The sequence below is a fragment of the Cherax quadricarinatus genome, chromosome 41 (assembly GCF_038502225.1).
Source record: "Cherax quadricarinatus isolate ZL_2023a chromosome 41, ASM3850222v1, whole genome shotgun sequence".
Taxonomy (NCBI): domain Eukaryota; kingdom Metazoa; phylum Arthropoda; class Malacostraca; order Decapoda; family Parastacidae; genus Cherax; species Cherax quadricarinatus.
The window spans coordinates 24,439,097-24,501,741 of NC_091332.1; the positions used below are offsets into that span (position 1 = coordinate 24,439,097).

At 41.5% G+C, this 62,645-nt stretch overlaps 2 protein-coding genes across 7 annotated transcripts in view; both read right to left on the minus strand.

Moving 5' to 3' along the window:
• LOC128695978 (serine-rich adhesin for platelets) overlaps nt 1-7,965 on the minus strand; it is a 203,918-nt gene extending 195,953 nt beyond the window's left edge. For 3 of the 5 annotated variants that reach the window (XM_070093092.1, XM_070093093.1, XM_070093094.1), the window contains exon 1: nt 7,457-7,965. The gene's annotated coding sequence lies outside the window, so the exon portion shown is untranslated. The remainder of the gene's footprint in view (nt 1-7,456) is intronic. The other 2 variants (XM_070093095.1, XM_070093096.1) reach the window with 1 other exon arrangement.
• Nucleotides 7,966-20,587: 12,622 nt separating this feature from the next.
• Nucleotides 20,588-53,882, minus strand: Fib (rRNA 2'-O-methyltransferase fibrillarin). Of its 2 annotated transcripts, XM_070093097.1 has the most exons (5): nt 53,650-53,882; nt 44,871-45,110; nt 39,962-40,107; nt 32,201-32,371; nt 20,588-21,402 (listed from the first exon to the last, which is right to left on the minus strand). In XM_070093097.1, the coding sequence occupies exons 1-5, from the start codon at nt 53,660-53,662 to the stop codon at nt 20,989-20,991; spliced, it is 984 nt and encodes a 327-aa protein (XP_069949198.1). In that variant the 5' UTR covers nt 53,663-53,882; the 3' UTR covers nt 20,588-20,988. The 2 variants fall into 2 exon arrangements, with proteins under 2 accessions (XP_069949198.1, XP_053642873.1); XM_053786898.2 differs by lacking the exons at nt 44,871-45,110; nt 53,650-53,882 and adding an exon at nt 43,168-43,324 and having other exon boundaries at nt 20,849-21,402.
• Nucleotides 53,883-62,645: the final 8,763 nt, after the last annotated feature.

Here is a 62,645-nt window from a genome sequence, read left to right on the forward strand (position 1 = left end):
ACACTGTAATCAACACTGTAATCGACACAACACTGTAATCAACACAACACTGTAATCACACAACACTGTAATCAACACTGTAATCAACACAACACTGTAATCAACACTGTAATCAACACAACACTGTAATCAACACAACACTGTAATCAACACTGTAATCACACCACACTGTAATCAACACTGTAATCAACACAACACTGTAATCAACACAACACTGTAATCAACACTGTAATCAACACAAAACTGTAATCAACACAACACTGTAATCAACACAACACTGTAATCAACACTGTAATCAACACAACACTGTAATCAACACAACACTGTAATCAACACTGTAATCAACACAACACTGTAATCAACACAACACTGTAATCAACACAACACTTATCAACACAACACTGTAATTAACACTGTAATCAACACAACACTGTAATCACACAACACTGTAATCAACACAACACTGTAATCAGCACTGTAATCAACACAACACTGTAATCACACAACACTGTAATCAACACAGCACTGTAATCAACACAACACTGTAATCAACACAACACTGTAATCAACACAGCACTGTAATCAACACAACACTGTAATTAACACTGTAATCAACACAACACTGTAATCACACAACACTGTAATCAACACAACACTGTAATCAGCACTGTAATCAACACAACACTGTAATCACACAACACTGTAATCAACACAGCACTGTAATCAACACAACACTGTAATCAACACAACACTGTAATCAACACAACACTGTAATCACACAACACTGTAATCAACACAACACTGTAATCACACAACACTGTAATCAACACAACACTGTAATCAACACAACACTGTAATCACACAACACTGTAATCAACACAACACTGTAATTAACACTGTAATCAACACAACACTGTAATCACACAACACTGTAATCAACACAACACTGTAATCACACAACACTGTAATCAACACAACACTGTAATCAACACAACACTGAAATCACACAACACTGTAATCAACACAATACTGTAATCACACAACACTGTAATCAACACAACACTGTAATCAACACAACACTGTAATCACACAACACGGTAATCAACACTGTGATCAACACAACACTGTAATTAACACTGTAATCAACACAACACTGTAATTAACACTGTAATCAACACAACACTGTAATTAACACTGTAATCAACACAACACTGTAATCAACACAACACTGTAATTAACACTGTAATCAACACAACACTGTAATCAACACAACACTGTAATTAACACTGTAATCAACACAACATTGTAATCAACACTGTAATCAACACAACACTGTAATTAACACTGTAATCAACACAACACTGTAATCAACACAACACTGTAATTAACACTGTAATCAACACAACACTGTAATCAACACAACACTGTAATCAACACTGTAATCAACACAACACTCTAATCACACAACACTGTAATCAACACTGTAATCAACACAACACTGTAATTAACACAACACTGTAATCAACACAACACTGTAATCAACACAACACTGTAATCAACACTGCAATCAACACAACACTGTAATCAACACAACACTGTAATCAACACTGTAATCAACACAACACTGTAATCAAAACAACACTGTAATCAACACAACACTGTAATCAACACAACACTGTAATCAACACAACACTGTAATCAACACTGTAATCAACACAACACTGTAATCAACACAACACTGTAATCAACACTGTAATCAACACAACACTGTAATCAAAACAACACTGTAATCAACACAACACTGTAATCAACACAACACTGTAATCAACACAACACTGTAATCAACACTGTAATCAACACAACACTGTAATCAACACAACACTGTAATCAACACAACACTGTAATCAACACAACACTGTAATCAACACTGTAATCAACACAACACTGTAATTAACACAACACTGTAATCAACACAAAACTGTAATCAACACAACACTGTAATCAACACAACACTGTAATCAACACAACACTGTAATGAACACAATACTGTAATCAACACAACACTGTAATCAACACAACACTGTAATCACACAACACTGTAATCAACACAACACAGGCGATAAATGACATGCCCATGCACTCTGCCCCAGGGCGAGACTCGTGGAACTCCGTGTTCACCAAGAACTGCAAGAAGCCCCTATCACGAGCCTTTACCATCCTATGGAGAGGGAGCATGGACACGGGGGTCGTCCCACAGTTACTAAAAACAACAGACATAGCCCCACTCCACAAAGGGGGCAGTAAAGCAACAGCAAAGAACTACAGACCGATAGCACTAACATCCCATATCATAAAAATCTTTGAAAGGGTCCTAAGAAGCAAGATCACCACCCATCTAGAAACCCATCATTTACACAACCCAGGGCAACATGGGTTTAGAACAGGTCGCTCCTGTCTGTCTCAACTATTGGATCACTACGACAAGGTCCTAGATGCACTAGAAGACAAAAAGAATGCAGATGTAATATATACAGACTTTGCAAAAGCCTTCGACAAGTGTGACCATGGCGTAATAGCGCACAAAATGCGTGCTAAAGGAATAACAGGAAAAGTCGGTCGATGGATCTATAATTTCCTCACTAACAGAACACAGAGAGTAGTCGTCAACAGAGTAAAGTCCGAGGCAGCTACGGTGAAAAGTTCTGTTCCACAAGGCACAGTACTCGCTCCCATCTTGTTCCTCATCTTCATATCCAACATAGACAAGGATGTCAGCCACAGCACCGTGTCTTCCTTTGCAGATGACACCCGAATCTGCATGACAGTGTCTTCCATTGCAGACACTGCAAGGCTCCAGGCGGACATCAACCAAATCTTTCAGTGGGCTGCAGAAAACAATATGAAGTTCAACGATGAGAAATTTCAATTACTCAGATATGGTAAACACGAGGAAATTAAATCTTCATCAGAGTATAAAACAAATTCTGGCCACAAAATAGAGCGAAACACCAACGTCAAAGACCTGGGAGTGATCATGTCGGAGGATCTCACCTTCAAGGACCATAACATTGTATCGATCGCATCTGCTAGAAAAATGACAGGATGGATAATGAGAACCTTCAAAACGAGGGATGCCAAGCCCATGATGACACTCTTCAGGTCACTTGTTCTATCTAGGCTGGAATATTGCTGCACACTAACATCATCTTTCAAGGCAGGTGAAATTGCTGACCTAGAAAATGTACAAAGAACCTTCACGGCGCGCATAACGGAGATAAAACACCTCAATTACTGGGAGCGCTTGAGGTTCCTGAACCTGTATTCCCTGGAACGCAGGCGGGAGAGATACATGATTATATACACCTGGAAAATCCTAGAGGGACTAGTACCGAACTTCCACACGAAAATCACTCACTACGAAAGCAAAAGACTTGGCAGACGATGCAACATCCCCCCAATGAAAAGCAGGGGTGTCACTAGCACGTTAAGAGACCATACAATAAGTGTCAGGGGCCCGAGACTGTTCAACTACCTCCCAGCATACATAAGGGGGATTACCAACAGACCCCTGGCAGTCTTCAAGCTGGCACTGGACAAGCACCTAAAGTCGGTTCCTGATCAGCCGGGCTGTGGCTCGTACGTTGGTTTGCGTGCAGCCAGCAGTAACAGCCTGGTTGATCAGGCTCTGGTCCACCAGGAGGCCTGGTCACAGACCTGGCCGCGGGGGCGTTGACCCCCGGAACTCTCTCCAGGTAAACTCCAGGTAAACACTATCGTCAACTCTACACTGCCCTCAACACAGAGGAGACAGACATGTAGCACTAAACTACAGACCAGTGTCACTGACATGTATAGTATGCAAAGTCATGGAGAAAATTATCAGAAGAGTGGTGGAACAACTAGAAAGGAATGATCTCATCAACAGCAGCCAACATGGTTTCAGGGACGGGAAATCCTGTGTCATAAACCTACTGGAGTTCTATGATATGGTGACAGCAGTAAGACAAGAGAGAGAGGGGTGGGTGGATTGCATTTTCTTGGACTACAAGAAGGCGTTGGACACAGTTCCACACAAGAGATTAGTGCAAAAACTGGAGGACCAAGCAGGGATAACAGGGAAGGCACTACAATGGATCAGGGAATACTTGTCAGGAAGACAGCAGCGAGTCATGGTATGTGGCAAGGTGTCAGAGTGGGCACCTGTGACCAGCGGGGTCCCACAGGGGTCAGTCCTAGAACCAGTGCTATTTCTGGTATTTGTGAACGACATGACGGAAGGAATAGACTCCGAAGTGTCCCTGTTTGCAGATGACGTGAAGTTGATGAGAAGAATTCATTCGATCGAAGACCAGGCAGAACTACAAAGGGATCTGGACAGGCTGCAGACCTGGTCCAGAAATTGGCTCCTCGAGTTCAACCCCACCATGTGCAAAGTCATGAAGATTGGGGAAGGGCAAAGAAGACTGCAGACGGAGTACAGTCTAGGGAGCCAGAGACTACAAACCTCACTCAAGGAAAAAGATCTTGGGGTGAGTATAACACCAGGCACATCTCCTGAAGCGCACATCAACCAAATAACTGCTGCAGCATATGGGCGCCTAGCAAACCTCAGAACAGCATTCCGACATCTTAAAAAGGAATCGTTCAGGACCCTGTACACCGTGTACGTTAGGCCCATATTGGAGTATGCGACACCAGTTTGGAACCCACACCTAGCCAAGCACGTAAAGAAACTAGAGAAAGTCCAAAGGTTTGCAACAAGACTAGTCCCAGAGCTAAGATGTATGTCCTACGAGGAGAGGTTAAGGGAAATCAACCTGACGACACTGGAGGACAGGAGAGATAGGGGGGACATGATAACGACATACAAAATACTGAGAGGAATTGACAAGGTGGACAAAGACAGGATGTTCCAGAGATGGGACACAGCAACAAGGGGACACAGTTGGAAGCTGAAGACACAGATGAATCACAGGGATGTTAGGAAGTATTTCTTCAGCCACAGAGTAGTCAGTAAGTGGAATAGTTTGAGAAGCGATGTAGTGGAGGCAGGATCCATACATAGCTTTAAGCAGAGGTATGATAAAGCTCGCGGTTCAGGGATAGTGACCTAGTAGCAACCAGTGAAGAGGCGGGGCCAGGAGCTTGGACTCGACCCCTGCAACCTCAACTAGGTGAGTACAACTAGGTGAGAGCTGAAAGCAGCGCTGTGTTGTCACACACGCACATAGTGACCCAGTGGCTAAAGCTCCCGCTTCACACACGGAGGGCCCGGGTTCGATTCCCGGCGGGTGGAAACATTCCGACACGTTTCCTTACACCTGTCCTGTTCACCTAGCAGCAAGTAGGTACCTAGGTGTTGGTCCTCAATCTTGTCATAGAGGAAAGATTGAGGACCCCAATGGAAATAAGTTAGGCAGTCCTCGATGACGCATTGACTTTCTTGGGTTATCCTGAGTGGCTAACCCTCCGGGGTTAAAAATCCGAACGAAATCTTATCTTATCACATACACAGCTGCTGCTGTAAATGACTATATATATATATATATATATATATATATATATATATATATATATATATATATATATATATATATATATATATATATATATATATATATATATATATATGTGCGTGTGTGTGTGTGTGTGTGCGCCGAATAGGCAGAACTTGCGATCTTGGCTTAAATAGCAACGCTCATCTTGCCATATAGGACAAGTGAAGATTTGTGTATGCAATAATTTCGCCAAAATCATTCTGAACCTAACGAAAAAAATATATTTCACTGTGTTTGTTTAGTATTAAATTATTGTAAAGAAATCTAAAATATATTTAGTTGGGTTAGGTTAAAATAAATTGTTCTTGTTATAATAAGGTTAGGTAAGTTTTCTAAGATTCTTTTGGTGCAAAATAAAAAATTTTTACATTAACATTAATGAAAAAATATATCTTTAAACGTATAAGAGAAAATTTCAGAAAGGACTTAATTTTAAATAAGTTCTTGCTAATTGACCAGTTTTACATATTCGGCACGACATATATATATATATATATATATATATATATATATATATATATATATATATATATATATATATATATATATATATATCACTTACAAGTTGTACTTGGTGGGCACAATATTGTGTCTTAACTCATCAGAACTTTGTCTTACTGAGAGGCCGAAGACAATGCTTTCAACTCAAGAGTGTCTGGCAACACTTCCTGCTGCTTCACCAAGACGCTGCGATTTGACAAGATTATCATATTAAATTTAGTACATAATACGGACAGTTTGATGATTATCATAATAATAATAATAATAAAAATAATAATAATAATAATAATAATAATAATAATAATAATAATAATAATAATAATAATAATAATAAATTCTTTATTTCTACAAGTACATGTACAAGGTATACAGGCCTAGCTGACATCAGTGACATACTACTATACAGAAAACCGCTTGTTATGCTGAGTATTTCGGGTAAATTAGATCAGTTTTGTCCCGGGATGCGACCCACACCAGTCGACTAACACCCAGGTACCTATTTTACTGATGGATGAACATGGACAGCAGGGTGTCTTAAGGAAATATGACCTAATGTTTCCAGCCGGAGGTGAGTGAGTGAGGTGAGTGCACTAATGATCCAGCTACGGGACACCTGGGCGACATTTGAGTATCTTCATTGTCGAACTTTTTCGCCTGTTTAACAGGTTTTCTCAGTCGAGTACACAGGAGACAGTGGAATTAGTAATTGCACATGTGTCTTATTCATCGACGGGTCAAAAATGATGTCGCTGTTTGGTTGATACATCTAGCTCCTCAGCTGAGGTATTAAAAAATGATGTCGCTGTTTGGTTAACACATGTAGCTCCTCAGCTGAGGTATTAAAAAATGATGTCGCTGTTTGGTTAACACATGTAGCTCCTCAGCTGAGGTATTAAAAAATGATGTCGCTGTTTGGTTAACACCTGTAGCTCCTTAGTTGAGGTATTAAAACTGTAATGTTTTGTGTTGGTTACAATCACAGGTTAAGAAATACCTGGACGAAGCGTTGCAACAGATGCTGATAACGTTGCAATAAGAACATAGCAAATATGGAGGGATGTCATACAGGTGAGCCCACAGTGTCATCCCCCACAGTCATGTGTATCTCTCTACATATCTTATCTGCATGAGTAACTTTTTCACACGGAGGTGAAGGTTCAATATGTCATAATCTAGTTATTATGGAACATTAGGCAAAATAAGTTTATTGGAGACATATACAAATTATATAAGAGTATACATAGAGTGAAACTTCACTTTAATCTCCACAACATACGTTAAAGTTTTCTTGGTGTTAATGACAACTTGTAGACCGTAGGTCTTAAGTTTAAAACAACCAAACAATATGAAACAAATTATCATATTTTTTGTAACCTGTGCATACAGTGAATACTTACCCGAACACTGTCTCCTGATCACTGTATCCTGAGGAGCCACAACACACTCTGGACGTGCTAGCCCCGTCGCATCAAGAACATGGATAACACACCGTGTCCGTCAGAGAGCCATGATTTGAACAAAGCCTGGGGTATCGCTACTGTGCCCTTGGGGATATAAACGATAGGTGCAGAGCCTGGGGTATCGCTAGTGTGCCCTGGGTGATACACACGATGAGTACAGAGCCTGGGGTATCCTGGGGTATTGCTAGCGCGCCCTGGGGTGGATACAAGACGAGTACAGAGCCTGGAGTATCGCTAGCGTGCCCTGAGTTAGACACACAACGGGTACAAAGCCTAGGGTTTCCCTAGCGTGCCCTGGGGTAGTCACACAACGGGCACAGAGCCTGGGGTGTCGCCAGCGTGCCCTGGGGTAGCAAGTGAGGAGAGTGTTGAGGGCACTGAAGAGCGAGCACCAGGCAACTGAGCCAGTGTCACTGCTAAGCCACCAGTGGCAGCAGTTTTCTGCTGTTTCTGCTGCCCTGGTATCTATTCCGCCTCTCCCTGCCATAATATCTTATCAGCGCTTCATGTAGTAACAATTCAGATAACCTGTAACAGCCGTAGCTCCTTCGGCTCACAACCAAAGGACGTAAGTTCGATCTCAGGACAGTGAAAATGTAGGGCCAAGCCTCCTCCTTACACCAGTTATGCATTTTCACCGAGCTGCAAATAGGTACCTGGGTGTTAAGTCAGTGGGTGTTACGTCCTGGAGTTAGGTGATTGGTTGATAGGTACCTGGTGTTAGGTACCTGGAGTTAGGTGACTGGTTGTTAGGTACTTGGTGTTAGGTATCTGGTGCTATGTACTTGGTGTTAGGTACCTCGGTGTTAGGTACCTGGGTGTTAGGTGCCTCGGTGTTAGGTACCTCGGTGTTAGATGCCCGGGTGTTAGGTACCTGGTGTCAGTACCTGGGTATTAGGTGTCTGGTGTTATGTATCTAGTGTTTGGAATCTGGTGTTAGGTACTTGGCTGTTAGGTACCAGGTGTTAGGTACCTGGGTGTTAGGTACCTGGGTGTTAGGAACCAGGTGTTAGGTACATGGTGTTATGTACATGGTGTTAGGTATCTGGTGTTAAGTACCTGGTGTTAGGTATCTGTTGTTAGGTACCTGATATTTGGTACCTTTGTGTTAGGTACCAGATGCTAGGTACCTGGTGTTAGGTACCTGGTGTCAGGTACCTGGTGTTAGATACCTGGTGTTATGTACCTGGGTTTTAGGTACCTGGTGTTCGGTGCCTGGGTATTAAGCACCAAGTGTTAGATACCTGGTGTCATGTACCCGGGTGTTAGGTACTTGGGTGTTAGGTACCAGGTGTTAGGTACCTGGGTGTTAGGTACCTAGTGTCAGGTACCTGGTGTTAGGTATCTAGGTGTAAGGTACTTGGTGTTAGATATCTGGGGGCTAGGTACCTGGTGTCAGGTACCTGGGTGTTAGGTACCATGCGTTAGGTACCTGGTGTTAGGTACCTGGGTGTTAGATACCAGGGTGTAAGGATGAAATGGCTGTCGTTGGGACGACTTTTCGCCCAGTATCGCACAAAGTACTGACGTGAGTGCGACAGGAATATTAGCGAAGGTATAAATATTGTTAGGTAAGACACATGTGCAACAGTTAGGTATCTTTATTTCCAAACGTTTCGCCTACACAGTAGGCTTCTTCAGTCGAGTACAGAAAAGGTGGTCAGTCCCTCAGCCTGGAGGGAACAAATACTCTACTCCAGGCTGAGGGACTGACCACCTCAAACTACGTCTTCAAGCGTGATGGATTGATTACATCGTCTTCACATCTCTTCTACCAACTTTTCTGTACTCGACTGAAGAAACCTACTGTGCAGGTGAAACTTTTGGAAATAAAGATACCTGTCACGTGGGTTCAGTAACGTGGATTGGGTAAAGGATACACACATAGGCAATAATGGAGTATAATTAAAACGGAATATATGGGAAGTACCCAGCCTGACCTACGTCTCTGCTCCCTATCTTTAGACTGCCTCACCAGATGGTTCCTAGGGGTGAGTGGGTTCAAAACATTCTAAAGTCAGCTGTAACAGTGAATAACAAGTGATTCACACAGACGGTTGGTAGTGAGTCACTACTGATGCTGGTAACTGGTTACTGGTATGGTACTACTGAGAGCTCGGCGATGCTAACGTATGTCGTCCCGACATACAGCTAATACAAACTAGAGATGACAGGCCTACGGCTTGGGCTGATTCTATACAATATCAAAGTACACAGCAAATGAACATTATAACATACATAAGGAGAATATTGGAATGAAAGCAAACGTAACTTACTGTGACGCATTACAAGGTATGATATAGCACAACTCATAGAATGAACTCAACATTGGGATTACACAACAGAACTGATAAAAAATTTGATCGATCAATCTGTATTCATGTGATCTACGGATTCTGAGGAAGAAATATATACAAAGAAAAAAGTGTTTAACAGAAATGGCAGACTTGATGCACTCAAATTTATACTGTTAAATCTCAGAATTCGGAGAGAACGTGAACACACAAAAAAGTTCTTGAATAATAATATACCTAACTGTTGCACATGTGTCTTACCTAACAACCTGTCGGTTTTTTATAACATTTTGAAGATAAAAATGTTTATCATGACACATTTTGCTCACTAGGAGCATTGTCAATCCATCATTTCGCTCACTAGCAACTTTATCCAGCCAAATGTTTCGCCCACCACAATCTTTATGCAGGTAACAGGTACATGAAGTTTCTGGTGAGCAAAATGTCTCTTAATAAAAGTTCCGTAAGGTTATACATGTACCTTTCTTATACGTTTCGCTCTGTCTGCAACTTCATAAATGTGACACACACAAAGAAACGTCTTTCATCGTTATACCTGGAGTCTACCTTGAGGGTATTCCAGGGATCAACGCTCCCGCGGCCCGATCCACGACCAGGCCTCCCGGTGGATCAGGACCTGATCAACCAGGCTGTTACTGCTGGCCACATGCAGTCCAATGTACAAACCACAGCCCGGTTGATCCGGCACTGACTCTGTCCAGTTCCCTCTTGAAGACAACCAGGGGTCTACTGGTAATGACCTTTATTGCTGGTAGGAGGCTGTTCAGCAGTCTTGGGCCCCAGACACTTACTGCGTTTTCTCTTAGTGTACCAGTGACGCCCCTACTTTTCACTGGGGGTATGTTGCATCGCCTGCTAAGTCTTTTGCTTTCGTATGGAGTGATTTCTGTGTGCATATTAGGGACCACTCCCTCCAAACTCTTCCAGGTGCAGATTTTGAGATCTCTCTCTCACCTGCGCTCCAGTGAGTACAAGTGCTTCCATGTGTTCCCAGTAGTTAAGGTGTTTGATGGAACTTATACGTGCAGTAAAGGTTCCCATCACACTCTCTAGATCTGCAATTTCACCTACCTTGAAATGGAGATGTTAATGTACAGCAATATTCCAGCCTAGAGAGAACAAGTGGTGGTGATATCCAGGGGTGGTGGTATCCTGGGGTGGTGGTATCCTAGGGTGGTAGTATCCCAGGGTGGTGGTATCCCAGGGTGGTGGTATGCTGGAGTGGTGGTGGTATCCCGGGATGGTGGTATCTTGGGGTGGTGGTATCTTGGGGTTGTGGTGTCTTGGGGTGGTGGTATTCTGGGGTGGTGGTATCCCAGGGTGGTGGTATCCTGGGGTGGTGGTATGCTGGAGTGGTGGTATCCTGGGGTGGTGGTATGCTGGAGTGGTGGTATCCTGGGGTGGTGGTATGCTGGAGTGGTGGTATCCTAGGGTGGTGGTATCCTGGAGTGGTGGTATCCTGGAGTGGTGGAATCCTGGGGTGGTGGTATCACGGGGTGGTGGTATCCTGGGGCGGTGGTATCCTGAGCTGGTGGTGTCCTGTTGTGTGTGGTATCCCGGGGTGGTAGTATACCTTTTTGGTAGCCCACTGTTGTGCAGTATCCTGCGGTGGTAGTAATATACCTTAAATAAGACTGGTCCCTGAACTAATCTGACGAATGGTAACAGCTCCTGGCACGTATGATCGACGGTGAAAGGGAGTTCCTGAAGATACTGCAGTGATTCCTGATGATACTGCAGTGATTCCCGATGACACTGCAGTGATTCCTGACGACACTGCAGTGATTCCTGATGACACTCCAGTGATTCCTGACGACACTGCAATGATTCCTGACGACACTGCAATGATTGCTTGACACTGCAGTGATTCCTGACGACACTGCAGTGATTCCTGACGACATTGCAGTGATTCCTGACATGCAGTGATTCCTGACGACACTGTAGTGATTCTGATTCCCGATGACACTGCAGTCATTCCTGACGACACTGCAGTCATTCCTGACGACACTGCAGTCATTCCTGACAACACTACAGTGATTCCTGACGACACTGCAGTGATTCCTGACGACACTGCAGTCATTCCTGACGACATTGCAGTGATTCCTGACGACACTGCAATGATTCCTGACTACACTGCAGTGATTGCTTATGACACTGCAGTGATTCCTGACGACACTGCAGTGATTCCTGACGACATTGCAGTGATTCCTGACGACATGCAGTGATTCCTGACGACACTGCAGTCATTCCTGACAACACTACAGTGATTCCTGACGACAATGCAGTGATTCCTGACGACTGCAGTGATTCCTGACGACACTGCAGTGATTCTGATTCCCGATGATACTGCAGTCATTCCTGACGACACTGCAGTGATTCCTGATGACATTGCAGTGATTCCTGACAACGCTACAGTGATTCCTGACGACACTGCAGATTCCTGACGACACTGCAGTGATTCCTGACGACACTGCAGTGATTCCTGACAACACTACAGTGATTCCTGACGACACTGCAGTGATTCCTGACGACACTGCAGTGATTAATGACGACACTGCAGTGATTCTGATTCTTGACGACACTGCAGTGATTAGAAAAATCAGTCACTCGTTTTGGGGTGTTTTCAAGCAGCAACAAAAATTGTTCCATTATAATTTACAAGGCAGGAACAATGAGTTGAACTTCCCACATAAGCACATTAACCAGTGCTGTGCTGTTACAGCATTTAATATTAAGTAATGGAGCCGGATAGGCGTTGGAGATGTGAACTTTTAGTGGTATTAAGATAAGTGGCAGGATGTTGATAGTCTCAATAAGGTTATCAGTATTGTGGGTGCCATCAAGAAGAGCATTGAATACCGTCTATACCAAGTCACAAAGTTCTTTTAACTTTAATACAGGCACTAAAAGATCACTTTAATTTACCTGCCTAACATCAAGAAGCATACCATACCACGAGCGAGGATTGAACTCGTGGTTAGTGAGTTGTAAAACTCCAGGTCAGCACGTAAGCCACTGGGTTTTACGACTGGAGTTTTACGACTCACTCGCCACGAGTTCAATCCCCACCCGTGGCATGGTTTGTTTTCAATCGTGTCATTACTATTTCGTGAGTCATCAGGAAGTAAACTGGATATTTTACCACCTTGAGTAAAATGAACTGTCTAGCACAGTTACGTCAGTACCTAGTACCTGTGCTAGAGCGTTCAGCTCACACACGAAAGAACCGGAGTTCAGTCTTAGACGGAGAGAGATATGAGCAAGTTCCTAAGATCCAAGATTAATGACCATAGTATATGGTAAGGAGAGACGGAAGGCAGTTAGAAAGCCACGGAAAAAATAATAAGAGGGTATTGGACAACGAAGTAGACGAGAGAAACAAGCCCTTCCACTCTGATATGTAAGTGTGAAGGCATGTGTGTGTAAAACAAAAGATTGTCAAGTGAGGCATAAAACATGTCCCAGCACACGTACAGAGAAATATATAATACATTTATTTCGTATGTGAAAAGATGGAAAGTGGTTTAGTGCAGTAACTTCGGCATTTTTTCCTGTAATGTACACTTTCAAGAGTGTACTAGAACTGGTACTGTTTCTTGTATATGTGAATGACATGATAGAAGGAATAGTCAGAGGTGCACCTGTTCACAGATGATGCGAATCTAATGAGGAGAATACAGTCAGGTGAACACCAGAAGAGACTACAAATGGACCTGGACGGGCTGCAGGTCTGATCTGACAAGTGGCTGCTGGAATCTAACCCCCAGCAAGTACAAAGTTATGAAGACTGATTAAGGACAAAGAAGACCACAGACTGAATACAGGCTCAGGGTACAAGACCTATAAACTTCATTCAAGGAGGACCTCGGGGTGAGCACGGTACCGAGCATATCATCTGACGTGCACATCAACTGAATAACTGGTGCAGTAAATGCACGTCTGGTAAATCTGAGACTAGGTTTCAGAATCCTAAGTAAGAAGTCATTCGCAATACTGTTTACGTCAGGACCATATTGGAGCATGCAGCACCAGTGTGGATTATTATTATAATCAAAAGAAGCACTAAGCCACAAGGGCTATACAGGCACCAGTGTGGAACCCACGCCTTGCCGAGAGCGGAGATTCGACCCCCTGCAACCACTAATGGGCGAGTATATATATTAGTGAGTAGGTCTGCTGCTCAGTGCCAGAAAACGTTCAAATTTCAGCGCATTGCTTACGCTGTCAGCTCCCCCAAGCCACCTGGGTGACCTGACAACAGGTTCCCATTATTATTATTATTTTAATCAAGGGGAAGCGCTAAACCCGGAGGATTATACAGCGAACAGGTTCCCAGCTCCCCCAGCCACCTGGGTGACCTGACAGCAGGTTCCCAGCTCACCCAGCCACCTGGGTGATCTGACAACAGGTTCCCAGCTTCCCCAGTCACCTGGGTGACCTGACAACAGGTTCCCAGCTTCCCCAATCACCTGGGTGATCTGACAACAGGTTCCCAGCTTCCCCAGCCACCTGGGTGATGACAAGTTCCCAGCTTCCTCAGTCATCTGGGTGACCTGACAACAGGTTCCCAGCTTCCCCAGTCATCTGGGTGACCTGACAACAGGTTCCCAGCTCCCCAGTCATCTGGGTGACCTGACAACAGGTTCCCAGCTTCCCCAATCACCTGGGTGATCTGACAACAGGTTCCCAGATTCCCCAGTCATTTGGGTGACCTGGCAATAGGATCCCAGCTCCCCAGTCACCTGGGTGACCTGACAACAAGTTCCCAGCTTCCCCAGTCACCTGGGTGACCAGACAACAGGTTCCCAGCTCCCCCAGTCACCTGGGTGATCTGACAACAGGTTCCCAGCTTCCCCAGTCACCTGGGTGACCTAACAACAGGTTCCCAGCTCCCCAGTCACCTGGGTGACCTGACAACTGGTTCCCAGCTCTCCAATCACCTGGGTGACCTGACAACAGGTTCCCAGCTCCCCCAGTCACCTGGGTGACCTGACAACAGGTTCCCAGCTTCCCCAGTCATCTGGGTGACCTGACAACAGGTTCCCAGCTTCCCCAATCACCTGGGTGATCTGACAACAGGTTCCCATTATTATTATTATTTTAATCAAGGGGAAGCGCTAAACCCGGAGGATTATACAGCGAACAGGTTCCCAGCTCCCCCAGCCACCTGGGTGACCTGACAGCAGGTTCCCAGCTCACCCAGCCACCTGGGTGATCTGACAACAGGTTCCCAGCTTCCCCAGTCACCTGGGTGACCTGGCTACAGGTTCCCAGCTTCCCCAATCACCTGGGTGATCTGACAACAGGTTCCCAGCTTCCCCAGCCACCTGGGTGATGACAAGTTCCCAGCTTCCTCAGTCATCTGGGTGACCTGACAACAGGTTCCCAGCTTCCCCAGTCATCTGGGTGACCTGACAACAGGTTCCCAGCTCCCCAGTCATCTGGGTGACCTGACAACAGGTTCCCAGCTTCCCCAATCACCTGGGTGATCTGACAACAGGTTCCCAGATTCCCCAGTCATTTGGGTGACCTGACAATAGGTTCCCAGCTCCCCAGTCACCTGGGTGACCTGACAACAAGTTCCCAGCTTCCCCAGTCACCTGGGTGACCAGACAACAGGTTCCCAGCTCCCCCAGTCACCTGGGTGATCTGACAACAGGTTCCCAGCTTCCCCAGTCACCTGGGTGACCTGACAACAGGTTCCCAGCTTCCCCAATCACCTGGATGATCTGACAACAGGTTCCCAGCTTCCCCAGTCATCTGGGTGACCTGACAACAGGTTCCCAGCTCCCCCAGTCACCTGGGTGACCTGACAACAGGTTCCCAGCTTCCCCAGTCACCTGGGTGACCTGACAACAGGTTCCCAGCTTCCCCAGTCACCTGGGTGACCTGACAACAGGTTCCCAGCTTCCCCAGTCACCTGGGTGACCTGACAAGTTCCCAGCTTCCCCAGTCACCTGGGTGACCTGACAACAGGTTCCCAGCTCCCATCACCTGGGTGACCTGACAACAAGTTCCCAGCTTCCCCAGTCATCTGGGTGACCTGACAACAGGTTCCCAGCTCCCCAGTCATCTGGGTGACCTGACAACAGGTTCCCAGCTTCCCCAATCACCTGGGTGATCTGACAACAGGTTCCCAGATTCCCCAGTCATTTGGGTGACCTGACAATAGGTTCCCAGCTCCCCAGTCACCTGGGTGACCTGACAACAAGTTCCCAGCTTCCCCAGTCACCTGGGTGACCAGACAACAGGTTCCCAGCTCCCCCAGTCACCTGGGTGATCTGACAACAGGTTCCCAGCTTCCCCAGTCACCTGGGTGACCTGACAACAGGTTCCCAGCTTCCCCAATCACCTGGATGATCTGACAACAGGTTCCCAGCTCCCCCAGTCACCTGGGTGATCTGACAACAGGTTCCCAGCTTCCCCAGTCACCTGGGTGACCTGACAACAGGTTCCCAGCTTCCCCAGTCACCTGGGTGACCAGACAACAGGTTCCCAGCTCCCCCAGTCACCTGGGTGATCTGACAACAGGTTCCCAGCTTCCCCAGTCACCTGGGTGACCTGACAACAGGTTCCCAGCTTCCCCAGTCACCTGGGTGACCTGACAACAGGTTCCCAGCTTCCCCAGTCACCTGGGTGACCTGACAAGTTCCCAGCTTCCCCAGTCACCTGGGTGACCTGACAACAGGTTCCCAGCTTCCCCAATCACCTGGGTGATCTGACAACCGGTTCCCAGATTCCCCAGTCATTTGGGTGACCTGACAATAGGTTCCCAGCTCCCGTCACCTGGGTGACCTGACAACAGGTTCCCAGCTCCCCCAGTCACCTGGGTGAACTGACAACAGGTTCCCAGCTTCCCAGTCACCTGGGTGACCTGACAACTGGTTCCCAGCTCTCCAGTCACCTGGGTGACCTGACAACAGGTTCCCAGCTCCCCCAGTCACCTGGGTGACCTGACAACAGGTTCCCAGCTTCCCCAGTCATCTGGGTGACCTGACAACAGGTTCCCAGCTCCCGTCACCTGGGTGACCTGACAACAAGTTCCCAGCTTCCCCAGTCACCTGGGTGACCTGACAACAGGTTCCCAGCTTCCCCAGCCACCTGGGTGATGACAAGTTCCCAGCTTCCCCAGTCACCTGGGTGACCTGACAACAGGTTCCCAGCTTCCCCAATCACCTGGGTGATCTGACAACAGGTTCCCAGCTTCCCCAGTCATCTGGGTGACCTGACAACAGGTTCCCAGCTCCCCCAGTCACCTGGGTGACCTGACAACAGGTTCCCAGCTTCCCCAGTCACCTGGGTGACCTGACAAGTTCCCAGCCTCCCCAGTCACCTGGGTGATCTGACAACAGGTTCCCAGCTTCCCATCACCTGGGTGACCTGACAACAGGTTCTCAGCTCCCCAGTCACCTGGGTGACCTGACAACTAGTTCCCAGCTCGTCACCTGGGTGACCTGACAACAGGTTTCCAGCTCCCCCAGTCACCTGGGTGACCTGACAACAGGTTTCCAGCTCCCCCAGTCACCTGGGTGACCTGACAACAGGTTCCCAGCTTCCCCAGTCACCTGGGTGACCTGACAACAGGTTCCCAGCTTCCCCAGTCACCTGGGTAACCTGATAACAGGTTCTCAGCTCCCCAGTTACCTGGGTGACCTGACAACAGGTTCCCAGCTCCCGTCACCTGGGTGACCTGACAACTGGTTCCCAGTTCCCCAGTCACCTGGGTGACCTGACAACAGATCCCTAGCCACCTGGATGACCTGGCAGCAAGTCCTCAGCCACCTGGATGACCTGACAACAAGTCCCCCGCGCCCCCAGCCAAATGGGTGACCCGAGGCAGTTAAAAGGTGGTCAAATGAATCAGCTGACACAGAAGGTGACGACACTATCTGCTGAGCCCAGCTGCTGCGTCAGCATGTCCGGCCATGTACGCTGATGGCTTCCTCCACACCTTCAGGCAGACTCATCTTCAGGGACTCACCTTCAGTGAGAGAGACACCTTCAGGCAGACTCACCTTTAGGGAGAGACTCACCTTAAGGCACTCACTTTCAGGGAGACTCACCTTCAGGGAGACACTCACCTTCGGGGAGACACTCACCTTCGGGGAGACACTCACCTTTGGGGAGACACTCACCTTTGGGGAGACACTCACCTTCAGGGAGAGACTCATTCAAGCAAACTCACCTTCAGGGAGAGAGAGGCCTTCGGGGAAAGACTCACATTCAGGGAGAGATTCACATTCAGGGAGACTCACCTTCAGGCAGATACTCACATTCAGGGAGACTCACCTTCAGGCAAACTCACATTCAGGCCGAGACTCACCTTCAAGCAGACAGACTCACCGTCAGGGATAGACTCACCTTCAGGCAGACTCACCGTCAGGGATAGACTCACCTTCAGGGATACTCGCCTTCAGGGATAGACTCACCATCAGGGAGAGTATTACTGCCAGGTGAAACGGGACAGCAGGTGTAAGGTGACATAGCACCCAGGTACCTACTTACTGCTAAGTGAACAGGGACAGCAGGTGTAAGGTTATGTAACACTCAGGTACCACTTACTAAGTAAACAGGGACAGCAGGTGTAAGGTGACATAACACCCAGGTACCTACTTATTGCTAAGTGAACAGGGACAGCAGGTGTAATCTGATGTAACACCCAGGTGACTACTTACTGCTAAGTGAATAGGGACAGCAGGTGTGAGGTGATGTAACATCCAGGTACCTACTTCCTAAGTGAACAGGGACAGCAGGTGTAAGGTGATTTAACACCCAGGTACGTACTTACTAAGTGAAGTGGGAAAACAGTGTAAAGTGGCATAACACCCAGGTACCTACTTACTGCTAAGTGAACAGGGACAGCAGGTGTAATCTGATTTAACACCCAGGTGACTACTTACTGCTAAGTGAACAGGGACAGAAGGTGTAAGGACACTTGCCCAACATTTCACCAGCACCTTTACCTTAGATGAGTTCAGAGTATTTCTACTCCCAGAGCCCAGCCATAGGCCAGGCTCTGGGAGTAGAAATACTCTAGTGCTTGCCTGATCAACAAGTCTCTCAGTGAGAGCCAAAAACATACCAGCTGAGCTAAGACTGGTATATTATGACAACTGGAAGTACAGTGGAACCCCGGTTTTCGTCTTTAATCCATTGCAGAAGGGTGACCAAAAACCAATTTGTACAAAAACTGAAGTAATATTTCCCATAAGAAATAATATAAATCTAATTAATCCATTCTAGACACCCAAAAATATTAACAAAAAATAAATTTTATAGAGAATAACTTTAGTTTTACATACAGAAAACAATGAGAAATTAATATAAAGCACTAATTTTAATGGATAAATGAACATTTAAATCAGTTTTACCTATATTGAAGACTCTTGGTGGTGTATGGAAGATGGCGAGGAGGGGAGAGGGAGGAGGGGAGAGGGAGGAGGGGAGAGGGAGGAGGGGAGAGGGAGGAGGGGAGAGGGAGGAGGGGAGAGGGAGGAGGGGAGAGGGAGGAGAGTTTGTTGTTTGGAAGGAGAATCCCTCTCCATAAGGACTTCAGGTATCAAAGCCCTATCCGGGGTTACTTTCCTTCTTTGTCTTTTACTGGCACTAGGACCAGCTTGAGTCACTGGACCTCCCATACATCCTGGTGAGCTCGGCCATGTATACACTACTTCCGTATTTTTCTACATGTCCTTTCTTGAATTCTATCATGTTTCTCACTTTCTTTACCAAAGGACTGGCACTCAGAACTTTCTTTGGCTCCATGGTGGCTTATTTAGCAGTCGCAAGCACAAAAAAAATGGATTATTACGAAATGTTTTGGAAGAACGCAGGGAGAAATGCTCACTGAACAAGTAACAACGGCAGACTCATACGAGTGACAGTGTCCTGTGGCCAGGCGGACATGTCTGGTATGGACGATTTCCGAGCAGATGTACGAAAACAGGAAAAATTTCCTCGAAAAAAGTGGTCAAAAACTGAATTGTACGATAACCGGACCGGATGAAAACCAGGGTTCCACTGTACTATATTTGAAGTAAATTTGACGCTTGGACAAGTATCTTTACCAGGTGTCAGGTCAATCAGATTGTGATGATATGGGTAAGCAGGCCACTAGCAGCAACAACATGGTTGACCAGACAAGCACCAGTAAAAAAAAAAACTCTTGCAACTCGAAGGTATACTATATCTAAGGTATGTAGGTGCCAATTTGCCAATTTTATAAAAAAATATATTATTGTACTTTAAAAAAAAAAAATATAACAAATATCTTGCTTTCTTAATTAGTGTAAAGAATTTGAAATAAAATTGATCAGCCAAAAATAAAACTAAGAAATACTGAAAATGTGCTTTAATTTTATTTACACAACCTAATTACGTATCTAATACGTTCAAATGTACTGCTCAATTATAACCTATATCAATATAGTGTAAAAATTAGTATTAATCTGCCCGAAGTGCCTAGGCATGATAGTGGCCCTCTTTGTAATTAAAATTTTATAACATGTAAACTACACATTTTAAGCTTTACAAGGAAATAAATATTTGAATTTGAATTTGAACCCACACACAGGGGATTGAAGCTTATGACAACGTTTCAGTTCAACCTGGAACATCATGTAGTCACATAGAAGTGCAAATGGAATGAATATAGCCAGAATATATATGAGAGGGGGAGGGAAAGAAGGAAGGGAGTTGTGTAATGATTAGCAGGTCTTTGAAAAATTCTGAATGGTTTAGTTAAACTATAAACACTAAGTGAATTTTTATTAAAAAGACGTACATACAATATATAGGTCCCAAGAATTCATTCAACAGTTTACTGACAGTTTAAAATAATTTGTTAAAGAGAAATAAGAGGACATTATTTCATGAATACCGAATATTTTTCTTGATGTACTTGCTTAAGTTCATCACAATTTTTTAACAGTAAGTAATAACTCACAAGGAGTGTGAAAATTATTTCAATTGAAAAAATGTTCCTAAACATGTGAACATCAGTCACTGTATATTCCATACATGCAAGGTCAACCTGCAGTCTTCAATATGCGTCAGATGCTGCTAACGAACCATGCAGTATCAGACGAATACCATTCACTGAACAGCACTCCCACTGCTCTTAAATAACAAAAAGTTGATGTTATAACACACTAGTTATTTGTTTTTCTTCAGAGGTCTGTACACACCCACTACTACTGCATGATCTCTCTCGTATGGTTCTAGGGTCAACTGTTCCTGGGGCTTGAGAAGGTCACCTTGAAGCTTTTTGATTTCTCCTGCAAACACAGCCTCAGATGGAGCAGTTGAATCAATGCAATTAGCCTTGATGGATATGACATAGTGACCACCTACTTTCAAGAAATACTGGGCATTGATAGCAACAATGCGGGCTTGATCAGGTTGGGCCACATCTGCAAAGATACAATCTACCATACTACAAATCATGCGGTATTTGTGTGGGTGACGGGCATCCTCTACAATGGGGACTACATTGGTACGTTTCTTTGCCATATTTACCAAGTCACGTCCTGAGCGGTGAGAAAACTCAACAGCATACACAACTCCTTCCTGGTACAAGACAAAACAATTAGAATTAATTGAAAACATCCACACATTTTAATTATATCTACTTAAAATTACTTAGTAAATTATTTTATTTTATTAACACATCAGCCATTTCCCACCAAGGTAGGGTGGCCTGAAAAGAAAAACTTTCATCATTCACTCCATCACTGTCTTGCCAGAGGAACGCTTACACTACAGTTATAAAACTTTAACATTAACACACCTCCTTCAGCGTATGCACTGTACTTAGCATCTCCAGTACTCAAGTCCAGCCTGCCAGTTTCCCTGAATCCCTTCATAAATGTTACCTTGATCACACTCCAACAACACATCAGGTCCTAAAAACCATCTGTCTCCATTCACTCCTATCTAACACGCTTATGCATGCTTGCTGAAAGTCGAAGTCCCTCGCACACAAAACCCCCTTTACCCTCTCCCTCCAACCTTTCCTATGCCGACCCCTACCCCACCTTCCCTCTACTACAGATTTATACACTCTCCAAGTCATTTTATTTTGTTCAATCCTTTCTAAGTGTCCAAACCACCTCAACAACCCCTCCTCAGCCCTCTGAATAATAGTTTTGGTAACCCTGCACCTCCTCCTAATTTCCAAACTAAGGATTCTCTGCATTATATTCACACTACACATTGCCCTCAAACATGACATCTCCACAGCCTCCAGCCATCTCCTTGTTGCAACATTCCCCACCCATGCTTGACACCCATATAACAGCATTGGTATAACTATACTCTCATACATTCGCCTCTTTGCTTCCACGGATAATGTTCTTTATTCTCCACAGATTCCTCAGTGCACCATTCCCCTTTTTTCCCTCATCAATTCCATGATTCACTTTGTGCAGTGGCACCTCAAATATCAAACTTTCTTCGTTCCAGACGGCTATTCAAGTGTCCATGAGGAATAATGTAAATTACATTAGTTTATTTCAGACCCTCAAAAATACACTTATAAAAGCACTTAGGATAGCAGAAGAACAAGGCGGCTTTAGGAAGGATAGGGGGGTGTGTAAACTAAGTGTTTGCGGTGAAACATATAGGCGAACAGTATTTAGGAGGTTTTGTGTGCAAGGGGCTTGGACTTCCAGCAAGCATGCATGAACGTGTTAGATAGGATCAAATGGAGACAAGTGGTTTTCAGAATGTGACGTGCTGTTGGAATGAGAGCAAGGTAACATTTATGAAGGGATTCAGGGAAACTGGCAGGCTGGATTTGATTCCTGGAGATGGGAAGTACAGTGCCAGCACTCTGAAGGAGGGGTGTTAATGTTGCAGTTTTAAAACTGTAGTGTAAGCAACCTTCTGGCAACACAGTGATGGAGTGAATGATGATGAAAGTTTTCCTTTCAGGCCACCCTGCCTTGGCGGGAAACAGAAGATGTGTTAATAAAAAAGTAGTATTTACATAAGAGTAAAGATGTTTTTGTGGAATTTATGGATTTGGAAAAGGCATATGATAGAGTGGATAGGGACGCAATGTGGCAGATGTTGCAAATGTATGCAATAGGATGTAGGTTACTGAAAGCGGTGAAAAGTTTATACGAGGATAGTGAGGCTCTGGTCTGAGTATGTACGTAAGAGGGAGATTCTTTCCCAGTAAAAGTAGGCCTTGGACAGGGATGTGTGATGTCACCATGGTTGTTCAACATATTTATAGATGGAGTTGTAAGAGAAATGAATGCTCGGGTGTTGGCAAGAGGTATGAGGTTAAAAGATAAAGAATCTAACACAAAGTGGGAGCTGTCACAGTTGCTATTTGCTGATGGCACTGTGCTTTTGGGAGATTCTGAAGAGAAGTTGCAGAGGTTGGTGGATGAGTTTGGTAGGGTATGTAAAAGAAAATTAAAAGTGAATATAGGAAAGGGTAAGGTGATGAGGATAACAAAAAAAAAAATTAGGTAATGGAAGACTGGATATCAGATTGGAGGGAGAGAGTATGGAAGTGAATGTGTTCAGATATTTTGGAGTGGAAGTGTCATCAGATGGGTCTATCAAGGATAAGGTGAATCATAGAACTGACGTGATGAAAAGGCGAGTGGTGCACCGAGTCTGTGGATACGAAGAACTTTATCCATGAAAGCAAAGAGGGGAATGTATGAGAGTATAGTTATACCAATGCCCTTGTATGGGTGTGAGACGTGGGTTGTGAATGTTGCAACAAAGAGAAGGCTGGAGGCAGTAGAGATGTCATGTCTGAGGACAATGTGTGGTGTGAATATAATGCAGAGAATCCATAGTTTGGAGATTAGAGGAGGTTTGGGATTACCAAAACTATTATCCAGAGGGCTGAGGAGGGGTTATTGAGATGGTTTGGACATATAGAGAGGGTGGAACAAAATAAAATGACTTCAAGAATGTACAAATCTGTAGTGGAGCTGGAAGGCGGGGTAAGGGTCAGCCTAGGAATGGTTGGATGGAGAGGGTAAAGGAGGTTTTGTTTGCAAGGGGCTTAGACTTCCAGCAAGCATGTAAACATGCTAGATAGCAGCAAATGGAGACAAGTGGTTTTTAGGATTCGACGTGCTGTTTGAGTGTAAGCAAGGTAACATGCATGAAGGGATTCAAGGAAACTGGCAGGCCAGACTTGATTCTTGGAGATGGGAAGTACAGTGCTGGCACTCTGAAGGAAGGGGTGTTAATGTTGCAGTTTCATAACTGTAGTGTAAGCATGCATCTGGCAAGACAGTGATGGAGTACATGATGAAAGTTTTTCTTTTTCGGACCACCCTGCTTTGGTAGGAAACATCCAATGTGTTAATAAAAATTAAAAAATAAAAAAATAACAGTGAAATTCAGCCAAAAAGCACAATGTGACTTATTCCCATGTTTTGGTGAGCATTACACCTTGAAACAATCATAATATAAGATTTCCTTCTAAAGACCCCCAAAATTAATGCCGAAAGTGTTAATTTTGAGTAAAATTGCGCTCGGATATTAAGAATGGTCAGTTCCTTGTCCTCAATCGATAAAACAGAAGGCACACTAGCAAAATGGCTAACAACTTGGTTGAATTATAGACTAGCTAGCTAGAGAGTTGTAAAGTGTTGTAAGATGACCACCACCATGAAAATCAATGAAGTCTGCAGAAAGGGTCACAGACAAAAGCATGCCTGGATTGCTTGCCATCTCTGTGGTAAATGGTCCCATGGTGTGTGCAGGGATTTTAAACCAGCAACCACATCTGATAAAATTAGAGAAATGTTTTTGGGTCTGCCCAAATGAGATACACCTGTATGAGAAAATTACATCTATATTAAAAGACATGAACAATATTAAAAGATCCTTCTTGGAAGACATGCCAGTATGATATGACAGCTGAGAAAATAAAATGGGTGGGTTGGACAGGGCTGTCTTGGAAGACAGTGTTCCTGAGAGTGCTAGTGTTGTCCTGGAGGACAGTGAACCTAAAGGAGATATTGGCCCCGGTGATGAAACAAAGTAAAGGCAACGTTATTCAATTTACAGAGGCAAAAAATAGCAGTACTTCTGGAGATGGAACAGAAGAGGATGATGCCTCAGGGAATAGTGTTGACACACTACCAGCAAAACCTGGTGGAAGCACTGATGTCCATACAGGTGTGGTAGGCAGAGGGGAAACAAAAAAAAAAAAATGCACCACCAGCAAATGCAGCTGCAATAAATCCTAGCAAACAGAACCCCAATCTATGCAAATTTTATGCTTTGGCTATCTGCAGGCATGGTATATCTGGTAAAACAAGTGGGACATGCACCTATGGCCATCCCAAAAAATGCTGCACCCACATAACAACAAGAGAGTGCAACTTCCCTTACCTGGAGAGTTTACCTGGAGAGAGTTCCGGGGGTCAACGCCCCTGCGGCCCGGTCTGTGACCAGGCCTCCTTAGGTCAGTGTCCCAGGATGCGACCCACACCAGTCGACTAACACCCAGGTACCCATTTTACTGATGGGGAACATAGACAACAGGTGGAAAGAAACACGTCCAATGTTTCTACTCTGGCTGGGAATCGAACCCAGGCCCTCACCGTGTGAAGTGAGAGCGTTAACCACCAGGCCACCAGAGCCCATGTAACTTATTTCACCCCGAAATGTGTCACTCATCACTCCATAAAAGAAAATGCTACAATGCATACTGCCAGGCACATCATCTAAAGGGGACAAGACACAGACCAGCCAAACTATGGGAAACAAAAGAGGGGAGCCATAACCTCTCCAGGGAAAGAGGTTTTTTTTAGAGCCAGGAGGAAAAAAAAGACTGGCAAGAAATGACAGCAATCTTACACCAACTGAAAACACTTCTGGAGCAGAGGCACAGTCATTGGCCTCCACTTCAGAACAACAGATATTAGAGCCAGCAAATAAAACTCCCCTAAATTCCACCAATATAATGACATTTGTCTTTGCAAACATACAGGGTCTAAAGCTGTCATTATTATTATAATCAAGGGGGAAGCGCTAAACCCGTAGGATTACACAGCGCCTGTGGGGGGGATGTGAAAGGTATTCAGGCTTAATTCAGGAAACTGGAGCACAGATCCAATTCTCTGAATCAAGAGCCCCTCACCAGCGTCAAGGAGCCTTCCTTGAGGGGTCTAAAGCTGTCAACAAACAATAAAATATCCCTTACATCAAGGGACTGCTCAGAGTGAAATGCAATGTTTGCAGCATTCACAGAGACCCACACAAAGGACCATTTTGACAACGAAATATGGATCCCTAGTTATAACCTATTCAGATGCAACAGACTAAACAGGCAACAGGGGGAGGGGGGGGGAGGCTGGCCTGTACATTACAGAGTCGCTCATATGCTCAGAACTACTAAACACCTCAAATGATGTAGTTGAAGTTTTGACGGTAAAGACTGAAAACCAAAACCTTGTCATTGTGGTTGTATACAAGCCTCCAGATGCAACTTCCCAGCATTTCCAGGAGCAGCTTTGGAAAACTGTCCCCAGTCTTGAAAATCTCCCAGATCCTGTCCCAAACATCTTGCTACTAAGAGATTTCAACTTGAGACACCTAAAATAGAAGTGTAGCAAATAATATTTTAGAAGAGATCAGAGATCACCCCAGGAGGCAGCTCAGATGAAAATTCACACACTGACTCCCCAAAACCCTCTCCAGGTAAACTCCAGGTAATAAAAAAATAAAACCTTGCATTGGAAACTTATACAAGCAATTACATTAGAATTTTTTTTTTAATTATTATTATCACACTGGCCGATTCCCACCAAGGCAGGGTGGCCCGAAAAAGAAAAACTTTCACCATCATTCACTCCATCACTGTCTTGCCAGAAGGGTGCTTTACACTACAGTGTTTAAACTGCAACATTAACACCCCTCCTTCAGAGTGCAGGCACTGTACTTCCCATCTCCAGGACTCAAGTCCGGCCTGCCGGTTTCCCTGAACCCCTTCATAAATGTTACTTTGCTCACACTCCAACAGCACGTCAAGTATTAAAAATCATTTGTCTCCATTCACTCCTATCAAACACGCTCACGCATGCCTGCTGGAAGTCCAAGCCCCTCGCACACAAAACCTCCTTTACCCCCTCCCTCCAACCTTTCTTAGGCGGACCCCTACCTCGGGTTCCTTCCACTACAGACTGATACACTCTTGAAGTCATTCTGTTTCGCTCCATTCTCTCTACATGTCCGAACCACCTCAACAACCCTTCCTCAGCCCTCTGGACAACAGTTTTGGTAATCCCGCACCTCCTCCTAACTTCCAAACTACGAATTCTCTGCATTATGTTCACACCACACATTGCCCTCAGACATGACATCTCCACTGCCTCCAGCCTTCTCCTCGCTGCAACATTCATCACCCATGCTTCACACCCATATAAGAGCGTTGGTAAAACTATACTCTCACACATTCCCCTCTTTGCCTCCAAGGACAAGGTTCTTTGTCTCCACAGACTCCTTTCTTTGTCTCCACAGACTCCTAAGTGCACCACTCACCCTTTTCCCCTCATCAATTCTATGATTCACCTCATCTTTAATAGACCCATCCGCTGACACGTCCACTCCAAAATATCTGAATACATTCACCTCCTCCATACTCTCTCCCTCCAATCTGATAGCCAATCTTTCATCACCTAATCTTTTTGTTATCCTCATAACCTTACTCTTTCCTGTATTCACTTTTAATTTTCTTCTTTTGCACACCCTACCAAATTCATAAACCAATCTCTGCAACTTCTCTTCAGAATCTCCCAAGAGCACAGTGTCATCAGCAAAGAGCAACTGTGACAACTCCCACTTTATGTGTGATTCTTTATCTTTTAACTCCACGCCATTTGCCAAGACCCCCGCATTTACAGTGGTCCCTCGCTTTTCGTAGTTCCCGGCAATTGTAAATTTCGCCAATCATAGGGTTATTTTCGTATAAACATGGACTCGCTTTTCATAAGTTGACTCGCAAGTCGTAATTCGTCCCGGACACGTACCCAATGCGTGAGCCGTGGCAGCAGCCAGTCTGGCATTGTTTACCAGTGAGCGAAGGTCCCCTCACGTGCTCCAGCAAAATATTTCATAATATTCCATTTATTTTAGTGCTTGCAAGTACTAAATAAGCTACCATGGCTCCAAAAAAAGCTCCCAGTGCCAAGCCTGTGGTAAAGAAGGTGAGAAATACGATTGAATTTAAGAAAACCATCACTGAACAATATGAAAGTGGTACAAGTGTGGCAGAACTGGCCAGGATGTATAAGAAACCCTACACAACCTTATGTTCCATAGTGGCCAAGAAAAAGGAAATCAAGGACACTGTTGTTGCAAAGGGGGTAACTATGCTGACAAAAATGAGATCACCAGTACTCGAAGAGGTTGAGAAGTTATTATTGGTGTGGATAAATGAGAAACAATTAGCAGGAGATACTCTTATGACTTCGATTACTTGTGAAAAGGCTAGGCAGTTGCATGAAGATTTGGTAAAGAAATTGCCTGCAAATAGTGGTGAAGTGAGTGAATTTAAGGCCAGCAAAGGCTGGTTTGAGAGATTTAAGAACCGTACTGGCATACACAGTGGCAAGGCATGGTGAGGCTGCCAGTTTGGACCATAAGGCGGCTGAAAAATATGTGCATGAATTCCAGGAGTACATAGAGGCTGAAGGACTGAAGCCTGAACAAGTGTTCAATTGTGACAAAACAGACCTCTTTTGGAAGAAAATGCCAAAGAGGACCTTCATTACACAAAAGGTAAAGGCAATGCCATGACACAAGCCTATGAAAGACAGGCTGACTCTAATGTTCTGTGCTAATGCTAGTGGGCATTTCAAAGTGAAGTCATTACTAGTGTACCATTCTGAAAATCCCAGAGTGTTAAGGAAAAGCAATGTTATGAAGAGTAAATTGTGTGTGTTTTGGAAATCTAATAGTAAGGCATGGGTCACGAGGGAAATTTTCATCGAGTGGTTCAATGAAGTGTTTGGCCCTAGTGTGAAGGAGTGTCTCCTGGAAAAGAAATTGGATCTCAAGTGCCTGCTAGTAAAGGACAATGCACCTGCTCATCCTCCAAACTAGGATGACCTAATTTTCGAGGAGTTTGGGTTCATTACAGTAAAGTTCTTGCCCCTGAATACCACTCCTCTCCTCCAGCCCATGGACCAGCAGGTCATTGCAAACTTTAAAAAACTCTACACAAAAGCAATGTTTCACCGGTGCTTGACTGTGACCACAGACACTCACTTGACCCTAAGGGAACTTTGGAGAGAACACTTTAGCATCCTCCATTGCATAACCCTTATAGGTATGGCTTGGGAGCGAGTGACTATCAGGACTTTGAACTCTGCCTGGAAAAAATTGTGGCCAGATTGTGTCGACAAGAGGGATTTTGAAGGGTTTGGGACTGACCCTGATGAGCCTATGTCTGTTGTAAAATCAATTGTGGCACTGGGGAGTTCCATGGGGTTGGATGTGAGTTTGGAGGATGTGGAAGAATTAGTGGAAGACCACAACAAAAAGCTCACCACTGAGGAGCTGCAAGAGCTTCAGCAGGAACAGCAACAGATCGCAGCTCAGAATCTTGCTGCAGAGGAAGAGAGATTGAAGAAGGTGCCTTCTTCAGAAATTAAAGAGATTTTTACTATGTGGGGTAAGATGGAAAGCTTTATCGAGAAACATCACCCTAACAAGTTTGTTGCAAGCCATATTGGCAACATGTACAATGACAAAGTCTTGGGCCATTTTAGGGAAGTGTTAAAGAGACGCCAGAAACAGAGCTCTCTCCACAGTTATTTTGCGAGACAGGACTCCAGTGACTCTCAAGGTGGTCCTAGTGGCATTAAGAAACAGAGAAGACAAACAACCCCAGAAAAGCAATTGGTACCTGAGGTGCTGCTGGAAGGGGATTCCCCTTCCAAACTATAAACAATCCACTCTCTCTCCTCCTCCAGTCTCCCATACACTAAGAAGAATCTCCAATAAAGGTAAGTGTTATGGTGTTAATGTTTCATTCATCATTTCCCATTGTATTGTTTATGTACTACATGTATATTTCATGTAAAATTTTTTTTTTGTTTTCATACTTCTGGGTGTCAGGAACGGATTAATTGTATTTACATTATTTCTTATGGGGAAAATTGATTCGCAAATCGTAAATTTCATTTATAGTAACGGCTCCAGGAATGGATTAATTACGAAAAACGAGGGACCACTGTACTTCTCTTACAACCCCATCTATAAATATATTAAACAACCATGGTGACATCACACATCCTTGTCTAAGGCCTACTTTTACTAGGAAATAATTTCCCTCTTTCCTACATACTCTAACTTGAGCCTCACTATCCTCGTAAAAACTCTTCACTGCTTTCAGTAACCTACCTCCTACACCATACACCTGCAACATCTGCCACATTGCCCCCCTATCCACCCTGTCATATGCCTTTTCCAAATCCATAAATGCCACAAAGACCTCTTAAGCCTTATATAAATACTGTTCACTTAAATGTTTCACTGTAAACACCTGGTCCACACACCCCCTACCTTTCCTAAAGCTTCCTTGTTCATCTGCTATCCTATTCTCCGTCTTACTCTTAATTCTTTCAATAATAACTCTACCATACACTTTACCAGGTATACTCAACAGACTTATCCCCCTATAATTGTTGCACTCTCTTTTGTCCCCTTTGCCTTTATACAAAGGCACTATGCATGCTCTCTGCCAATCCCTAGGTACCTTACCCTCTTCCATACATTTATTAAATAATTGCACCAACCACTCCAAAACAATATCCCCACCTGCTTTTAACATTTCTATCTTTATCCCATCAATCCCGGCTGCCTTACCCCCTTTCATTTTACCTACTGCCTCACGAACTTCCCCAACACTCACAACTGGCTCTTCCTCACTCCTACAAGATGTTATTCCTCCTTGCCCTATACATGAAATCACAGCTTCCCTATCTTCATCAACATTTAACAATTCCTCAAAATATTCCCTCCATCTTCCCAATACCTCTAACTCTCCATTTAATAACTCTCCTCTTTTATTTTTAACTGACAAATCCATTTGTTCTCTTGGCTTCCTTAACTTGTTAATCTCACTCCAAAACTTTTTCTTATTTTCAACAAAATTTGTTGATAACATCTCACCCACTCTCTCATTTGCTCTCTTTTTACATTGCTTCACCAGTCTCTTAACCTCTCTCTTTTTCTCCATATACTCTTCCCTCCTTGCATCACTTCTACTTTGTAAAAACTTCTCATATGCTAACTTTTTCTCCCTTACTGCTCTCTTTACATCATCATTCCACCAATCGCTCCTCTTCCCTCCCGCACCCACTTTCCTGTAACCACAAACTTCTGCTGAACACTCTAACACTACATTTTTAAACCTACCCCTTACCTCTTCGACCCCATTGCCTATGCTCTCATTAGCCCATCTATCCTCCAATAGCTGTTTATATCTTACCCTAAGAGAGAAGCAGGCATATATTATGGTATTTTATCAATTCATTCTCTAAACAACTGTGATGTCATATACTGTACATACAACAGTCTTCTTTCAACAAACCGGCTGTATCCCACTGCAGCAGGTTGGCCAAAAAAGATTCATACACGTTTTCTCTAATGCTGGACCAGAGAAAATAATGTTTCCCCTCCACCGACTACTACCCCTCCACAGCATGTAAACATTGCATGTTTATATGCTATGCAACGTGTTTATATAATTTTGAAGAAAATATCATAGATGGATTAATGAAAATGCCTATATTAAAGTAAAATAAGATATTTAATGTGTCCAAGAGTGAGTCACGAACATATGAGTGGCCCAGGCGGATGCATCTGGGACGGACGATTTCCAAGCAGGTGTACGAAACCCGGGGTAAAATTTAGCTGAAAAAAGTGATCGAAATCCGAATTGTACGATCTCCGCACCGGACGAAATCCAGGGGTGCACTGTATTATTATTATTATAATGGGGAAGCACTAAACCCGTAAGAATATACAATGCCTGTGGGAGGGATTGAAGGTATTCAATCTTAATTTAGGGAACTGGAGCACAGATACAATTCCCTACATCAAGAGCCCCTCACCAGTGTTAAGGAACCTCCCTTGAGGGGGAAGCTCACATCCTGAATTTTTGCTCATATCCAGAAACAAAAAATCGACCAAGCGACAGCGCATATCCTGAAAAACTCGCATGCTGGGGCACTCATAAGCTGAAGTTCCACTGTATCTCACTTCATAGAGACCAACACTCCAATAAATAGTACTTCAACATCCCACTGTTGATATTTTACATCTTGTATTACTAAATTAAGAATACTATTTCAGTGTAAAAATAATTGCTTACCGGTCCAATTACATCAGAAACATGAGACACGGTTGTTCCATTTGCAGCTCCCAGATACAAGACCTTTGATCCCGGAGTCATGTAAATATTCCCTATGCCTCCCACAATAGCAGCAGCTAATTTTGAACGGAATGGATTCCACACACGATACTCTATCTTTTCTGTGCCTTCCTGGAAAATGCAAAATACATTAAAACAACATATGAACATAAGTAAATAAAACTAGTAATGAAAATGCAAAATACAAACTGTAATTTACCCTTGCAAATCAAAGATAAGTGTTTCATTACAAAATTAAAAATTGAGAATAAAAATTACTGAGGGCTTTCAGCCCTCAAACTCAAGAGACTAAAAGAGGACAGTAAATAACTTCAAGTTTTTGAAATCTGAAGAATCAGCTCATGGCACTGGGGAAAAAGTGCTGTCATGGATCGAGTCATAGCTCACTAATAGGAAGCAGAATTTTTATTATCACACTGGCCGATTCCCACCAAGGCAGGGTGGCCCGAAAAAGAAAAACTTTCTCCATCATTCACTCCATCACTGTCTTGCCAGAAGGGTGCTTTACACTACAGTTTTTAAACTGCAACATTAACACCCCTCCTTCAGAGTGCAGACACTGAACTTCCCATCTCCAGGACTCAAGTCCAGCCTGCTGGTTTCCCTGAACCCCTTCATAAATGTTACTTTGCTCACACTCCAACAGCATGTCAAGTATTAAAAACCATTTGTCTCCATTCACTCCTATCAAACACGCTCACGCATGCCTGCTGGAAGTCCAAGCCCCTCACACACAAAACCTCCTTTACCCCCTCCCTCCAACCTTTCCTAGGCCGACCCCTACCCCGCCTTCCTTCCACTACAGACTGATACACTCTTGAAGTCATTCTGTTTCGCTCCATTCTCTCTACATGTCCGAACCACCTCAACAACCCTTCCTCAGCCCTCTGGACAACAGTTTTGGTAATCCCGCACCTCCTCCTAACTTCCAAACTACGAATTCTCTGCATTATATTCACACCACACATTGCCCTTAGACATGACATCTCCACTGCTTCCAGCCTTCTCCTCGCTGCAACATTCATCACCCATGCTTCACACCCATATAAGAGCGTTGGTAAAACTATACTCTCATACATTCCCCTCTTTGCCTCCAAGGACAAAGTTCTTTGTCTCCACAGACTCCTAAGTGCACCACTCACCCTTTTCCCCTCATCAATTCTATGATTCACCTCATCTTTCATAGACCCTTCCGCTGACACGTCCACTCCCAAATATCTGAATACATTCACCTCCTCCATACCCTCTCCCTCCAATCTGATATCCAATCTTTCATCACCTAATCTTTTTGTTATCCTCATAACCTTACTCTTTCCTGTATTCACTTTTAATTTTCTTCTTTTGCATACCCTACCAAATTCATCCACCAATCTCTGCAACTTCTCTTCAGAATCTCCCAAGAGCACAGTGTCATCAGCAAAGAGCAACTGTGACAACTCCCACTTTATGTGTGATTCTTTATCTTTTAACTCCACGCCTCTTGCCAAGACCCTCGCATTTACTTCTCTTACAACCCCATCTATAAATATATTAAACCACCACGGTGACATCACACATCCTTGTCTAAGGCCTACTTTTACTGGGAAATAATTTCCCTCTTTCCTACATACTCTAACTTGAGCCTCACTATCCTCATAAAAACTCTTCACTGCTTTCAGTAACCTACCTCCTACACCATACACCTGCAACATCTGCCACATTGCCCCCCTATCCACCCTGTCATACGCCTTTTCCAAATCCATAAATGCCACAAACACATCTTTAGCCTTATCTAAATACTGTTCACTTATGTGTTTCACTGTAAACACCTGGTCCACACACCCCCTACCTTTCCTAAAGCCTCCTTGTTCATCTGCTATCCTATTCTCCGTCTTACTCTTAATTCTTTCAATAATAACTCTACCATACACTTTACCAGGTACACTCAACAAACTTATCCCCCTATAATTTTTGCACTCTCTTTTGTCCCCTTTGCCTTTATACAATGGAACTATGCATGCTCTCTGCCAATCCCTAGGTACCTTACCCTCTTCCATACATTTATTAAAAAATTGCACCAACCACTCCAAAACTATATCCCCACCTGCTTTTAACATTTCTATCTTTATCCCATCAATCCCGGCTGCCTTACCCCCTTTCATTTTACCTACTGCCTCACGAACTTCCCCCACACTCACAACTGGCTCTTCCTCACTCCTACAAGATGTTATTCCTCCTTGCCCTATACACGAAATCACAGCTTCCCTATCTTCATCAACATTTAACAATTCCTCAAAATATTCCCTCCATCTTCCCAATACCTCTAACTCTCCATTTAATAACTCTCCTCTCCTATTTTTAACTGACAAATCCATTTGTTCTCTAGGCTTCCTTAACTTGTTAATCTCACTCCAAAACTTTTTCTTATTTTCAACAAAATTTGTTGATAACATCTCACCCACTCTCTCATTTGCTCTCTTTTTACATTGCTTCACCACTCTCTTAACCTCTCTCTTTTTCTCCATATACTCTTCCCTCCTTGCATCACTACTTTGTAAAAACTTCTCATATGCTAACTTTTTCTCCCTTACTACTCTCTTTACATCATCATTCCACCAATCGCTCCTCTTCCCTCCTGCACCCACCTTCCTGTAACCACAAACTTCTGCTGAACGCTCCAACACTACATTTTTAAACCTACACCATACCTCTTTGACCCCATTGCCTATGCTCTCATTAGCCCATCTATCCTCCAACAGCTGTTTATATCTTACCCTAACTGCCTCCTCTTTTAGTTTATAAACCTTCACCTCTCTCTTCCCTGATGCTTCTTTTCTCCTTGTATCCCATCTACCTTTTACTCTCAGTGTAGCTACAACTAAAAAGTGATCTGATATATCTGTGGCCTCTCTATAAACATGTACATCCTGAAGTCTACTCAACAGTCTTTTATCTACCAATACATAATCCAACAAACTACTGTCATTTTGCCCTACATCATATCTTGTATATTTATTTATCCTCTTTTTCTTAAAATATGTATTACCTATAACTAAACCCCTTTCTATACAAAGTTCAATCAAAGGGCTCCCATTATCATTTACACCTGGCACCCCAAACTTACCTACCACACCCTCTCTAAAAGTTTCTCCTACTTTAGCATTCAGGTCCCCTACCACAATTACTCTCTCACTTGGTTCAAAGGCTCCTATACATTCACTTAACATCTCCCAAAATCTCTCTCCTCTACATTCCTCTCTTCTCCAGGTGCATACACGCTTATTATGACCCACTTTTCGCATCCAACCTTTACTTTAATCCACATAATTCTTGAATTTACACATTCATATTCTCTTTTCTCCTTCCATAACTGATCCTTCAACATTACTGCTACCCCTTCCTTTGCTCTAACACTCTCAGATACTCCAGATTTAATCCCATTTATTTCCCCCCACCGAAACTCCCCTACCCCCTTCAGCTTTGTTTCGCTTAGGGCCAGGACATCCAACTTCTTTTCATTCATAACATCAGCAATCATCTGTTTCTTGTCATCCGCACTACATCCATGCACATTCAAGCATCCCAGTTTTATAAAGTTTTTCTTCTTCTCTTTTTTAGTAAATGTCTACAGGAGAAGGGGTTACTAGCCCATTGCTCCCGGCATTTTAGTCGCCTCATACGACACGCATGGCTTACGGAGGAGAGATTCTTTTCCACTTCCCCATGGACAATAGAAGAAATAAAGAAGAACAAGAGCTATTTAGAAAAAGGAGAAAAACCTAGATGTATGTATATATATATATATGCATGTGCGTGTCTGTGAAGTGTGACCAAAGTGTAAGTAGGAGTAGCAAGATATCCCTGTTATCTAGCGTGTTTATGAGACAGAAAAAGAAACCAGCAATCCTACCATCATGCAAAACAGTTACAGGTTTCTGTTTCACAGTCATCTGGCAGGACGGTAGTACTTCCCTGGGTGGTTGCTGTCTACCAACCTACTACCTATGCTATAGTATGCTTAAATGGGGTTAAATCTGAGTGGGGATCTGTAACAAGTGGCGTATCACAGGGATCAGTCTTAGGCCCGTTGTTGTTTATAATATATATCACTGACCTTGATGAGGGTGTTACTAGTGATATGAGCAAATTCGCCGGTGACACAAAGATAGGTAGGATGATTGATTCAAATGTGGATGTTAGGGAACTTCAGGAGGATTTAGACAAACTATTCTTGGTCATAAAAGTAGCAGATGCAGTTCAATGTAGATAAATGCAAGGTTCTGAAGCTCGGGAGTGTCCATAACCCTAGCGAAAAGGACTTGGGGGTTATGGCCAGCAGCAACCTTAAACCAAGACAGCAATGCCTAAACGTACGTAATAAGGCAAATAGATTATTGGAATTTATATCAAGAAGTGTAAGCAACAGAAGTCTAGAGGTTATACTGCAGCTTTATACATCATTAGTAAGGCCTCACCTAGATTATGCAGCTCAGTTCTGGTCTCCATATTACAGAATGGACATAAATTTGTTAGAAAACATTCAGCGTAGAATGACTAAATTAATACATAGTATTAGAAATCTTCCTTATGAAGAAAGACTGAAGGCTCTTAAATTACATTCATTTGTTAGACGAAGAATGAGGGGAGACATGATCTTAGTGTGTAAGTGGAAGATGGGTATTAATAAAGGGGATATTGATAAGGTCTTGAGGATCTCTCTCCAAGAGAGAACCCGCAGTAATGGATTTAAATTAGACAACTTTAGATTTAGAAAGGACATAGGAAAGTATTGGTTTGGAAATAGGGTAGTGATGAGTGGAACAGTCTACCTAGTTGGGTTATTGAGGCTAGGACTTAGGGTAGTTACAAATTTAGGTTGGATAAATATATGAGTGAGAGGGGTTGGATTTGAGTGGGACTTGCAAATGAGTGGATAGTTTTTTTTTTTTTTTTTTTTTTTCAACAAGTCGGCCGTCTCCCACCGAGGCAGGGTGACCCAAAAAAGAAAGAAAATCCCCAAAAAGAAAATACTTTCATCATCATTCAACACTTTCCCCACACTCACACATTATCACTGCTTTTACAGAGGTGCTCAGAATACAACAGTTTAGAAGCATATACTTATAAAGATACACAACATATCCCTCCAAACTGCCAATATTTCTTGGGTAGCATTGAAAATTGAGTTGGGCAAATATTTTGTTAGTGGGATGGATTGTAAAGGACCTGCCTAGTATGGGCCAACTGGCCTGCTGCAGTGATCCTCCTTTCTTATGTTCTTATGTTTTTATATTATTTTTGGATGCAATGATTAAGACTTAATATCAAGAACAAAGATAATTAATACACATGCTGTTTACAGCCCAATGGTTCACATGACCATCACAACCTGGCTGATCTGCCACTTGGCAGAGTTATCCAACTTACTCTTGAAAACTTCTACAACTGTTCTGGCATTATTCCTGATACCTGGTGGTAGCACGTTTAAAAGTACTGGACCACAGATGTTGACAGTGTTCTATTATTGTCCTCCCATATCACTCACTCCAGTATATGGTACTGAACAAATTTATGACTAGGCCCCCAAGTATCTTCCACATATATATATACAGTGGGACCTTGACTTAGGAGTGCCCCAACTTACGAGTTTTCTAAGTTATAAGCCATCGTTCTGTTGATTTTTTGCTTCAAGTTGCGGACCAAAATCCGAGTTACAAGCGAAAAAAAAATATGGAAAAAAAGAAGAAAATTTACTTAAAATGGCATTTTGCAAGAACCCCGGCTTAAATGGCACAACAAAAGGTGGTTTTGGGACTTGGTAATTATAAAACAATGCTAGTGCCATGTTCTCACTGGAGGTAATCATGTAATTATCTTTAGCTATTCTACAAAAAAATGAAGTTCCTAAGTTTTTGGCATTTGCAAAATATCTTCCTTTACTCTCACACAAATTCCAAAATATTTGGAATATTTCCAATATTCCACAAGCCAACTGTAGAATAATCATTTTTTTTACAATTCCTGTCAATATTATTGCATTTACTTCAATAATAAATGATGGGCTTCAAGAAATAAGTCAATAACTTACTTCCGAGATATTCATATATCACTGCACTAGTGATCTAGTGCAGGTAGCTTCTCACAAACTCCATTTTCTCTTACCCAGGACCAAACAACACGTTACAGACAGGAGCAGTAATGATTTTATATGCTCGGACTGGTCCTGGACACTCGCCATATAATGGCCTATTTTATCCATTCTAGAGTATATATTATGTTTCTATGTTACTTATAGTGTTTATTATGCCATATCAGATCAATTCTGATTGATAATTAAGCCATAGAGTTGATATTAGCATCATACTGAAGTATTTTTCTCCTGCCTCTGGGATGGTTTTTTGGGGGGCTGGAACAGATTAATGGTATTTCAATTAATTTCAATGAGGAAAATTGATTTGATATACGAGCAAATTGAGTTATGAGCTTGGTCACAGAATGAATTAAACTTTTAAGTCAAGATACCACTGTATTATCAGTTAGCTTTCTCTCCTTCATTTCAAATACTTCGAGCCATACCCAGTAATAAGAACATAAGAAAGGAGGAACACTGCAGCAGGCCTGTTGGCCCATACTAGGCAGGTCCTTTACAATTCATCCCACTAACAAAACATTTGCCCAACCCAATTTTCAATGCTACCCAAGAAATAAGCTCTGATGTGCAAGTCCCACTCAAATCCAACCCCTCTCACTCATGTGTTTATCCAACCTAAATTTGAAACTACCCAAAGTCCTAGCCTCAATAACCCAACTAGGTAGACTGTTCCACTCATCAACTACCCTATTTCCAAACCAATACTTTCCTATGTCCTTTCTAAATCTAAACTTATCTAATTTAAATCCATTACTGCGGGTTCTCTCTTGGAGAGATATCCTCAAGACCTTATTAATATCCCCTTTATTAATATCTATCTTCCACTTATACACTTCGATCAGGTCTCCCCTCATTCTTCGTCTAACAAGTGAATGTAACTTAAGAGTCTTCAATCTTTCTTCATAAGGAAGATTTCTAATGCTACGTATTAATTTAGTCATCCTACGCTGAATGTTTTCTAACGAATTTATGTCCATTCTGTAATATGGAGACCAGAATTGAGCTGCATAATCTAGGTGAGGCCTTACTAATGACGTATGAAGCTGCAGTATGACCTCTGGACTTCTGTTGCTTACAGTTACATATTTTTATTGGAGTGTGACCAGGGTAATATTTTGTGAAGGGATTCTGGGAAACCAGTTAGCAGGACTTGAGTCCTGGAAATGGGAAGTACAATGCCTGCACTTTAAAGGAGGGGTTTAGGATATTGGAAGTTTGGAGGGATGTCTAAGCTGTAGTATCTGAGTGGCTCTGCAAAGACAGTGAATGATGGCGAAAGTGTTGAATGATGAAAGTTTTTTCAATCTTTTTGGGTCACCCTGCCTTGGTGGGAGACAGTAGACATGTTGAAAAAAAAATATTTAATGTACAGTAGAAACTATTACCCAGATGAGTAAAAAAAATTATATTTGAGCTAACACAAAAACACACTAAAGGCTAATTTTAAATATCATTCCTTAACTTCATAAGTTACATCTAAACCTAGATACACTCTTTAAAACCAGCAACATTATCTATATTTATGCATCATATGATCATCTTTGAATTTCATAAAACAAATAAAAACTTACCTCTACACTTATTCTCTTCTCTCCATAAACACTTTCCCCAGGGACCATGTTCCTTGTAACTAACGCATCCTCCTTACCACGTGCGATAAATACACCCTCATGGCGATGGGGCTCAATCAAAACATTCTTTCCTCCTTTAAATCCTCCTGTTAAATAATAATCATTCAGTTTAATGCAACAAATGCTTTTACTGGGATTAAGTTTTAGTATAATGCAACAAATGCTTTTTCTGGAATTAAATTTCAGTAAACATAGTAAACCAACAACTAAATGAAGTGAGAAAAGCGAGTGGCCAGTAATGGTGAATGTGGTGGATAAAGATGATATGGTTATTTACATGAATCTTAACTAACTGAAAATTCCACTGGATTGACTGATTTGGAAACAATAAACAAAATCCAGTAATTATGGAATTATCCATTATTATGATCATGGCAAAACAATCTCATCTATACCCACCACAACCATTACCAGACACATGGCCTATTAAACAAAAGGTTTACTGTATTTGCAACCTCGTATCATCTTGTTTGAATAATTATTTTAGTATCTACAAACAGAAGTTTATTCTTGTTATTAGGTCATTAATATACAGTACTCTAAAAAACTTATGGGGACCAATAATGAGCCTTGTGGGGCACATCACCCTTTCTTGCTTGTCTAGTACATTAAGTAGTATGCCATATGGTGCTGTACCAAAAGCTTTTTATATCAGCCAAGAAATACATAAATAACCCACACACTGGAGACAAACTCGTTACAACATTTAAGTCCGACCTGGACCATTAAGTAGTCGCACACACAAACCTGAAGGGAAAGGAGCCAGAATATATATAAGAGGAGGGTGAGGGATGGGAGAGGTAGAACAGGAAGAGGGAGTAATAATATTGTACTAGCAGTGCATGTGCTAGAGGTGGCAATAGTGGAAATGAAAAAAGGGTCGAGCAAAGTGTTGGCGGCAGCAGCAGGTAGTGTGAGGAACAAGACAACAGAGGAGCACTGCAAGAGAGCTAATGGCCCACGTGGTACAAAATCCCTGCGAGACAAAACCCATCTAGGAAGAAGACAGGGCAGGCAATGAAAATATAGTTAAGGTGAAGAGGCAGAGAGAGGAGAAAAGATCAAGTCAAGTCACAAGTGTTCTGAAGTTTGGAGCATTTGACAACATAATGAGTAAAGAAGGCATCTATAGTGACAAAGATAGGACTAAGATTCACATTAGGTATGTTGTCTATATGGGATACTTCAACAAAACAGCATCTGTGAAGGCTAGAAGGGTAGACAGTGTTGGCAGAGGACCAGTTAACAGGATGACTGTACTCTCTAACATGACAGAAAAGAGCATAGTTAGTGTCAGAAAGGCTAACACTTTTGTACTCTAAAGTCTGTCAGAAAGTAAGAAGCCAGTATCTCCAAAGCATTGGAGAGGACAAGAGGAGCAGGTGATGGAGTAGACCCGGAAGCATCAGTAGCAGGGGAGAGGTATGAACAAAATTACCATGAAGAGTATCAGTTTGGCAAAATAAGTTTAACGTCAAAAGACATCTGGGGTTAGTCCTCCCCCTCAACACTCCTTCACTCCAATCTGATATCCAGTATTTATTAATTTATTATTTATATATTTATTTTAAGTGGAAGCACTAAATCCATAAGGAACATACACAGCACCCTTCATTAAACCATGATGGCCCCTTCTAAAATCAGGCCATAAATTTGGACATTCTTTGCACTTTAGGACATCCTTCAACCACCTAGGCAGTGATTAACACATTCTTCAGAGCTTCTTGGGATAAACTTCCCCATGACCTGAGGACAGCATCCCAAAATAACACTATGATATTCTTTCCCTAGATCTCTTATCATAGCCCAGAGGGTCTCCATGAGGTTGAAATCTGGTGACTATCCTAGCCAGACATTGAAGACTGGTATCTCACAGGCACAAAGCCAACAAATAATTTTACAGTGTGGCAAGAAGCACCATCTTTCATAAAAACCTTGCACCACACTGAGGGAAAAATTCAGACAAACTATAATGATGCAATCTAGATACATTATTAAGGTTAATGTTAGTGGGGACATTCATCTAGGCTTCCCTGGACATTCTTCTGGTGTGGACAGGTCATCAACACTGTCCTCAAGGAACTGATATAACTACGTCCACACTGAAAGCTCACGCACATTGCAGGCTTCAACCATTTCCTCCATTTGATGATCTGCCTTATGTAATCAATGATAAGGACAACTGTCTCATATGTGCAACTTACCCATACACATTAATTCATCAATAGCCATAAATGTCCAACAAACTCAGCCCTCAAAAATCACATGGCACAGGAGGAACACAGACAAAACTGTCCACCACACAAGCCCAGAAAGCACTTGGGATGCAGACAGTAGCCTTAGAGAATTCCGTGATGTTCCTCTTCAAGTTGCTAGGCCAGTATGATGTTTTATCTCATCGACAAACTTATCAAGGTAGTGTATTACTTTAGACATTAAAGTACAATGGGTGTCTTCACCCAGCATACTTTAACAATGAGCACTGTAGCACCCGGGGAATTACCTAGACATTTTTGTTATTTAACCCGTAAACGCTCCAGGCAGATCTATGTTCACATGTGTAGTGCTCCAAAAGTAGATCTACATTTTTTTACGTTTTTTTTAAATATAACAAAAAAAAGTAGATCAGTTTTTTACACATTTTCAAATGTAAAAAAAAAAAGATGATCTACTTTTTTTTACATACTTTCAAATGTTGAAAAAACATATATATACGTTTGGAACGTTTACGGGTTAAAAAAGTATTACAAGAGAATTAAGAAAAAGATATAGATAAATATATATATAGTCACACTGCCTTGGTGGGAAATGGCCAACGTATTAAATAAATATATATATACAGTAGACCGTTATATTACACAGATTTATTTGCCACGTTTTGGTTATTGCACTACTGAAAAATTGCAGCACAATTTTATACAACACTGTAAAATTAACTTTGCATGGTTCCATTTGCAGGTGCAGAAAAAATTTCCACCAGCTCAAGCTGCCACCTTGTTGAGGGTCAGCGGGGAAAACCTCCGGCCATTCCCTGCCACCCCAACACACCCACCACCACCATCCCAGCCTTCGTGAATACGTGTTCAGTTCCATTCTGTCTTAGGAGCTAGCTGTGTCTGTGAATCATGTTTTGATCTCTTAATTACCATATCTCGTATCTGCCAAGCAATCATGACACCCAGTAGGCATACCAGTGTTGCTGAAATTGGCAAGAAAAGGTACAAGCATTAAAGCCTTAGAATTAACAAAGAAAATAGATATATTAGACAAGAGATAGCCTGTAGCCATAATGAAGTGTCACTTTGTGCAATTAAAAAGAATAAGGTATATATATATATGAGTTTTTGTGATGAATAACTGACTGACTTGATTAATTGACTTGACTGACTTGTGTGACTGATTGGCTTACTTACTTGACTTAGACTTGACTGATTTATTTGATTGACTCACTGACTGACTTGACTGACCGACTTACTGACTTTACTGACTTACTTGACTGACTGACAAAGACTATTTCACTGAAGAGGACCCTGAAACAGTGTCTAGAGCAGCTGATGCCTTACTGTCAGTTTTATAATGTACTGCAGGGTAAAACAGAAGTCCATTACAGAATTTATGCACAATCCAGTACATCGACCTCAGTACCAGAACCTCTACCATCCACCTCAGCCCAGTTGGGCTACAGCATAACTCTCCACTTTCTTCACGATCATCCACAAATACCAGCACCAACAATTTAAGGTAAGAAATACTATTATTTCTGTTGCATTTGTAGTCTTAAGCAGTAAAAACAACATAATACATCACGACAATGAATTACAATTACACATTCACTTTTATTTTTGTAAGATCTGAAGGCCTAAAAAAAAAGGTTGTTTGGCTTATTTGGGGACTGCCAGGAACATAACCCTATTTTTCCCACAAGTTCTTCAGTTTATCTGACACGGATTTACTTAACACGGCGTTTCCAGGAACGTAACTACCGTGTAATATAACGGTCTACTGTATATATTTAGTAAGAGAAATTAAAAATGTGTAAACTTTGACTCTTATGAGACTAAAAAAAAATGACCAGCAATTCTGCCAGCTAGTAGAATATTTATCTCTATTGCATTCACCACCTGTATGCTGAACAACCATTATTAATGCAGGGAAAATACATAACTGATAATGCAAACGAAAAAAAAAAACTTATAATAGATCTAGACCAAATGCAATTTATGTACCACTTAAGGTACAGCAGCAATGAATGACAATGTCAACACCAACCTTTATCAACACCGGGATAAATTACCCCAAATGGGGTAAAAATTCAAATCTCAGGGGTAATGAAGGCTCAATAAACATAAATAAAATTCCATAGAAAATTATTTAATAAACGAGGCAAATTACCATCAAAAAGCCCTTTTTGTGATGTATAAAAAATGAAATCATTATTTCTCCAAAACCCTAAAATGAAAATGTTTTCAATGAAATTCTTTAGTACACTAATGAGGTTCTTATTAAATCAAATCTGTATGTAATTAATTTTTATTACATGCAATTAATTTTTCATTTTATTATTTTGTTAAAATGTTGAGCTTTATTTATAAAGTTGCTTTATCATATATAATATACACTTTTCAACATGTATGACTGCATTCTTCATACAAATGAATTCCTCTAACTATTTTGAATTTGAATGCTCCTTGTGTTTTCTGGATTATGTGGACATTCAAATCTACTGGGTAATTTCGCTGTACTCAAATTTTTTTTGGGGTAATTCCCCCCCCCCCCCCAAAAAAAAAAAAATCACTAACCTCTGATATATGGTATAAAACATTTGGTGTGGGGGTTACTAAATGCATACCTCTTCCTCCACCTCGTCCACCACGGCCTCGGGAACCACCACGGTCCCCTCCACGGCCACCTCTGCCTCCACGGAAACCACCTCGACCTCCTGGTGAAAATCCACCTCGGCCTCCTGGCGAAAATCCACCACGGCCTCCTGGCGAAAATCCACCACGGCCTCCTGGCGAAAATCCACCACGGCCTCCTCCTCCACCACGGCCTCCACGGAAACCACCGCCACCACCACGGGGTGAAAAATCTGAAACAAAGTACAAAATATAATGCAAAATGTACCCTTTACCACAAACATCTCTTTAAACTAAATACTACTATTCAAATATGGGTGACATCCAGTATGTCATCTACTCTTATCAAAGGAACAAATACTAAGTCTTACTTCTAGTATGTCATCTATTCTTAAGGGAATATATACCAAGTCTTTTATTAATGACATCATCATCATCTACTCTTCCAATAAAATTTGGGACAACATAATATAAATACATCAAATACATAAGTAAGTAAGTAAGTAAGTAAATTTATTCAGGTATACACAATACAGTTACATAGAATTATCATGCATAGCAGCATATGTGTAGAGAACCTAGGATAACCCAAAAAAGTCAGACAGAGTGACTTATTTCCATTGGGGTCCTTTTACCTTATTATTATAATATAAAGGTTATAATATTTTCTTATTATTCTATAATGAAGATAACATCTTATTATCATACTAAAAAGACTATCTACTACCCGAGGGTCATTAAGACTATCTACAATACGAGGGTCATTAAGACTATCAACTACCCGAGGGTCATTACGACTATCTACAATACGAGGGTCATTACTAGGGATAAGGTAAAATTTACACGTATTTTAGCTAAAAAATAGAAAATCATTCCCCTCCCTTTCTGTTGCTTCATTCATCAGACACTTTTTGGCAGTCTTCTTGAACTGGTTCAAGCTATGACTGGCCTTGACATTTGTGGGTAGCCTGTTCCATTCCTTTATTGCTGTACAATAAAAGGTGTTTGAAGCCTGGCCACTGACTGTGGGTACTACAAAGTTGTGCTCTCTCCCCCTAGTACTATGATTGCTTTGGTTCCCAACCTTGACAAAATTGACAGCAAGATATTCTGGACACTGTTCGTGAGCAATTTTATAAACATGATTTAGCTTCAGTTGTTTTACTCTGTCTTCAACATTCAGCATATCCAACTGCTGTAATTCATCCTGGCCTACATGTTCTCTTGGTCCCAGCCCCAGGATGAATCTTACGATTTTGTTCTGGGTGATTTGCAGTCTATCTTTCAGTTTTTTTGTCAAGGCAGAGTACCAAGAAGAGCAAGCGTAATCCATATGGCATTGTATAAGGGCTAGACATAGGGTCCTGCGAGCCTCAGTAGGTAGACACTGTGCTTGTCTATACAGGAACTTCAGCCTGGCATTCGCTTTCTTTACTACACTGTTCCCTATCAATTCTCCTGACATGCATGGGTCAAAGGGGATTCCCAGATATTTAACTGATGAAACCAAAGTGATGGACTCCCCATTACACTGAACATTAAAATTATTTACCCTTCTCAGTTTATGTTTCGTTCCAAAGAGAATGGCTTCAGTTTTCCCTAGGTGTAATGATAGTTTGTTGTCTACTAACCATTTGCTGCAGGACTCCAGTTCCAGTGTTAAAACATTAGCAATATCTTGTGGGTCTTTCTTTCTTAACATTTAAAAGTTCCTCAAAATATTCTCGCCATCTACCTAATACCTCCATCTCCCCATCTACTAACTCCCCTACTCTGTTTTTAACTGACAAATCCATATTTTCCCTAGGCTTTCTTAACTTGTTTAACTCACTCCAAAATTTTTTCTTATTTTCATTAAAATTTTTTGACAGTGCCTCTCCCACTCTATCATCTGCTCTCCTTTTGCACTCTCTCACCACTCTCTTTACCTTTCTTTTACTCTCCATATACTCTGCTCTTCTTATAACACTTCTGCTTTGTAAAAACCTCTCATAAGCTACCTTTTTCTCTTTTATCACACCCTTTACTTCATCATTCCACCAATCACTCTTCTTTCCTCCTGCCCCCACCCTCCTATACCCACAAACTTCTGCCCCACATTCTAATACTGCATTTTTAAAACTATTCCAACCCTCTTCAACCCCCCCACTACTCATCTTTGCACTAGCCCACCTTTCTGCCAATAGTCGCTTATATCTCACCCGAACTTCCTCCTCCCTTAGTTTATACACTTTCACCTCCCTCTTACTTGTTGTTGCCACCTTCCTCTTTTCCCATCAACCTCTTACTCTAACTGTAGCTACAACTAAATAATGATCCGATATATCATTTGCCCCTCTATAAACATGTACATCCTGGAGCCTACCCATCAACCTTTTATCCACCAATACATAATCTAATAAACTACTTTCATTACGTGCTACATCATACCTTGTATATTTATTTATCCTCTTTTTCATAAAATATGTATTACTTATTACCAAATTTCTTTCTACACATAGCTCAATTAAAGGCTCCCCATTTACATTTACCCCTGGCACCCCAAATTTACCTACTACTCCCTCCATAACATTTTTACCCACTTTAGCATTGAAATCCCCAACCACCATTACTCTCACACTTGATTCAAAACTCCCCACGCATTCACTCAACATTTCCCAAAATCTCTCTCTCTCCTCTACACTTTTCTCTTCTCCAGGTGCATACACGCTTATTATAACCCACTTTTCACATCCAATCTTTATTTTACTCCACATAATCCTTGAATTAATACATTTATAGTCCCTCTTTTCCTGCCATAGCTTATCCTTCAACATTATTGCTACTCCTTCTTTAGCTCTAACTCTATTTGAAACCCCTGACCTAATCCCATTTATTCCTCTCCACTGAAACTCTCCCACCCCCTTCAGCTTTGTTTCACTTAAAGCCAGGACATCCAGCTTCTTCTCATTCATAACATCCACAATCATCTCTTTCTTATCTGCACAACATCCACGCACATTCAGACTTCCCACTTTGACAATTTTCTTCTTATTATTCTTTTTAGTAATCTTTACAGGAAAAGGGGTTACTAGCCCATTGTTCCCGGCATTTTAGTTGACTTTTACAACACGCATGGCTTACGGAGGAAAGATTCTTATTCCACTCCACCATGGATATAAAAGGAAAATTAATAAGACCAAGAACTATTAAGATAAAATCAAAGAAAACTCAGATGAGTGTGTATAAATAAATGTGTACATGTATGTGTAGTGTGACCTAAGTGTAAGTAGAAGTAGCAAGACATGCCTGTAATCTTGCATATTTATGAGACAGACAAAAGACATCAGCAATCCTACCATCATGTAAAACAATCACAGGCTTTCGTTTTACACTCACTTGGCAGGACGGTAGTACCTCCCTGGGTGGTTGCTGTCTACCAACCTACTACCTATAATAGTTATAATTTAAAATTCTCAAACCTATATTGAAGGACATCAACATTTACCCACTAATAGAGGTTAATCTGTTCCTATGAGGAGAGCAGATGTTCCCTCCAGTGATGATCTATCTTACCTTTCTATTGAAGAGAGGGTGAACCTGGACATTTACTGATTAGATTTGCCATAGCTGGAAAAATTACTATACAGTGGAACCTCGGCTTACGAACACCCCAACAAGTAAATTTTTCAGGATACGAACCATCGTTCCGTTGATTTTTTGCTTCTGTATGTGAACGAAATTTCAGTATGTAAACTTCCTCATCAAGGGAAGTTCCTTAAATAAATAAAATATTTATTTCTTTGCAAAGGTTACAATGTGTGTTTACATATAATATGACTAGAGCAAAGAAAGCCTCTATCATGCCAAGGCATTTCGGACAGACTTAACCTAATACTAGTAGACTACTTAAGTCTAGACAGATAAAAAGTGTACTAGTAGTGGTTAGCAATGTTTAGTTGATGGTGGTGCCAACTACTGGCAGCCTTTTGAAGTTTCTCCTTACTGTTATTATTACTATTATACTGTATTATTATTATTGTTGTTATTGTTATAATAATAATAATTAGTAGTAGTAGTAGTAGTAGTATTAGTAGTAGTAGTACGTGCATGGTGAGGGGCTCTTGATCTAGGGAATTGGATCTGTGCTCCAGGTCCTTAAATTAATAATAATAATAATTATAATAATAATATGTGTACTAATAATAATGATAATACATAATAATAATACGTATGTACTACTAATAATGATAATACATAATAATTACGTATAATAAATAATAACAATATACGTACTATGTACGTACTGCATATAATTTAGTGTGACACCACCACCACAATGGTCACCAGTGTACATGTGCTTACCAAGCTACCCTTGCGGTCCAAGGAATTCTCGTGATTTCCTTACGTTTTGTGCAGTTAATTCCCATGATTTCTTTCTTTCTTTCTTCTAACCATGGGTCCTAAGAAAGCAAGTGCAAAGGACAGTGCTGAGAAGAAAAAGAGGATGATTTGCATGGAATTAAAGCAAGAAATTATTGATAAGCACAGACCAGGTACGTCGTGTAATGAGATAACAAAAATTGTACACAGTGACCACTCTCGTGACCACAATCCTCCTCCCTCCGCCGTCCATGTAATGGCATATTTTATTCATTCTAGAATATATATCAGGTTTCTATGTTATTTATATTGTTTATTATGTCACATTAGATGAATTGTGACAAATAAATAAGATGTAGAGTTGATATTAGGGTTATTTTGCCTCCTGAGAGCAGGAATTCAGCTGGAACGAATTAATTGCATTTCAATAAATTCAAATGAGGAAAATCGACCCAGCATACGAACAAATCAGGATACGAACAAGTCCACAGAATGGATTAAATTCATAAGCCGAGGTTCCGCTGTATTTTCTTCCTGCCACCCTATTAGATTTCCTTCTTTAGCCCATTCACTGTCGCAACCCCCAAAATTAAAAGTGCTGGCAGCAGTTTTATGTTCTGAAATAAGAAATTTGATGGACTGTGGTATGGGCATAATTTACACAATGATGATTTCGCTGACTTCAAGTTCTATTTAAAGCCAATTTCATTGCTCAATTTGACTCACTTTCTAGCTATTCTGTTCTACTGATTCAACTAACAAAACTATCATAAAATGGAAAAAAGTAGGTAATTTGGCCAATTTTACACAAAATTCAACAAATTCCCATTTAAAAACAGTCCAAAATAATCATTACATATATGCATTCCAAACACTAAAGCAACCTATCCTCTGTTCATAAATTACATCCTGTAGATCGATTGTTAGCACACACTGCTCACACACTGAGGTCCATGGTTCGATCCCCGTTATGGGCGAAAACATCAGGATGTTTCCTTGAGGCACCTGCTGTTCCTGTTCACAAGGGAAACAATGCCAAAGGTGACACTCTTCAAATCGCTAGTGCTCACTCGCTTAGAATATTGCTCAGCACTGACGGCCCCGTTCAGGGCAGGAGAAATATCGGAGCTGGAACAAATACAGAGATCGTTTACAGCTCACATTAAGCCAGTAAAGCACCTAAACTACTGGAAACGCCTGCAAGTCTTGAACATGTACTCATTGGAGCGGAGGAGAGAGAGGTACATGATAATATATACCTGGAAGGTACTCGAGGGCTTGGTCCCAAATCTGCACACTGCCATAACAACATACTGGAGTGAGAGATATGGGAGGCAGTGTAAAATAAACCCAGTGAGGAGCAGGGGTGCGGTGGGGACAATAAGGGAACACTATCAACATCCGGGGTCCCAGACTTTTCAACATCTTACCAGAAGATATCAGAAACACTGCTGGAACAAGTGTTGAAGCCTTCAAGAGGAAACTAGACAAGTATCTTCACCAAGTGCCAGATCAACCAGGCTGTGATGTTTATGTGGGACAGCGGGCCTCCAGCAGCAACAGCCTGGTTGACCAGGCGAGCACCAGACGAGCCTGGCCCATGGCCAGGTATATCAAAGGTATATCAAAGGTAAGGTATTATCAATAAAATAGGTACCTGGATGTTAGTCGACTGTGGGTCGCATCCTGGGGCTTTCTATAGAGTAGTATGCCATCAATGTTAGGTAGGCCTGTATACCTTGTACATGTACTTAACAAATTATTATTATTATTATTATTATTATTATTATTATTATTATTATTATTATCCTCAGGTCTCTCCTATAAAATACTTGTCCTCCATTTTGAATCCAACACACAAAATCAGTTTTGCCCTATTTCTCAAATAAAACATAACTAAGAATGACTGGTCATGGTTTAGGGCATCCCAATAACTGAAGAAAACATAGTAAAAGCCCATTAAACAGGCTGGGGGATGGGGGTTAAAAAGGGCCATAGCCTTCCTCAGGAAAATTGCCAAAAATCTAATATTTCCATTACTCTGATTTCGGTTTCAAGCTAATGTTCTTCCACTCTTGAAACCAACTTAAAGCACCTCTATTTCACTAGTTTGCCTTCCATTCTATTCACTGATACCAAGAAACAGCCAATAAACCATAAAAAGCACCGTAGAAAACACCTCAAAGTTACTACTTTAAACTATACACACAGCCAGAGGTTTGCTTTTCCTATCAGGCACCACATGGGGCAGAATTTTTTCTGTGCATATTAACAGCACAGACCTATTCTCTCACATCAAGGCAGGTGAAATTGCCGACCTAGAAAATGTACAGAGAACTTTCACGGCGCGCATAACGGAGATAAAACACCTCAATTACTGGGAGCGCTTGAGGTTTCTAAACCTGTATTCCCTGGAACGCAGGAGGGAGAGATACATGATTATATACACCTGGAAAATCCTAGAGGGACTAGTACCGAACTTGCACACGAAAATCACTCACTACGAAAGCAAAAGACTTGGCAGACGATGCACCATCCCCCCAATGAAAAGCAGGGGTGTCACTAGCACGTTAAGAGACCATACAATAAGTGTCAGGGGCCCGAGACTGTTCAACTGCCTCCCAGCACACATAAGGGGGATTACCAACAGACCCCTGGCAGTCTTCAAGCTGGCACTGGACAAGCACCTAAAGTCAGTTCCTGATCAGCCGGGCTGTGGCTCGTACGTTGGTTTGCGTGCAGCCAGCAGCAACAGCCTGGTTGATCAGGCGCTGATCCACCAGGAGGCCTGGTCACAGACCGGGCCGCGGGGGCGTTGACCCCCGAAACTCTCTCCAGGTAAACTCCAGGTAAACTCCAGGTAAACTTTATGCCAAAATTTACTATTCACCGTATATCCAAGGCAATGAGCTTAAAATGTAGCTCTATGTGAGCAGCACTGGTGTCAATAACATAGATAAAAGGGGGGAACAGTGAAAGGGCCGAATAGGCCTGACAAATAATCATCTGAAGAAATACTGGAGGAGTTCAATTCCAAGGAAAGGGAGGAAGATATAATAACAGGATGACGAGCTAAAAATATAAGAATTAACAATGCAAGAGTTAAATTATATTTTACTAGTAAATTTAAAGACTTTTCCACTGAAAATTATCCTGATATGCTTGTAAGCATTGCTCTGAAGTGGAATATGGGAAAGTAATGATGCTTTACAGTATCATCAGCTGTGTCAAGTAGGAGTGTACCACAGAATAATTATTATTATAATCAACTAGTGCTAAACCACCCCAAAATAATGATAGGTGGGTATCAGCCAATTTTGATGGTATCAGTAACAGACTAAATTTGAGTATTGGCATTGGTAAAATTTTGGTATCATCCCATTCCTGGTATTAAGTACTGCAGGTTAAAATGCAAGAGATGCATTACAATCCAGCCTGGCCTTCTGCAAGAGTAGGAAAATGATCCAAACCCATCAAAGGTATAAGATTTTGTATGGATTTTTAAACCCTGGAGGGTTAGCCACCAGGATAACCTAAGTAAGTCAGTGCATCATTGAGGGACTGTCTGCCTTATTTCCATTGGGGTTCTTAAATCTTGTCCCCCCGGATGCGACCCATACCTGGTCACAGACCATGCTGCGGGGGCATTGACCCCCAAAACCCTCTCCAGGTATACCAGTCAACTAACACCCAGGTAACTACTTGCTTGCTAGGTGAATGTGACAACAGGTGTAAGGAAACATGTCCAATGTTTCCACCCTTGTTGGGTATCAAACCACACACACTCAGTATATGAGATGAGAACGTTGCCTACCAGGTCACGAATAAACTACATTCATAAACTACTGACAAATCAGCAACATCAACACATGAACCACAGCCATCTACCTCATTCTAGTAATGCTGCATCAACCCTCTCTATATACAGAACCTCAATGTCAACAAGCCACATCAATTAAAACAAAGTAATACAAAATTTATTCGCGGTGACTTAATTACATTTAAAAATATTTTTGGCATTTTTTGGAAAGTCTGTGAATGTTAACTATCTTTTTCCTGTATATTTTTCAGATCAGTTCATGCAAAATTAGATTACACCTCGACTCTGGGGAACATAACCCTAGCTTTTATTGATGATCAACCATATCCTCATTTATTTAAGCCGGTTTCCCATTTATGCAGCAAGTGGAAGGAAACACCCAGTTTCACATTATACAATTACGTAAGTACAATTATCATACATAGTAATATATGTGTAAATTACCCAGGGTAGCACAGAAGTCAGTGACTTACTTCCACTGGGGTCTGAACATTTCTCTCAGACCCCAGTGGAAACAAGACAGATAGCCCATGATGATATCCTGACTTTACTGGATTATCCTGGGTTACTAATCCTGGTAGACTACTCACCAGGTTTACCCATGGCTTAGGCTGCAAGTAAGACTAGACTACTCCTCTACTACACAGTAGTGCCATGAGCTTTATGATCCTCCAGACTGTAGTGTGATGCGCCACCTCCCTTGACAACACTCTCGCTCTCCTAGTTCAAGTTTCAACTTGCTATAAAGTGAACAAGGACCCGGTGTGACCAGGCTGGTGGTGTGAAGCCCACGTGTAAACACCGGCGCGCGCGTTCCTGGCTGGTCCACTGGTCGGCACGGAACACTAGGTCCAAACAATAACCCATCCAAGGATACACGGAACACACTGGAACGGAATAATGTTGAAAAAATTGTCGTATCAAATCAAAATAAAATTTTCTATCTCTTATAAACACACTTAGAAGTTTCAGTAATTAGATTTACAGTTTCTATGGCTGCGGCTTTAATACAATTATTACGATATATATATATATATATATATATATATATATATATATATATATATATATATATATATATATATATATATATATATATATATATATATATATATATATATATATATATATATATATATATATATATATATATATATATATATATATATATATATATATATATATATATATATATATATATATATATATATACATATATATATATATATATATATATATATATATATATATATATATATATATATATATATATATATATATATATATACACACACACACCGTTTAAACCTTATAAAATTCATTTCAAAAAAATCAGAAAAGGGCCTATGTTTACTATTTTAAGAACACTTCACTTCCTTTTTGCATAAAAAAAATATTTCCTATATAATTCAGCCGCTGAAATGTTACATTTTCTTCGATTCTACATATCTTATTTTTAATAGTTTTTTTCATTATAGCGCATTTTTGCTTAATTAAAACTGAATACATAATCTGGCAGTATCCAAGTGAATATAGGAAGTAGATAAGAACGAGGGAGCACTGAGGCAGGCCTACTGGCCCATGCTAGGCAGGTCTTACTCACACCCACCCACACTATTACCTACCTGTCCAAGAAGAGGTGGTAGTAGTAGTGTGAATAAATGGTTTAGAAATGCGACACGTTCATGAGACATTTTGGCAACATTTGGGTATGGAAAAATAAGCACATTAGTATAATGTGATCCTTTATAGACAACGTTTCGCCCCCACAGTGGGCTTTATCAAGTCACACCTGGGTGAAAGGTACGTGAGTATTTATAGGATGGAGTCAGGTGGAAAATGCTGGGTAGGTTGGATCTGAACCTAAATGTGACAATCTTCCGAGTAGGGTGATACGTCTAGGACCTAGGGCAGCTTTAAAAAAGAGATTGGACTAGTATATAAGAACATAAGAACGAAGGAACACTGCAGCAGGCTTACTGGCCCATGCGAGGCAGGTCCAAGTCTCCTACCGGCTTAAGCCAATGCACCCAACCTAGTCAGGTCAGGTCACATTGACTTAAGGGAGGAACACGGCAACCGACCTGGTAGCACAAGCTATCAGGTCCAACTCACACCCACCCACATCCACTCGTATTTATCCAACCTATTTTTAAAGCTACACAACGTTCTGGCCTCTATAACTGTACTTGGGAGTGTGTTCGACTCATCCACAACTCTATTACCAAGCCAGTACTTTCCTATATCCTTCCTGAATCTGAATTTTTCCAACTTAAAACCATTGCTGCGAGTCCTGTCTAGGCTAGATATTTTCAGCACACTATTTACATCCCCTTTATTTATTCCTGTCTTCCATTTATACACCTCAATCATATCCCCCCTAATTCTACGTCTTTCTAGAGAGTGCAGATTCAGGGCCCTTAGTCTGTCCTCATAGGGAAGGTTTCTGATACATGGGATCAGCTTTGTCATCCTCCTTTGTACATTTTCCAGAGCATTTATATCCATTCTGTAATACGGTGACCAAAACTGTGCAGCATAATCTAAATGAGGCCTAACCAAGGATGTATAGAGTTGAAGAACAACTTGAGGACTCCTATTATTTATGCTTCTTAATATGAAGCCAAGGATTCTATTAGCTTTATTGCGAACACTTATGCACTGTTGTCTTGGTTTCAGATTACTGCTAACCAGAACTCCTAAATCTTTTTCGCAATCCGTAATATTAAGATCTACATTATTTAGTTTATATGTGGCATCGTTATTGTCCTGTCCAACATTTAGAACTTTGCATTTATCTATATTAAACTGCATCTACCACTTCTCCGACCACTGCATCAGTCTATTCAAATCTTGATGAACATTAAAATGGTATAAAATACCGACAGATTGTTAGGTAAGACACATATGCAACAGTTAGGTATCTTTATTTTGAAACGTTTCGCCTACACAGTAGGCTTCTTCAGTCGAGTACAGAAAAGTTGATAGAAGCAGAAGATACTTGAAGACGATGTAATCAGTCCATCTCCAGACTGAGGGACTGACCACCTCAAAACTTTAAGGGTGATGGACTGATTACATCGTCTTCAAGTATCTTCTGCTTCTATCAACTTTTCTGTACTCGACTGAAGAAGCCTACTGTGTAGGCGAAACGTTTCAAAATAAAGATACCTAACTGTTGCATATGTGTCTTACCTAACTATTCAAATCTTCCTAGAGTGCTCTAATGTCCTCGTCAGAATGAATTCGACGGCCTATTTTGGTGTCATCGGCAAACTTGCTGATGTCGCTCTTTATGCCCTCATCTATGTCGTTTATGTAGATTGTGAACAGCAGGGGGCCCAACACTGACCCCTGTGGAACACCGCTCGTGACGCTTCCCCACTCTGATTTCTCCCCATTTATGCAAACTCTCTGCTGCCTATTTGTCAACCATGCCTCTATCCAGGAAAAAATTTCTCCTCCTATTCCATGTGCCTTAATTTTCCTCAATAGTCTCTGATGTGGGACCCTGTCAAAAGCTTTACTGAAGTCCATATACACAATATCATATTCATTACCATGATCTACCTCCTCAAATACCTTAGTGAATAATAAAAAAGGCACAATACCGTGACTGGAACGATACACAAATAACCTGCACATAAAAGAGAGAAGCTTCTCTCTTTTATGTGCGGGTTATTTGTGTACCTTAGTGAAAAAAGTTAATAAATTCGTAAGGCAGGAACGCCCCTTTGTAAAATATGAGTAGACCTTCTGCAGTGTTCCTCCATTTTTATGTTCTTATGTGAGATAACGACGTTTCTTGGCAAGGGGTTCAGCCATGTTACAGAAGCCGTTTGTTTGGTTAAAGTTGTTGGATATCCAAATAAGTGATGATTCCAGGATTCTGTGGTATTGAGTGTTTTCTTCTCTGGCGATAAGTATTGCGTTTTTGTAGTTGATTAAATGGTTGTGTGACTCTCGGTGTTGAACACAGGCATTCCTTCAATCGTCAAACCTGCCTGCATACTAGTGTTCTGAAATACGTGTTTGGAGGTCTCTGGATGTTTCGCCCACGTATAATTTGCTGCAGTCATTACAAGGGATTGTGTATACCTCTGCAGAGGATTGAAGCTTGTCCTGTCTATTACTGGTAATGTCCTTGATGGTGGTGGATGTGGAGGTAGATACTTGGAATGAGGTATTGGAAAAGATGTTGGAAAAGTGTTTGGCAATGGAGTTGGTGGGTATGACTATGTATCTCTTCTCGGCAGTGTCTTCTCTGGGTGTGTTGAAGATGTTTAATGCCCGTCGTCTGCAGTCTCTGATGAAGTGACGAGGATAATGAAGTTTAGAAAATACTTATTCAATTAGATAAAGCTTGATAAAGCTCCTGGAAAGCGAAACGTTGCCACAATAAAATGTCACATTAGTTGCATTTGTGTCCTTTTGCTTAAGAATCTTCAAGTTGTCGGTTTTCAAAAGCATTTATTACAGGTACGATAAGGCTCTTGGAACAGGGAGAGAGTGGAACTAGTAGCGACTAGCGAAGAGGCTGGTCCAGGAGCTGTGAATCGACCCTTGCAACCACAAATGGGTGAGCACAGAGATGCAAGTTTCTCTTTTATTATATTAACCGAGACATAGTGAATGAGACACTTGTGCAACATTTGGGTATCTTTGTTGTGGAAACTCTTCGCCAGCCAGTGGCTTCTTCAGTCCAATACAGAGAAGAACGGTGGAAGATGAGGAGTTTGAGGTTATCAGTTCCTCAGCCTGGAGTCGATGTGTTCAGTCCATCAGTCTTGATTAAGGTACATTTTTTGTGTACGAATGGTATACAATACCGACAAGATGAGATTAAGACACATGTGCAACATCTGGGTATCTTTTTTGTAGACGTTTCGCCATCCAGTGGCTTTATCAATACAAATTCTAGGACATAACTTGAAGACAGTAGAACTATGTACAGAAGATGAGGTAATCAGTCCCTCAACCTAGGAGTAGGTGCGAAGAGCACCATAGTCGTGGAGATTCTGAAGCAGAAGAAAGGTTCCTGGCGCTTATATAGTAACGTCAGGTGTAGCAGACGAGGGCATATTCACCTGACGTTACTATATAAGCGCCAGGAACCTTTCTTCTGCTTCAGAATCTCCACGACTACGGTGCTCTTCGCACCTACTCCTAGGTTGAGGGACTGATTACCTCATCTTCTGTACATAGTTCTACTGTCTTCAAGTTATGTCCTGGAATTTGTATTGATAAAGCCACTGGATGGCGAAACGTCTACAATAAAGATACCCAGATGTTGCACATGTGTCTTAATCTCAAGGTACATTTTTTATTTATTCATTTATTTATTTATTTATTTACAATTTGAGCATACATACAGAGGTACAAAAAATACAGATAAGAGCAGCATGCCAAAGCCACTTATACTATGCATAGCATTTATGCATAGCATTTATGCATAGCATTTATGTGCGAAATGATTTATATACTGAAGTCAGGTGAGGTCAAGCAGTTGGAGACAGCCTCACCACTGGAAAATCCACTGGTGGACGTAGGTCATGCCTATAGGCTATGCAGGCCTAACATTTATTTATTTATGTATTTATTTATTTATTTATTTATTTAATAATTTGAACATACATACAAAGGTACAAAAAATTACAGGTAAGAGCAGCATGCCAAAGCCACTTGTATGCATAGCATTACGGGCTGGCTTAAAATTAACTTAAGATTAACTAAGCAATGATATAATCAGTGATAAAACATTATTGTAAACAGATAACAATAAAGCACAAATGAGTATTACAAAGACAGGTCATATGGTTGCATGCATTGCTGTACATTCAGTAGAATGGAGTATTGTTAGGTAGTGTAATTAAAAAATAACAAGATGAACATCAAAATGGTATACAATACCGACAGGTTGTTAGGTAAGACACATATGCAACAGTTAGACAACTTTATTCCGAAACGTTTCGCCTACACAGTAGGCTTCTTCAGTCGAATACAGAAAGTAGGCAGGAACAATAGAGATGTGAAGACGATGTAATCAGTCCATCACCCTTAAAGTCGTAGAATTTGAGGTTGTCAGTCCCTCGGCCTGGAGAAGTTCAGTTCCATAGTCAGGATAGTTCCTGACTATGGAACTGAACTTCTCCAGGCCGAGGGACTGACAACCTCAAATTCTACGACTTTAAGGGTGATGGACTGATTACATCGTCTTCACATCTCTATTGTTCCTGCCTACTTTCTGTATTCGACTGAAGAAGCCTACTGTGTAGGCGAAACGTTTCGGAATAAAGTTGTCTAACTGTTGCATATGTGTCTTACCTAACAAAAAATAACAAAGTTAGATTGGGTCTTAGGTTTAACATTTATGTGATATAATTGTGAGAAACATTTAAGATATACAATTTATAAGGTTCAGTTATTCAGTATTTATTTGGTTTTGGGTGAGTAAGTGATCTTTGAGAAGAGACTTGAATTTATAAACAGGTAGTGTTTCTTTTATATTTACAGGTAATGAATTCCAGATTTTAGGGCCTTTTATGTGCATTGAGTTTTTGCATAGCGTGAGATGGACACGAGGAACATCAAAGAGTGATCTGTGCCTTGTGTTATGGTCATGTTCTGTTGAGGTTGGCAAGGAGATGTTTGAGGGGAGGGTTAATATCAGAATTAAGTGTTCTATGTATGTAATAGGTGCAGTAATAAGTATGGATTCTATTAGCTTTAAGTGTTCGCAATAAAGCTAATAGAATCCTTGGCTTCATATCAAGAAGCATAAATAATAGGAGTCCTCAGGTTGTTCTTCAACTCTATACATCCTTGGTTAGGCCTCATTTAGATTATGCTGCACAGTTTTGGTCACCGTATTACAGAATGGATATAAATTCTCTGGAAAATGTACAAAGGAGGATGACAAAGATGATCCCATGTATCAGAAACCTTCCCTATGAGGATAGACTAAGGGCCCTGAAACTGCACTCTCTAGAAAGACGTAGAATTAGGGGGGATATGATTGAGGTGTATAAATGGAAGACAGGAATAAATAAAGGGGATGTAAATAGTGTGCTGAAAATATCTAGCCTAGACAGGACTCGCAGCAATGGTTTTAAGTTGGAAAAATTCAGATTCAGGAAGGATATAGGAAAGTACTGGTTTGGTAATAGAGTTGTGGATGAGTGGAACAAACTCCCAAGTACCGTTATAGAGGCCAGAACGTTGTGTAGCTTTAAAAATAGGTTGGATAAATACATGAGTAGATGTGGGTGGGTGTGAGTTAGACCTGATAGCTTGTGCTAACAGGTCGGTTGCCGTGTTCCTCCCTTAAGTCAATGTGACCTGACCTGACTAGGTTGGGTGCATTGGCTTAAGCCGGTAGGAGACTTGGACCTGCCTCGCATGGGCCAGTAGGCCTTCTGCAGTGTTCCTTCGTTCTTATGTTCTTATGTTCTTATGTATGGTGAGTAGGTTTAGTGTATTGAATATTGGTGGAGTGTGCTGCCTGTAGTGAGAATTTATCATTCTGACTGCAGCCTTTTGTTGGGTAATTAGTGGTCTGAGATGGCTTATTGTTATTGAGCCCCAACATACAATATTTAACTGGAGAAACTATACTATTTTACAGGAGAAAATGACCTACACACTCCAACAGGAATGAATCCCAACCTTTTTCTAAGTAAGAAACAACGGTGTTGAAAATATGAAGCTGAGCAAAAGAAGCTTTCTCAAGATTCACAAAATCATAATGACACAATTGTAAACTCGTGGAATGGAGGACTAAAACCTTGGGTTCAAATCCTTCATTTGGTGACTAGGTTTTCTAAAGTTAATAATTAAACAGGAACCAAACTCTGGAATATCTATATATCATTAATGAGAGGGCACCTCAACATGACAGTACTTAAGATAAGATTTTGTTCGGATTTTTAACCCCGAAGGGTTATCCACCCAGGATAACCCAAGAAAGGCAATGCGTCACCGAGGACTATCTGTCTGATTTCCATTGTGGTCCTCAATTTTGTCCCCCAGGATGCGACCCACACTAGGTGACTAACTTGCTTGCTAGGTAAACGTGACAACAGGTGTAAGGAAACATGCCCAATGTTTCCAACCTTGTCGGGGATCGAACCACAGACCCTCAATGTGTGAAGAGAGAGCCTTACCTGCCAGACCACGGGCCATCACATATCCTAGTTACACCACACCAGCACTGAAAGTTTGAAGCTGATCGAACGTGTCGTTCTCAAGTTATAACATAAATTTTGGATGAAGGAAAAAAAATCAGGCAACCACATAAAGGTACTAATTTCGGAAACCTAAACATGGTAAATTGATGTTCAGAAAGCCTATGATAAATTCGTACCACCTATTTAGTGAGAGTTACACGTTCTTCAGGAGATTAATTTTCTTATTTCCACTGATCAATATCCCAACCAGCTTATATATGTAGCATTTCTAAATTATTTGTTCTGAAGGTTTGAAGCCTATTGGATGAGATATTCACAAATCACATCAAACTCAATATTTTATTTTTCCAAATTTCTTGACTAGCATTAATAAACTGTCACCTACACAACCCAAAAATCAATCCAAATTTTTCTCCAGGTAAGACGAACAGAAGAGGCTTTCTAAACTTACTGTACCAAAACTAATTTGTTTAATAAAATTCGTAAGGCAAAATTTACACAGCCCAAAGAAATGCAGATCTTCTCATGAGGAAAAAACACTAAAAATGAATTATATATGAATGGCATACAATACTGACAAGATGAAAATTAGACACATGTGCAACATCTGGGTATCTTTATTCTAGACGTTTCGACATCCACTGGCTTTATTAATAAAGCCACTGGATGGCGAAACGTCTACAACAAAGATACCCAGATGTTACACGTGTCTGATTTTTAAAAATGGATTACTTCCAGGAGTTGCATTATTTAATTATCGCAGAGAATCCAACAGTTACCAGTTTAACTCTTACTAATCTGACAAATTGGACCTTACACAGCCAAACTTCCAAAAGTATAATTTTTTAAATAAAATGCTTCAGTTATTAAAGAAGGCAGTCACTCAGAAGAGGAATACTCAAATTATTTCACAGAAAACAAATACAAATCTATTTTAAAAACAAATTATCAAATTGGCACCTACACACTTCATCACCACTCCCGACCTTCGTCTAGGCAAAATAAGATTTTGTGCTGAGTTTTTAACCCGGAGGGTTAGCCACCCAGGAAAGTCAGTGGTCATCGATGACTGTCCGTCTTATTTCCATTTGGGTCTTTCAATCTTGTACAAAGGTAATGAACTCACAAGTTATAAAGGTAATGAATCCTGTAAGTAAATTTACTTACTTACGTTTATACATGGCTACAATCATGAACAAATTATAGAGTGCACATGCTGTGGATTCCATCTCACATTGGTCTTCAGATTAGATTAGATTTTGCCACCGAAGTGGCTAGTTTATTGTGCGCCCCATATCCATCCTGTGGACGGTAGCGCAAGAGCATATGGATACACAAAAGGCCCAGGAACTAGGCCCCAAAGGGTTAACAGGAACACATATGAATTTATATCTACATAT

Coding starts and splice junctions, on each gene's coding strand:
- Fib (XM_070093097.1), bottom strand. Junction 40,108..44,870: donor TGGACGAGGTGGAGGAAGAG/GTATGCATTTAG, acceptor ATTATTTAACAG/GAGGATTTAAAGGAGGAAAG. Junction 21,403..32,200: donor TTTCTGATGTAATTGGACCG/GTAAGCAATTAT, acceptor GTCTTGTACCAG/GAAGGAGTTGTGTATGCTGT.